Source organism: Lindgomyces ingoldianus (genome assembly GCF_010093535.1).
Source record: "Lindgomyces ingoldianus strain ATCC 200398 unplaced genomic scaffold BDR25scaffold_7, whole genome shotgun sequence".
Taxonomy (NCBI): Eukaryota; Fungi; Ascomycota; class Dothideomycetes; order Pleosporales; family Lindgomycetaceae; genus Lindgomyces; species Lindgomyces ingoldianus.
In genome coordinates this window covers 1740294-1812382 of record NW_022985168.1, presented here as the reverse complement: position 1 = coordinate 1812382, position 72089 = coordinate 1740294, and the positions used below count along the sequence as shown (strand labels likewise).

General features: G+C 30.9%; 7 protein-coding genes across 7 annotated transcripts; 4 read left to right on the top strand and 3 right to left on the bottom strand.

The window, feature by feature from the left end:
- Positions 1–34401: 34401 nt before the first annotated feature.
- BDR25DRAFT_215994 (uncharacterized protein) lies at positions 34402–34581 on the bottom strand (the record flags this gene model as incomplete). The annotated part of the gene is made up of 1 exon (XM_033684861.1): positions 34402–34581. A coding segment is annotated over one exon (180 nt), but the record flags the coding sequence as incomplete, so codon positions are not given.
- A 480-nt stretch (positions 34582–35061) lies between these two features.
- BDR25DRAFT_215860 (uncharacterized protein) lies at positions 35062–35322 on the bottom strand (the record flags this gene model as incomplete). Its single annotated transcript, XM_033684854.1, has 1 exon — positions 35062–35322. A coding segment is annotated over one exon (261 nt), but the record flags the coding sequence as incomplete, so codon positions are not given.
- Positions 35323–54649: 19327 nt separating this feature from the next.
- Positions 54650–55813, bottom strand: BDR25DRAFT_340894 (Clavaminate synthase-like protein; the record flags this gene model as incomplete). The annotated part of the gene is made up of 2 exons (XM_033693549.1): positions 54650–55469; positions 55524–55813. The coding sequence occupies 2 exons, from the start codon at positions 55811–55813 to the stop codon at positions 54704–54706; spliced, it is 1056 nt and encodes a 351-aa protein (XP_033551265.1). The 3' UTR covers positions 54650–54703.
- Positions 55814–56476: 663 nt separating this feature from the next.
- On the top strand, positions 56477–57382 carry BDR25DRAFT_157587 (uncharacterized protein; the record flags this gene model as incomplete). Its single annotated transcript, XM_033683983.1, has 4 exons — positions 56477–56554; positions 56613–56982; positions 57043–57225; positions 57276–57382. Coding segments are annotated over 4 exons (738 nt in total), but the record flags the coding sequence as incomplete, so codon positions are not given.
- Positions 57383–58658: 1276 nt separating this feature from the next.
- BDR25DRAFT_311740 (uncharacterized protein) lies at positions 58659–59411 on the top strand (the record flags this gene model as incomplete). Its single annotated transcript, XM_033691250.1, has 2 exons — positions 58659–58965; positions 59128–59411. The coding sequence occupies 2 exons, from the start codon at positions 58659–58661 to the stop codon at positions 59409–59411; spliced, it is 591 nt and encodes a 196-aa protein (XP_033551263.1).
- A 379-nt stretch (positions 59412–59790) lies between these two features.
- BDR25DRAFT_216499 (terpenoid synthase) lies at positions 59791–61092 on the top strand (the record flags this gene model as incomplete). Its single annotated transcript, XM_033684876.1, has 2 exons — positions 59791–60274; positions 60329–61092. The coding sequence occupies 2 exons, from the start codon at positions 59791–59793 to the stop codon at positions 61090–61092; spliced, it is 1248 nt and encodes a 415-aa protein (XP_033551262.1).
- Positions 61093–61336: 244 nt separating this feature from the next.
- On the top strand, positions 61337–63106 carry BDR25DRAFT_385972 (cytochrome P450; the record flags this gene model as incomplete). The annotated part of the gene is made up of 3 exons (XM_033697971.1): positions 61337–61421; positions 61514–61766; positions 61819–63106. The coding sequence occupies 3 exons, from the start codon at positions 61337–61339 to the stop codon at positions 63104–63106; spliced, it is 1626 nt and encodes a 541-aa protein (XP_033551261.1).
- Positions 63107–72089: the final 8983 nt, after the last annotated feature.

Here is a 72089-nt window from a genome sequence, read left to right as displayed (position 1 = left end):
TTTTTTTAATATTAGTAAAAAAAAATTTATGTTTTTCTTTACTAAATTAAAACTCTACTACTTCTACTACTAATTTAGACACCTTTGTATAAAGAAACTCTAAAAAATGCTAACTAGCGCTAGCTATAACATTAATGCTATAGTGCTAGAAGAGATTAAGAAGTTCTGCTACCTCTGCTAATTATATAACTAGGCCTTATAAAGATTTAAGTTTATAATTAAAAATAACACCTACTTTAACTATAAAGTTATTATTAATGTTATATAAATTAATAATAAGAATATTTTACATGTTATTAATATAGACATATTATTTTAGGCTGCCACATTCCTAAAATCTATGTCTGCATAAGATACCTAGGATGCACTATGCAAATGCTAGATTAACACCTATTAAAGACTCTTAGACTACATTGTGCATAACTCTAGTATAAACTTTACTTTAAAGAATTTTTAAGCTTATGTAAAGATTATAGAAGCTATATGTAGGCAGATGCCTATAGAAGCACATTAGGTAGTTAGAAAGGTTAAGCGCGCGCACACACTTTTTTAACAAGCGTTTAACATCCTAAAGACTAAGCTAGGTGACTGTATAGATAATAAGGCTATTCTATAGATAGCAGTTAAGGCTCTAAATAACACAGCTAGCCTACACAGTCTAGTACCCACACTGCTAGTCTTTAGGGCATACCTAAAAATTAACCTAGACTTTTTACTATTACTAGACATTATTACATAAGTAAGCGCTATACAAAAGGCAATAAAAATACTTTAAAAGGACTATGTAAAAGTAAATATTAATTATATAATTAACACTTATAATAGCTTTATAACACATAAAGTTCTTAACCTCTCTCTTAGCTTAGAGATTATAGCATAGAGGGAGAAGAAAGGCTAGACTAGCCTGTACAAGATTAAGAGTATTAAAGGAAGAGATATTATTATTAAGAGAAAGAATAGCCTACTAAAGCTCTAATATACACAGGCTAAACTATACTATAGAGAAAAAGAGGAAGACAACTTACCTACAACAAATAACCTAGATAAACTAATCCTTATATAAAAAGATTCTCTAAAGAAGAGGAAAAAAGAACAGCTTTATAAGAATGTTATAAAGGTAGAACTAGAGCCTACTATAAACTAAGCCCCTTAGGATAGTAATGCTGCACTAGTGTAAAGGGAAGATATAGATACTAGAAGAAGTAAAAAGCAAAGGAAACCTGTATAAAGTCTAGACTAGGTATTCTTAACCTAGAAGGAGAAGGATAATTAGGCCTTGTCTATTAAGCTTTATATAGATAGTGTAATTACTATACTTAAAGAACTATTTAAGAAATTAGACTATATAGAGATAAACACTTTAATTACTAACAGCACTTTTAAAGTTATAGCGTATAACTTAATAAAGCATAAAAGTTAGATTTTTAACCTTTACCTTATATAAAAAGTAAAAAGCAAAATAACCTAACTATATAAGAAATCCTGCCTAGTGTTTGCTAGCTACTTAGATAAAAAGAAAAAAGAAATTCTTATCTAGTTACTAACTATTTAGAGAATAAGCTAGAGACTACTTTTAGCTATAAAAGCAAGCCTAAAAGCTACATATAAAATATATTTTAAACTGTGTAATATTACAGAAGCATACATCTAATTAATAGATAAGCTTATACACACACTATACACAAAGCTACTAAAGAAGATGCGCTAGAGCTTTCTACTAAATACAATACTCTAGGTTGTACAACCCTTATATAGAGCTACTAAATTAGGACTATATTAGTTTAAGACATACTATAACTACTATAAAAAAAAGCTATGCATGCACATCTCTTTATATAACCCTTACTTCTTAATTACTAATAAAGAAGAGCACACTTTTAGTATTACTAGCTTATAAATAAATAATACTTTAAGCATTATAACAAAGGATTTTACATAAAAAGAAAAGAAGAAACTATAAAAGGCAAAGTTCTATATAAAAAGTAAGACTATTTTAGTAAAAAAGCAACCTATTAAGTTTAATAGCAGAAGAATTAAACTTACGCACAACATAGTAGTTCTTACTTAAAAAAAATAAGTAAGCTACTTTTATATAATTAACCTAGAGGACAAGAATGCTGCATAATAATATGTTAAGTAATGTGTAAAAGAGGTATACATTACATTTATATGTTAACTAGAGGTAGCATTTAACCTATCTATTACTACATAAACTATAAACCTTTTATATAATAATATTAACGCACTTAACGCAGAAATCTAATAGTAGATAGATAATAGTAAGTGTAGTCTTACCTTCCTACTATTACAGCTTAATTATGTAAAGCTGTTTATCTTTATAAATAGATTATTTACTAATAATAAGGACCTTAGCTTATAGCTAGAATTCTTAATTATATTAAGTAATAAGGACTATACAGAGTAAAGCAACTACTTTAAAATACTAGGCAACATTATATACTAGAATTCTACTAAGTGTAAAAGAGTAACTAGAAGTGTCCTTACTAGTAAACTGTATAGAATAGTTAGAGGGTTTAATAATGTAATTACCTTTAGTATAACTCTACAGCAAATTATATAAACACTTAAACTGCTACTAATCTTAGTAGTAATCTGCATAGATTTAAGGTTTCTATATAATTGCCTTGTTAAGCTAGGCACTACTAGTAAAAAGTAACTTATAATTAACATTATGTTACTTTATAAATTATAGAAAAAGAAGGAAATTACTAAGATTAGGTAGATTAATAGTAAAAACAACCTAGTAGATGCATGTATAAAGAAAACACTAAACTAGGCTCTTTAATTATTAGTCCTAACTAACTGCCTCTCTGTCTAGATAGAAGCATCTGTGGACTAGCTAGATTCTGTGCGCAAAGATGCCTTAGACTAACTAGACTAACAACGCCTTTGTACAAGGCCTATTTCTCTTTGTTTTATTTTATTTTGTTTTATTTTGTTTTATTTTGTTTTGTTTTATTTTGTTTTTTTTTTATATTATACGCACTTATCTTTCTTATTATAAGGATCTGTCACTGCTAGCACTGTACAAAAAGAGAAAAGAGCTAGGGGATTGTACAGCAGAGCTTAGAAAGCAAAGGATAAAGAAGAGAAGAGCTATTTACATAGTATAACTAGCCTATCCTAACACACAGCATTACTAAGGCAAGTCCTAATAAATAGGGGTAAAGTAAAGGCAGAATGTAATTAAATAGACCTACATAAACAGAAGGGAGGTAACGCGTACAGAAGGTAACTCTTTAGACAAAAAGAAAAGTTGCTAGTGTCTGTACGCAGCAGCAGCGTTGCGTCCTGGATACAAGTAATTGCGCACAAGCAGGATCACGTATCTATGTCACATAATGCTTGTGCGCGAACCTCTGTGCGTGAACATCTAGATATCCCCCTTTTCTTCTATACAAAGGAAAAATAAGAAGTAATTAACACTAGTTACCTAACACCCCTGTGCGATGTTTACACTGTGCAAACCTCTCTGTCTTGTACGCATTTGCTGACACTAAGTGCTAGCTAGCAGAGAGTCCAGTTAACATTATCTGTTATAAAAGCAGCTTTATGCTTTTTTATATATATTAAATAATTTAACATTATGTGTTTTTAAAAGCGCTTTATTATTTCTTTTTAATTTATGTCTAGTGTAAACTGTCTACTTTCTTAAAAAGTTGTAAACTAATAAAGAGCAACTTTATTTATAGTAGTTAAAAAGTTCTTTATAACAGCATTAAACTATGTTGTTTTTAGAACATTTTATGTCTCTACTTCTATAGCAGCGTAATTATACTCTGCTAGCTATAAGTTCTATATGCTTGTGTTTCTTAGCAGCTTTAGAGATGTATTATATTAGTTACACACACATTTTTATTTAAATTAGTTATTAACACTTACTGTAGCTTTAAAGTTTATAATCTACTATCTAAGTAGTTAATCTAGGGAACAGCATGTACACTGCAGATGCAGGCTAACTGTTAACTAGATAAAAATAATAATTTATTAAAAGCTTAATTACTTTCTTTTATAATTATGTCTATTACTTTTATACTTATTAGTGTTAATTTTATAGTATTTAATAGCTTCTTTAAAGGCTTTAACACTACTTATTAATAGCTTATTTATGTGCGTAGGCGTTTTAACATTAGAGGCTAGTAAAAACTTAGCTATTAGCAGCATCTTTAGAGCTCTTAGTTTAGAGATTATTTAGATAGTTAACTTAGGATCCACTTGCGGCCAGATGCTGTGCGCTACACATCTTAATTGCAGCTGCATTATCTAGGCTCTGTAGTTAATGTGGTCTCAAAGGACAACTGTCGCGTCTTAAGAAGGCTACGTAGCTATTTTGTATTATTAGAGGCACTAAGACTCTTAATTATTAGATTAAAGCACTATTTCTAGGCTTTCTAAGATAAATAATAGGTTTAGATATAATATATAGGATAATAATTAATTGTATTAATTTATTAATCCTTTTTCTGCTCTACTTGTGTTGCTTAGCTTTTGTTTTTCCAATCTAAGTCCCTTGCGCACTAGCCCTATGCGCGACTAGCTTGCAACATGCTGCAAAATGCTGCAAAATGCTGCAACATGCAGCAATTTGCAGCAACATACTGTTCAAGCTTATTGCTCGTACTATGTAGCAGCTTTTGTCAAACGTTCCTCCTGTCTTAACAGTAGGTGCGTATATCTAACAGCTATACATTACTAAAGCTAGTGTATACCTATATAATTAGACGCTAAACTATGCTAATAACTAGACAACACTATATAAGATGTTCTTTACATAAGCAGCTCTAAATAATAGAGTTGTTATATTAATTTAAAAGCTAAGGTTTACACATTTAAAAGCTTATAGCTGTAAAGCATTTATAATAATAAATAACACACATTAGAATAAATCTAAGCTATAAAAGCTAGACTTAAAGGTGTAGATTAAATATCTAGTTAAGTACTAATTATTAAACATCTACTATGTATAAATACTACTACTAGTAGAAGTAATTTATACACATAATAGTATTTTTAATAAACACTTAATTTTTAGTAGTAAGCCTAAAGACTTAATAGATAACTTTATATATAACATAGTAAAAAAAATTACTATATATATTAAAATAATTAAGCTTCTAACACCTAGTTATTAGCTAAAGATAGATTTATTTTATAAAGATAACACTATAGATAATACATTAAATTTTATTAAAGTAGACTTACTAGGCTACTATTAAGAAAAAAAGATTAAAGATAACTATTTATCTCTTTTAAATACTTTACTACCTGTAGCATTACTTATGCAGTTAATAGCTAAAGCTGCACTAAAGCTAAGCTAAATAAAGTTGTTAAAGACTGTACTATAGGCTGTAGCCTTTATAGCTAGCATAAGATTTAAAAGTGTAAAAAAGTATAGTAGTAAGACACTAGATAAAGTAGCACTAATAAAAATGCTATTTAAAAGAAAGACACTTTATAAAAGCTAGCTACTACTTCTACTATTAACTTAAAAGTAACTAAAGAAGCACCTTTTACATAAGATGTTTAAAGTAGCAGAAAGAACGCACCTAGATAGTTATTAAATAATAAAATTCTAGACAGAGATCTAGATAAAGCTAATTAAGGCAGCTAGACAGCAGATTCTAGATTGTATGTAGGTGTACACTTATAAGCTTAACAAGCACTATAGATTACAAAGATGTAAGGTGTAACTAGTAGTCTACAGTAATTAACAAAGGAACATTACTATATAAGATACTTACACTACTATTCTAGCAGAACACTTATTTTAAATGCTAATAGTAATATCTGCACGCTTTAACTTAGAGCTTAAATAATATAACATAACTAATGTGTTTATATATGTAGTAATTAACTATAATATCTACATGCAGATGCTAAAAGGCTATTAGAAACTAGGTATAATACTAAAGTTTTAAAAAGCACTATACAGCTTATAAATTTCTTCTTTACTTTAGTAACACTATTTTATAATAACCTTTAAAGGCCTTAGGTTCTTAGCTGTTCTACATAAACTTTACTATATAACTAAAGCTAAAATATTTATCTTTTTTTACATAGACAACATTATTATTGCGTACAAAAAAGGCTTTAAAGTAGATGTATAGCATGTAGTAGACTAGTTATAAGAGAAGTATATTCTAATAAAATGCAAAAACCTATAATAGTTCCTAAGAGTTAAGATTATTAAAAATTAATAGTAATAAATAATTTAGCTATTATAAGCCTTATATATTAATAAAATAGCTAGGCTAGCTAATAGAAAAGACCTATAGCACACTACACTTATAAGTAGAATTAAACTTATGCTGTAATCTAGTTTTACAACTTTATTAGAAGTAAATTAATATTAGTAGAAAATTAGATCTCTACTCTTTATAGTAGTTACTATAAGACTAGACATTACTTTTACTACATTACGCCTTACACAGTTTCTTATAAACCCTACATCTAACTATTAGGATGCAGCTAATTAAGTTATCTTGTACCTACATGCAGCACAGACGTACGCACTCTAATTAGGAGAAGAAGACTACTTTATAGTAGTAAGTAATGTGTTATTTATAAACAATACACTAAATAAAAAAAGCTTTTAGAGCTATGTTATTTAGCTATTTAGCAGATAAATTACATAGTAAGTAAATAAATAAAATATAGTTATAACATTAATAATAAAAGCAGAATTACTTACACTGTTTTAAGTTGCTAAGAAAGCTATGTTTATAAAAATGCTTTTTAATAAACTATAAGTTAAACTGCTTAATTAAACTATTATAATTTAGTGTAATAATAAGTAGATAATTTAACTAGTAAATAAAGAAATATCTTAACTTTAAACTAAGCTCTACTATGTTAACATCTATAACTACTAGCTCTAACAGAAAGTCTCTTAACAAATAATTAAGGTTGTCTATATCCCCTCTAGTAAGATGCTTATAGATAGACTTACTAAAGCGCTTCTAGCTAGTAAATAGCTAAGCTTTCTTTAGCAAATTTAGCTAGTTAATATTAGAGAGAGGATAGTTAGTTAGGAAGCAAATATAGAAGAAATTAAAGCAAGAATAGAAGCCCTAGAAGCATACTAAGGTTGCGTAATTAGGAACTAGCTTAAAGCATGTCTAAGGTAAGAGAGTGTGTTAGATATACACACCTACTATTAAGACAGGAGGAACGCTAGACAAAAGCTGCTACATAGTACAAGCAATAAGCTTAAACAGTATGTTGCTGCAAATTGCTGCATGTTGCAGCTAGTTGCGCATAGGGCTAGTAAGCAAGGGACTTAGACTAGAAAAACAAAGCTAAGCAACACAAGCAGGGCAGACAAAAAGAAAAAGAAACATTAATTAATTAAATACAATAAATCATCATCCTATACATTATATCTAAACCCATCATTCATCTTAGGAAGCCTAGAAACAGTGCTTTAATCTAACAACTAATTATATAACTAAGCCTTATAAAAATTTAAGTTTATAATTAAAAATAACACTTACTTTAACTATAAAGTTATTATTAATATTATATAGATTACTAATAAAAATATTTTACATATTATTAATATAGATATATTATTTTAGGCTGCTACATTTCTAAAATCTATGTCTATATAAGGTACCTAGAATGCACTATGTAAATGCTAGATTAACACTTATTAAAGACTTCTAAACTATATTATGTATAACTCTAGTATAAACTTTACTTTAAAGAATTTTTAAGCTTATATAAAAATTATAAAAGCTACATGTAAGCAGATGCCTATAGAAGTATATTAAGTAGTTAAAAAAGTTAAGCGTGCGCACACACCTTTGTAATAAGTGTTTAACATTCTAAAGACTAAGCTAGGTAACTATATAAAGGATAATGTCCGTACGCAGCAGCAGCGTCGCGGCCTGGATACAAGCGATCGCGCACAAGCAGGATCACGTATCTATGTCACATAATGCTCGTGCGCGAACCTCTGTGCGCGAACATCTAGATATCCCCCTTTTCCTCTATACAGAGGAAAGATAAGAGTAATAGAACTAGAAACATGTTACTCTTACTTTACTTACTTTGTACACTGTGCACACTGTACACTACTCTTACTCTTACTACTTAAGTGCTTATACTATAAGCAGCTAGCTATTAGAGCCTATTTAACACTAATTAGTAGTTAATTTAATTAACTATAAATTAGTAAAAGTAATAATAAAGTACTTATGCTTTATAAAGTACTTTATTTTATTACTTATCTTTTAGAAAAAGTAATAGTAAAGTACTTATACTTTATAAGGTACTTTATTTAGTTACTTATTTTTTAAGATAGCAGATTAATCCTTTATATTATATAGTAAGCTCTGCTACTGTATAAAGCAAAGAGAAGATAGTGTAAGATGTACACTAAAGCTACTAAAGCTATATAACTTAGCAGCTAAATAATAGCACATTAATCCTTTACATTATACAGCAAGCTCTGCTACTATATAAAGTAAGAAGAAGATAGTGTAAGGCGCATACTAAAGCTATTAAAGCTGCATAACCTAGCAGCTAGATAATAGCAGTACCTGCGTAATTTACTAGAAAAGTAATTAACTATACTATTATAATAAAATTTTATTAGTAACTAATAACTCTATATAATAATAAAAAAAATAAAAAATAATTTTTATTATATAAATAACTTATAAAGAACATAGAGATATTAGAGGCAACACTATAAAATAAGACTAGCCTAGAGTACTAGAATAATAAAATTAATATGTTAAAGGCTTTAATAAGCCTATAAACTTAATTATATATAAGTTATATAATTACTAATCTATGTATAACAACTTAAAAGGGTGCTACTCTTTTAAGTGTGTATATAAAGGATTTTAAAAAATAGACACTATAAGACTTCTTAGCACTTAGCTATGTATTTAAAAAGAAGCTTATATAAGTGCTAAAAAATAAAAGAATTACACTATAGCTAGGCACTAAAGGTACTTAAGCCTAGAAGCTATATAATATAGCATAAAAAAAAGTAATTACACTAAAAAGGCTTTATATATAACTTTTATTACTATATAAGGCTCTACATAGAAGTAGACTAAATATAATACTGCTATTAACACTAAATGTACTAGCATTACTTACTCTTACACCTTAGCTAGCACTACACTAATTACTATACAAACAATGCATGCTACCTTACTTAACGCCTGCTTTACACTCTTAATTGTACACACTACTGCCTACAGTAGTGTATGCACTACTAATACTACCTGCATAATCTATACTACATTACAACCTGTATAAACTTCTACCCTAGAGAGAAACTGCTAAAGAAAAACTTTTAGTAAATAAAATTATATAATTTTAAAAAGCATAAAAGAAAAATAATAACTATATAAGTTAACTATATAATATTTTTATAAATAAAATAAGAATCTTTATTAATCTATGTTAATAGCTAGATATTTAGAAAACTTAGTACATAGATATCTTTCTAGATATTTTAAAAAGTTAGGTAAATATATACTATATGCATAACATAGGCCTTAGACATAACTAGAAGCATTTATATAACACCTTAAGCAGTTACTTTAACACTAATATAAACTATAGCTAGTACTAGATAGACTAGATAATAATAACTTTTACATAATACTAATAAAAGAACTTTAATAAAAGTTTATATAAAGTTTTTAAAATAATAATTAATAAGCTTATGCTTACATAAAAGGCACTAAAAATAAAATTTTAAAAAGATGTTTTACTGCACACTGCTATTATACAAGCCTATTAAGGACAACTAGAACTAGAACATGCTATATTTACTATTAAGCTCTTATATAAAGCCTTATTTAGTAACTTATAGGCATTACTTTAAGTTACTATAGACTAAAAGGCAAACTAATACCTCTAGAAACTGCCTAATGTATACTACATAGACTGCTAATATAACTCTGCATAATAAAAAAAAAGCTTCCCTCTATGCAAAAGAGGACAATGTAGAAGATCTTTATCTAGGTTTAGGCTATAATTTAGAGACAACTACACACAGATAAAGAAGTGCTTTGTCTACTATAAAAAAAATGTTAGTTATTAAACTACTTTTATAATAACTATATATAAGTAAAGAACTAGTACATTACTTTATATAAAGATTTTTATAATAAGACTTTATTATATAAAGCTATTACCTTTTATATCTAAGACTTTAAAAGTTACTCTAAGAAAAAAAATAATTTACATAATATAAAGAAAATAGAATAAAAGAGTAAAAATGCTAAAAAAGCTATTAACTACTTTACTTTTACTACTTATTTATACTATGCAACAGAAGAGGACATTTACAGCATTAAACCTAAGAAATATGCTAAGTAGTTTATCCTTAATAACTAATACTATATAGTATACTAAAGTAAACTATAAAACATAAGTGCAGCAAAGATTTTTACTATTAGTAAGTTTTAACTTAAGGTGTATATATAAAAGAACTTATGTATAAAAATTAATTAAATACTTAGCTAAATAAATATTAGCTTTAAAGGCTAAACACTAAAAAGATTAATTAGTACTATATAAATCTAGAACCTAATTAGTCTAGTTATATACTATATCTTAGAGACTCTAACACTATTTTTGCTATTACTAGCAGATGCTAACTAACTTAGGGTATACTTTAATAACATTTTAAATATTATTATACATAAAAATAAAACTACTATACTTATTATATAAAAATAGAGACACTTTTTTTTTAATATTAGTAAGAAAGAATTTATGTCTTTTTTTACTAAATTAAAACTTTACTACTTCTACTACTAATTTAGACACCCCTACATAAAAAGACTTTAAAAGATGCTAACTAGCGCTAGCTATAACATTAATGCTGTAGTGCTAGAAGAAATTAAAAAGTTTTACTACCTTTACTAATTATATAACTAGGCTTTATAAAAATTTAAGTTTATAATTAAAAATAACACTTACTTTAACTATAAAGTTATTATTAATGTTATATAAATTAATAATAAAAATGTTCTACATGTTATTAATATAGACATATTATTTTAAGCTGCCACATTTCTAAAATCTATGTCTACACAAGATACTTAGGATGCACTATATAAATGCTAGATTAACACCTATTAAAAACCTTTAAACTACATTATGTATAACTCTAGTATAAACTTTACTTTAAAGAATTTTTAAGCTTATGTAAAGATTATAAAAGCTATATGTAAGCAGATGCCTGTAAAAGCATATTAGGCAGTTAGAAAGGTTAAGCGTGTGTATACACCTCTCTAATAAGTGTTTAACATCCTAAAGACTAAGCTAGGTAACTATATAAATAATAAAGCTATCTTATAGATAGTAGTTAAAGCTCTAAACAACATAGCTAGCCTACACAGTCTAGTACCTACGCTGCTAGTCTTTAAAGCATACCTAAAAATTAACCTAAACTTTTTACTATTACTAGATATTATTACATAAGCAAGCGCTATATAAAAAGTAATAAAAATACTTTAAAAGAACTATATTAAAGTAAATATTAATTATATAATTAACACTTATAATAGCCTTATAATATATAAAGTTTTTAATTTCTCTTTTAGCTTAGAGATTATAGCATAAAGAGAGAAAAAAGGCTAGACTAGCTTATACAAAATTAAGAGCATTAAAAAGAGAAATGTTATTATTAAAAAAAAAAATAGCCTACTAAAGCTCTAATATACACAGGTTAAACTATACTATAAAGAAAAAAAAATAACTTACTTATAATAAATAACTTAGATAAACTAATCTTTATATAAAAAGATTTTTTAAAGAAAAGAAAAAAAGAACAGCTTTATAAAAATATTATAAAGGTAGAACTAAAGCCTACTACAGACTAAGCCCCTTAAGATAGCAATGCTGCACTAGTGCAAAGAGAAGATATAAATACTAGAAGAAGTAAAAAGTAAAGAAAACCTATATAAAGTCTAGACTAGGTATTTCTAACCTAGAAAAAAAAGGATAATTAGGCTTTATTTATTTAGCTTTATATAGACAGTATAATTACTACACCTAGAAAACTATTTAAGAAATTAGACTACATAAAAATAAACACTTTAATTACTAACAGCACTTTTAAAGTTATAGTGTATAACTTAATAAAGCATAAAGGTTAGATTTTTAACTTTTGCTTTATATAAAAAATAAAAGGCAAAACAACCTAACTATATAAAAAATTCTGCCTAGTGTTTACTAGCTACTTAAATAAAAAAAATAAAAAATTCTTACTTAGTTACTAACTATTTAAAGGATAAGCTAAAGACTACTCTTAGCTATAAAAGTAAGCCTAAGAGCTATATATAGAATATATTTTAAACTATGTAATATTACATAAGCATACATTTAATTAATAAATAAGCTTATGCGCACACTATACATAAAGCTACTAAAGAAGATGCGCTAGAGCTTTTTACTAAATATAATACTCTAGGTTGTACAACTTTTATATAAAGCTGCTAAATTAGGACTGTATTAGTTTAAAACATACTATAACTACTATAAAAAAAAGCTGTGCATGCATATTTTTTTATATAACCTTTACTTTTTAATTACTAATAAAGAAGAGCACACTTTTAGTATTACTAGCTTATAAATAGATAATACTTTAAGCATTATAATAAAAAATTTTACATAAAAAGAAAAAAAAAAACTATAGAAAGTAAAGTTTTATATAAAAGGTAAAACTATTTTAGTAAAAAAGTAACTTATTAAGTTTAATAGTAAAAAGATTAAACTTATATATAACATAGTAGTTTTTACTTAAAAAAGATAAGTAAGCTACTTTTATATAATTAACTTAAAAGATAAAAATGCTGTATAATAATATATTAAGTAATATATAAAAAAGGTATACATTATATCTATATATTAACTAAAGGTAGCATTTAACCTCTCTATTACTGCATAAACTATAAACTTTTTATATAATAACATTAATACACTTAACACATAAATTTAATAGTAAATAGATAATAGTAAGTGTAGTCTTACTTTTTTACTATTATAGCTTAATTATGTAAAGCTGTTTATCTTTATAAATAAATTATTTACTAATAATATAAACTTTAGCTTATAGCTAGAATTTTTAATTATATTAAGTAATAAAAACTATATAAAGTAAAGTAACTACTTTAAAATACTAGGTAACATTATATACTAGAATTCTACTAAGTGTAAAAGAGTAACTAAAAGTGTTCTTACTAGTAAACTATATAAAATAGTTAGAAAGTTTAATAATGCAATTACTTTTAGTATAACTTTATAGTAAATTATATAAACACTTAAACTACTACTAATTTTAGTAGTAATTTACATAGATTTAAGGTTTTTATATAATTACCTTATTAAGCTAGGCACTACTAGTAAAAAGTAACTTATAATTAACATTATGTTACTTTATAAATTATATAAAAAAAAGGAAATTACTAAGATTAAGTAAATTAATAGTAAAAATAACTTAGTAAATGTATATATAAAGAAAACACTAAACTAGGCTTTTTAATTATTAGTTCTAACTAACTGCCTTTTTGTCTAAATAGAAGCATCTGTGGACTAGCTAGATCCTGTGCGCAAAAATGCTTTAGACTAACTAGACTAATAACACTTTTATATAAAGCTTATTTTTTTTTTTTTTTATAAAAATCTGTTACTGCTAGCACTATAAAAAAAAGAGAAAAGAGCTAGAGGATTATATAGTAAGGCTTAAAAAGTAAAGAATAAAGAAGAGAAAAGCTATTTACATAGTGTAACTAGCCTATTCTAACGCACAGCATTACTAAGGCAAGTCCTAATAAATAAAAGTAAAGTAAAGGCAAAATGTAATTAAATAAACTTATATAGACAAAAGAGAGGTAACACGTATAAAAAGTAACTTTTTAGATAAAAAGAAAAGTTGCTAGTATCTGTACACAGCAGCAGTGTTGCAGCCTAGATATAAGCAATTGTGCATAAGCAGGATCACGTATCTATGTTACATAATGCTTGTGCGTAAACCTCTATGCGTAAACATCTAAATATCCCTTTTTTCCTCTATATAAAGAAAAGACAAGAGTAATAAAACTAGAAATATGTTGCCTTTACCTTACTTACCTTATACGCTGTGCACACTGTACATCACTCTTACACTTGCTACTTAAGTGCTTATACTATAAGCAGCTAGCTGTTAGAGCCTATTCAACAGATAAGGCTATTCTACAGATAGCAGTTAAGGCTCTAAATAATACTACTAGTCTGCATAGTCTAGTACCTATGCTGCTAGTCTTTAAAGTATACCTAAAAATTAACCTAAACATTTTACTATTCCTAGATATTATTACATAAGTAAGTGCTATATAAAAGGTAATAAAAATACTTTAAAAGAATTATGTAAAAGTAAATATTAATTATATAATTAACACTTATAATAGCTTTATAATATATAAAGTTCTTAATTTTTTTCTTAGCTTAAATATTATAGCATAAAAGAAAAAAAAAGGCTAGACTAGCCTATATAAAATTAAGAGCATTAAAGAGAGAGATGTTATTATTAAAAAAAAATAGCCTACTAAAGCTTTAATATGCGCAGGTTAAACTATACTATAAAGAAAAAAAGAAAGATAACTTACTTATAACAAAAAAACTTAGATAAACTAACTTTTATATAAAAAAATTCTTTATAAAAAAGAAAAAAAAACTTTATAAAAATGTTATAAAGGCAGAACTAGAGCCTACTATAGACTAAGCCCCTTAGGATAGCAATGCTGCACTAGGGCAAAGAGAAGATATAAATACTAAAAGAAGTAAAAAGTAAAGAAAACTTATATAATGTCTAGACTAGGTATTTCTAACCTAGAAAAAAAAAATTAGGCCTTATTTATTAAGCTTTATATAAATAGTGTAATTACTACACTTAAAAAACTATTTAAAAAATTAGACTATATAAAAATAAACGCTTTAATTACTAATAGCACTTTTAAGGTTATAGTGTATAACTTAATAAAGTATAAAGGTTAGATTTTTAACCTTTACTCTATATAAAAAGTAAAAGGTAAAATAACTTAACTATATAAAAAATTCTGCCTAGTGTTTACTAGCTACTTAGATAAAAAAAAAGAAATCTTTACTTAATTACTAACTATTTAGAGAATAAGCTAAAGACTACTTTTAGCTATAAAAGTAAGCTTAAAAGCTACATGTAAAATACATTTTAAACTATGTAATATTATATAAGTATATATTTAATTAATAGATAAGCTTATACGCATACTATACATAAAGCTACTAAAGAAAATGCGCTAGAGCTTTCTACTAAATATAATACTCTAAGTTGTACAACTTTTATATAAAGCTACTAAATTAAGACTGTGTTAGTTTAAAATATACTATAACTACTGTAAAAAAATAGCTGTGCATATATATCTCTTTATATAACTCTTACTTTTTAATTACTAATAAAAGAGAACACACTTTTAGTATTATAAGCTTATAAATAAATAATACTTTAAGCATTATAATAAAAAAATTTATATAAAAAGAAGAAAAAACTATAAAAAGTAAAGTTTTACATAAAAGGTAAAACTATTTTAGTTAAGAAGTAGCTTATTAAGTTTAATAGTAGAAAAATTAAACTTACACACAACATATTAGTTTTTACTTAAAAAAGATAAGTAAGCCACTTTTATATAATTAACTTAAAGAATAAAAATGCTGTATAATAATATATTAAGTAGCATGTAAAAAAGGCATACATTGCATTTATATGTTAACTAAAGGCAGTATTTAACTTATTTATTACTACATAAACTATAGACCTTTTATATAATAATATTAAAGCACTTAACGCATAAATCTAATAGCAGATAGATAATAGTAAGCATAGTCTTACTTTTCTACTATTATAGCTTAATTATGTAAAGCTATTTATTTTTATAAATAAATTATTTACTAATAATAAAAACCTTAGCTTATAGCTAAAATTGTTAATGATATTAAGTAATAAAGACTATATAAAGTAAAGTAACTACTTTAAAATACTAGGTAACATTATACACTAGAATTCTACTAAGTGTAAAAGAGTAACAAAGAGTGTTTTTACTAGTAAACTAGATAAAATAGTTAAAAAGTTTAATAATGTAATTACTTTTAGTATAACTTTATAGTAAATTATATAAATGCTTAAACTACTACTAATTTTAGTAGTAATTTATATAAATTTAAGGTTTTTATATAATTACTTTATTAAGCTAGGCACTACTAGTAAAAAGTAACTTATAATTAACATTATATTATTTTATAAATTATATAAGAAAAAGAAAATTACTAAAATTAAGTAAATTAATAGTAAAAACAACTTAGTAAATGCATGTATAAAAAAAACACTAAATTAGGCTTTTTAATTATTAGTTTTAACTAACTACTTCTTTGTCTAGATAGAAGCATCTGTAGACTAGCTAGATTCTATGCACAAAAATGCTTTAAACTAACTAAACTAATAACACTTTTATATAAAGCTTATTTTTTTTATTATACACACTTATTTTTTTTATTATAAGATTAGAAAAGAAGAATATGTAAAAAAAAGCAGTTTATTTATTTAGTATACAGAAAAAAAAAGCTACTAGCCCTCTCTAGAACACACTACCCCTTACATGTAGTAGTTATAATGCAGACTACAGCTCTACTATACACATAAGGTGTAGGTATTAGCTTAAAAGTTAGCTAGCATATAACACTTAATAATAAAAAAAGCACTAGTAGTGCTACTATAATAATAAGCATATAAGGTTACTAAGACTTAACTATAACTTTAGACTAAAACTGCATAAAAGTACCCCTTATAACATATAACTTTTGCTGCTAACAGCTGCAGATTTGTGCTAGTAGGTAAGATAATATTAATATTATAAAATAGTAAAGCTACTATATGTTACTTCTTAGCTTATGTATAATTAGCATTTTATATAAAAAAAAAGTAAAAAAGCTAAAAAATTTATATGTTTATGCTAAGATGCTAAATAAACTACTAATTAGTAGTAAAACTAGTTAGAAGAGTAACATAAATGCGCCTTAGGCTGCTAGACTGCATAAGGACGTTAAAGACGCCCGCGCTAACAGCGCTAGAGGTAGAGGAGGAGGGCTAGAGAGACATCTGTGTATGTGTGTGTGTGTGTGTGTGTGTGTGCAGGCGGGAGGATCTGTTACTGTTAGCACTATATAAAAAAAGAAAAAAGCTAGAGAATTATATAGTAGGGCTTAAAAAGTAAAGAATAAAAAAGAGAAAGTAAAAAAAAAAAGAAAGACCTTATTATATACACCTTCTTACACACCTGGCTATGTAAAGATTCTACACTATTCTATTATAAAACCCTGCATAAAACAGCCTGTACACTACTAAATTACTTATAAGGTAAGCGCATAAAGGCTAGATAATAATAGCTTAAAACACTTTAACGTACTTTATAGGCAAGTTGCTTACACACTTAAGTTACTTACTTTTACTAAGACCCTACTACACTACTTTTTCTACACTAATGCATTTCTAATAACACTACTTAAATGTGTTAAAGGAATGTTAGATGCAGCTTACACTTTAAGCTTTTAAATAAAATGTAACACTTTTTAACTAACGCACTATAGCTATTTATAGGGTCTTTTAAAAAATAATAAGTAACTAACGCGCTAGATAACCTTTCTAAGCTAATTATACAGCTAACTTATAAAAGCTAGATAATAATAAAAAGCAGGTAATTATTTAGCACATACTTAAGCTAAATGTGTAAGGATTTCCCCACTAGCTAGTAGCTTTAGCTAATATAGCTAATTCTTTACACACTAAGCATAATATAAGCTATATTAGCATAAACTAGCCTAATATGTTTATTAAGTGTTACTTAGAGCTTAAAGTAAAGTTTAAGTGTAAGTATAACTATAAAAAAGCTTTTTATAAAGATTTTATAGTAATTTAAAGCTAGTTTAACTTTATAAAGAATATTAAAGCTAAGTATAGCATCTAAAATAACAACACATACAACTTTAATAAAATAAGGTTTATAATAGGCTAGATATCTACTAAAGCAGTTGTTATAGGTTTAGAGAGATAAGGACAGCTAAAAGTAGTCTAGCTAGGTAACTAGAAGTAGACAACAGCTATCTAAAGCATTAATGCTAAAAAGTAAGCTATTTTACTTTTTATTATTTTCTAAAGTAGCAACTACCTTTTAAACTAGTATAAAAAGAAAAATCTACTTTAAGATTAAGTTATTATAATCTCTAAGTGCAGCTAGACTACTAATTAGCTTAGTCTAGACTAGTTAAAGCACTTTAACGCGCATATAAAAAAGTGTACTGTTAGCAGCTACTGTCTGCTAGTTATTAATAGCTATAAAAGCTATAACTTACTTTATTTTTAGTAATACTGTAAAAATAATAAAATTATTACTATTTATATACTTTTTTACTTATTACACCTTTTATAGCTACTTAATATAGGTTATTTTACTTTTTTAAAAAAGGTGTATAGGCGCTAAGCTAAAAACTTTATATGTAACTAAATTACTTATATTATAAAGATAAAGTTTTTACTATGCTTTAAAGTAGCTTATAATGCTGTAATTACTTCTAGTAATATCTAAAGAGGGTTCTAAAGCGCTAGATTAGTTCCTTTTAACCTATAATAAGTTATAATAGGCCTTAATGTAAAGTTACGCACTCTATTACTACTACTACCTATATATAATAAGCCTTAGCAGTTGTAAACCCTAAGTAATACTCTAAAACTTAAGTTATAATTAATGCTTATAAAGATAAAAATTTAAAAGCATATAAATAGTTTACTAACTTCTATAGTTAAGGTGTTTAAAAAGGTTTTAAAAAGGGCAGCAATAATTGCGTATAAGCTAGTGTTAGTGTAATAGGAAATTACTAAGCTTTAAGTAGCTAATAAGGCTGCCACATAATATAAATTACATAAAAGAAAGTAGATTAAGGCAGAAAAAACTTTAATAATTTAAAAAAGCCTGCGCTTAACAGCTTTAAAGAAGTTTAAAGCGCGCAGTAATAAAAAAAAGGTAAAGAAGCAGGTGCAAGCTAAAGTAGGTAAGCTATTCTAAAGGCGCTGCAGACAGTGCAATTAGACTAGGCATAACACGCAAATGTGTAAGCAAGAAGCAGAAGTAGTATCTAAATAATATTCTAGGCTGTACTGTACTATATAGTGCCAAAGCAGGTTGTTATAGGCTATAATAGAGTTTGTTAGGGTGGGGTCTTGGCAAAAGTAAGCGACTTAGGTGTGTGAGCGACTTGCCTATGAAGTACGTTATACTATTTATAAAGCTATTTATACAGTATAACTAGCCTATTTTAATGTATAGCATTACTAAGGCAAGTCCTAATAAATAGGGTGGAGTATAGGCAAAACATAACTAGATAGACATACATAGAAAGGAGGGAGATAACTTGTACAAAAGGCAACTTTTTAGACAAAAATAAAAAGTTGCTAGTGTCTATACATAGTAGTAGTGTTATAGTTTAAATACTAGCTATTATGCATAAGCAGGATTATGTATCTATGTTATATAATGCTTGTGCGTACACCTCTATGCGTAAACATCTAGATATTCCTCTTTTCCTCTGCATAGAGGAAAGACAAGAGCAATAGAACTAGAAACATGTTGCCCTTACTCTACCTAATCTATACGCTGTGCACACTGTACACCACTCTTACTCTTGCTACTTAAGTGCTTATACTATAAGCAGCTAGCTAAAAGAGCCTATTTAACATTATATAAGATAAAACTATAATCTTGTTAACTTAAAAAGAATAAGCTAAGAACCTCTATATAGTAGACCTAAATGCAGAGGACGCCACGCAGAGATACATTAAACAGCGCGCACAAGGTGCCTATATTGCGTTAGTGTGTTAACTTAAGGCAGCATTTAACTTGTCTACTACTGCTTAAGTTGTGTTACTGTTGTACAACAATATTAAGGCATTAAATGTACAAATCTAATAGCAAATTAACAACTAGAATTAAGAATTATTATTATTTATAAATAATAAAGACCTAAGTTTATAGCTTAGCTTTCTTATTATTCTTAGGACAGAGCAGCGCACTAGGAACCTGTATAACTTTAAAATTATAGGTAATATTATTGCTAGATTGAAGCACTGTTTCTGGGCTTCCTAAGATGAATGATGGGTTTTAGATATGATGTATGGGATGATGATTGATTGTATTTTATTAATAGATGCTTTTTCTTCTTTTTCTGCTCTGCTCGTGTTGCTCGGCTTTGTTTTTCCGGTCCGAGTCCCTCGCGCACTAGCCCTATACGCGACCAGCTTGCAACATGCTGCAATTTGTTGCAAAATATTGCAAAATGCTACAACATGCAGCAATTTGCAGCAACATACTGTTCAAGCTTATTGCTCGTACTATGTAGCAGCTTTCGTCCAGCGTTCCTCCTGTCTTGACAGTAGGTGCGCATATCTAACAGTTCTACACAACGCATGCTAGAGTAAACTGCGTGCAAATTAACTTAAAGGTGCACTTACATTAGGTAGACATTTTTTTTAAAAAAAATATAAGAAACACATAAGGTAACAGAGAAATAGCGTTACTAGGGTTTATCTAAAGAAATTCTAACTAACTAGTGCGTCTAAAAGAGGAGATTCTCCTTAACTTTTCGTTCTGCAAACCTGAATATAATAGCAGAGCAAGCTCTGCTTATAATATATAGCTGTCACAAATAAATTATTAACACACAGGTAACTAAAGCGCGCTAATTAAATAATTAAACAGTACTTAAGAAAATATATGTGTCACGATTATGCACAAGTAAGGTTATAGAGCTTCACGGAAGTCTAGTTTAATTACTATGTAAGGTATTATAGTAGGTACAAGACGTTGTGTGAGGAATAGGAAGGTTTAGAAGAAAATTAGTAATTAAATACTTAGCTTAAAAGTCTAAGCGCTTTAGGTATAAATTAAGCCTATTTTAAGTTTAGTTAGTGTTAAAGTAGTTTATGCTTAAGCTTATATCTATGTTATGTTGTGTTTATGTTAGACGTGCACTAATAATACTCTAGTACACATCTAATACAGTTATGTCTAGGATCTAGAGAGGATACTATAACAGTACTCCCCCCCCCTCTTATTAAGAAGGGAATTCTTTACATTAGTAGTTCTAGCATTAGGTTGTCTTTGTTAGGGTACAGGTTTAGTTTAGATAAGTATTAGGTATAAGATTAAGTTACTGCAGAGTTCTTTTGCAGAGCTTTTGTAGGTTTTTATAACAGTTTGTTATATCTAGTTTATTTTATAAAGTATTTATAAATATGTTTCTTTTTATTAAACTAAATCTATTTAATGTCTTCTATAACATATTTTAGTTTATTATTTATAATAATAGGTTTAGGTGGCAGGTTTAGCTATTTAGGTAGATAGTTAGATTTAGAAGCTACTTAGCGCAGCAACAATACATAGAACACAGGGTGTATCTTTATGCTGTTAGGTAGAATTAATTAGTAAGTATGTAATAAGACTATATAAGCTACTATAAAGGGGCTAAAGTTCTTTTAATTAAGTTTCTTTAATTATTAGTTTATTTAGATATTTCTAGTGTCTAGCTAGACCTTCTTGCTAGCTGTATACGCAAAGGTAGAAGTTTAGAATTAGTTTATGTACTCTTGTTAAAAAGCATAAGCTTATGTAAGCTCTTTATAAATGTATTTAAATATATTTTAGATTTTATTAATAAGTTTATTTACATTTATTACTTATATAAATTAATAAGTTAGTTAAAAAGTATTTAAAAGTAGTTTAAATTTTATTTAAAAGTAGTATTTATAGTTTGCTAAAAATAAGAATATTTATGTTAATTTAGATATTATGTTATTAGCTTTAAACTATACTGTAGCTAACTATTTTACCTAGTTGTTTTACTAGTAGTTTATGTACACTTATAAGACTTATTTTATTATAGTGTTTACATTTTTAGTCTAGCTGTTAGTCTCTAGGTAAAAAGCTATAGATAGATAAAAAATAATTTAGAGCTGTTTATAAAGTTTGTTCTAAAAGGCTAAGATAAACTATATACCTCTATCTAATATAATTATGTTAGGCAGGCTATAGTAAACTTATATGTATTAGTAGAATAACTAGGCTATATTAGAGGCAGTTATAAAGGAACATAGTATTAGGTGTTAATACTTAGTTAAGTAATTAATAACTACTATAATATTTATGTACCTTTTAAATAGAAGTAGGTTTATAATAAAATTAATTAATATATCTTTCTAAGCTTATTTAAGAATTAAGAGTAGTTTAAGGAGGCTATTATACTTTTTTTAAGAAGCCTTTACTTTATAGTAAGTATAGCAACATAATACATATTAGCGTACAGTATAGAATATACAGGGCTAGTAGTACTCTCTCTGTAGTAGGTTAAGAGTCTTTTCTCTGCCTAGGTGTCCTCTAACAGGCAAGTTATGTATAATTTAGAGTAGTTTAATTCTTAGTTTATTAAAATTAAAAATTATAAGTTAGTTATAGTAATATAGCTTACTATTTTAGTTTTTATAGTTAGCTAGTGTTACTTTTTTTAACTAACTAGCGCTGTTTTAAAGTAAGTCTAAAGTTTCTTAAATAAATTTATTATTTAAATACTTATTAATAATAATTTAATTAATTATCTAATTTATTTTATTTAAGTTAAAGTCTAAAAATAGCTTAAGTTAAAGTAGAGTTTAGTGTTAAGCTTTTTATGCTTTTTTTTAAGTAAAGATGTTTTAAAATTACTTTATAAAAGCATCTAGCTTCCTTCTGTTTTAACTAAAATAATAAGTAATCTTAAAATTAAAATAAAATAAGTATTTAAATAAATAAGCTTATTAGTAGCTAAGTTGTTTTATAGTTATAAAGTACTACAAGTTCTTATAGTTAAATAGGACTTATATTAGATGCGCTGCACTTTCTAGTTTAGGTTGCTATTATTTAAAGCAGTGTACTATAGCAAGTAATTTCTTATTATAGATCTTATAATTGCCTTCTATAAGGCTTATTCTTTTTAAAAAGTATGTAATAGGCCTAATAGTCCTGTCTAGCTTAGTCTAGAAGAGAACTTCTGCTACTATGTAGTCTAAGGTATTAGCTTCTACAAGTATTAGTAGTTTAAGGTTAAAGTAGTAGAGTATTAGAGCTTTAGTAAAGGCTTTTTTTAGCTAGTTAAAAGACTATTAGTAATTTAAGTTAAAGTTAAATTAAATCTTTTTCTTAGTAAGTGTAATTATAGGGCATACTAGCTATAAAAAGTTGTTAATAAATTATTAGTAAAAGTTAATGTACTTTACAGGCAAGTTGCTCACACACCTAAGTTGCTTACTTTTGCTAAGACCCTACTAAACTACCCTTCTTATACTAATGCATTCTCTATAACACTACTTAGACGCGCTAAAAGAATGTTAGATACAGCTTACACTCTAAACTTTTAAATAAAATATAAAACTCTTAAAAAAATATGCTATAGCTATGTGCAAAGTCTTATAAAAAAAATAAATAACTATAGCGCTAGATAACCTTTATAAGCTAATTTTATAGCTAAATTATAAAGGCTAGGCAATAAAAAGAAGCAGGTGTTACAATCCTTGCTTCAGGAAGCACTCAGGTCTTCTGATATTCCTAGGGGGGAAGTAGGACGGATAGTAGGGGCCAATCCAGTAGGGTGTACAGTCCTACGTACAGGCTATTAGGCTAATAGAGAGAGGAAGGGTGACTAGATTGTAGTTTGCCCTATGTGCAGCAGTAGAGAGGCTAGAGTTAAACAGTCCTGTTAGACAGGGTTAGAGGTATATATAGTGTAAGATATATAAATAGTATTACAGCTCTTTAGAAAGCTAAATGCTACTTAGTTTATGTAATAAATAAACTAAACATTAAACACACTTTTTAAAAGTTATTTAATGTAGGAACTATATACATATGCTAGGGACGCTAAGGGGAGTTAGCAGGAGTTTATAGAAGTTTGCTAAGGAGACTTCTACAGGCTCTCTTAAGCTCCCTTAAGCTCCTTAAACTTGCAGCCTGTTCTCCTATTAAACAACACATTCTTCTGTAATCTTAGGCAGCTGTGCTGCCTCTGCGTCCTCTAATTAGTCTGTAAGCGAGCCCTGCCCTAACCTAGCTAGACTGTGGAGCACTGCTGGTGGGGTTACGCTAGTCTAACTGTAGACTGTAACACGCTGCCCCCTCTCTCTAGCAGTGTCCTTGCTGCTCTGCTCACACAACTGCGTTAGTAAGAGTTTATTTATAAAGTAAACATCTACTTGCTAAAAGGCATCTTTAATGTCTATCTTTTTTATACTAAATAGCTTGTTAGTCCTGTTAGTCCTGTTGTCTTTATATTACTTATTATTTTAATTCTTTTTACTAGACAAAGATAAGGCCCTATAGCACTTACTAATCTTTAGAGTTGTCTTATGTGTTAACTTTATCCTTAGACAACTATGTTAAATGTGTAAAAAAGTATAGTAAATGCAACGCCTTTATTTCTAATGCTGTATAGGATTGTCTAGAGAAAGAGTAAAAGACACTTCTTTATAAGGCCTTTATTATAAAGGCTTATAAGTGTACTTTATTAGAGGAACAACTAGCTTATAAGCGCTTATTATTAGAGAAGCAGTAGGCGTAGAATTAGAAAAGGCTTTATTTGCAAGAGAAGATGCTAGGGGCAATAGATAGAGAGCGTTTTAGATAGAATTATATCTAAAAGTTACTAGACTTGCTAAAAGCTTGTTGTGTAAAGTACTTAGAAGAGGACTTTTTCTCCTTAGACAAGATAGAAGCTTTTAAAGCTAAAGTAAAAAGTTACTCTTCTTCTTAACTATTATTAGCTAGTACTTGTCTCTAAAAGCTGCTACTATCTAGTAATAACATAGTTATTTTTTTTAATATAGGTGCTTTATTACTTAGCTAGTTTCTTTTAGATAAGCTTAAAGGTACCTTTATACTAACAATTGCGCGTTCCTTAAGTTCTTAGCTAGTTTTTATGTGTTTTTACTAGTAAGCTACTTTTTTTATTTTACTAAAAATTCCTTTTAGTTTTTTTAATTACTTATAATATGTTTAACTTTATATTCTATTTCTTTGTTTTTTTATTTTTATGTAAATAAGAGGATTTCTTTTAGTGCTTTTTCTAGTTGAGAGATATAGAACCACAGGTGTATCTTTATATGTAGGGGAAGCTTAAGTTTACAGTTGTCTTGTTAGGTTTAAAGAACTTTATATAGTTTTATTTTTTTCTCTACTAGTTTCCTAAAGGGTCTAGGTATCTTAAGGTTCTTTATGTTAAAGTACACATAGTCTTCTAGGTAGATTTCTAGTCCTAGTTGTTGTAATTTGTTTGCGTACTTCTTTATTGTTTCCCTACTAGACCTAGCTTTTACAGCTAACCTTTTATATATCTAATGTAGGTCTGTTAGCTAGTTTATTAACTCTTATAAGTCTATAGGTTAATTTCTATGCAATGTAAAGTAAAAGTTATATCTAAAATTAGCTTTATAAAGTGTTTCTTTTATTATAGCTAATTTTATATTATTAATAGCTAACTATGCTATTAAAAGCTATGCTGCCTAATTATTTTAAGTGTAGAAGATATACTTTTTTAAGTACTTTTTTACTTCTATGTTTACCTTTTTAGTCTGCTTATCTATTTGCAAGTAGTAGGCTGTTAATAACTTATAAGTTATGCTAAGGTGCTGCATTACTGCTTTTTAGAAGCTACTAGTAAATAGCTTATTTTAGTTAAAGATAATAATTTTAGGGCATTTATATACTAATATTATATTTTATTTTAATTTATAAATAAATTTTTTAGCAGTTATTATTTTCTTTAAGGGCTAAGTGTGTAGATACTTAGTAGTTTTATCTAGGGCTACTGTAATTATGTTGCACATCCTGTCTATCCCTAGTTCTTTAGACAGGGGTAATTTTGTAATAAAGTCTATTATAATTATTATCTATAGTAATTTTAGTGCTTTAATTAGTTAAAAGTATTTATAAGCCTTATACTTTTATAAGTTATTTTTATTATAAGTATTACATTCTTTAAGCACTTCTGTGCATAATTACTTTACTTTTAGTATTTATTATAGTATAGCAGCTCTTAGTTTTTTTTAAAGAGTGCTAATTTCTAGGTGTCTAAACATTAGGGATTTATAATATTTTTAGATTAGGTTTTTTTATTCTTACTTACTAGCTATAAGCATGTAGAATTCTTTTATAAGTTAAGGCTTATTATAAATTTATCCTTTATTAGTTTTTTTAAAAAGTGTAAATTTCTTAGTTCTTTCTTTTTTTTTATTAAAGTAATCTAGTTTTTAGCTAAGGGCGTTAGCCTGCTAATTCTGTGCTCTAGAAATATGCTTAATAATGCAGTTAAACTAGGTAAGCTCTATTACCTATTTTACATGCATTAGTAATAGTTTCTTTACTGTTAAGAACATAACTAAATTTACATAGTTAGTTATAACATTAAATAGTTTTACTATTTTATGTAGCTTTATAGCCTATACTTTTACAGCATTTAAGATTACCTTTAATTTCTTATTAGGTATGCTGTAGCCTGCTTTAGGTCTAGAGAACTTAGCAGAATAGTACATAACTAGGTGCTATTTTCTGTCTTCCTGTTTTTAGTAAAGCGCAGCCCTGCTAGCTTTAAGGGACGCGTCTATATAGATCTTTGTATCTAACTATAGGTTGTACATTCTTAGCACTAGTTTTGCTATTATAGCCTGTTTTAGCGCTATAAATGCTTTATTTATTTATAAAGTTTAGACAAACTTTGCTATTACCTGTTCCTTTATTATAGTGTTTATTAATAGTATAGTAATTTTTAAATAGTCTTTAATTATTTATCTTATATAGCTTAATAGTCCTAGAAATTCTTTTACTTTTTTAACTATTATAAGCTTTAGCTATTTAAGTACCTTTTATACTTTAGCTAAGTTAATTTTTATTTCTTCTTTATTAATTATAAATTCTAAGTATTCTATTTCTATAACATAGAATTTGCATTTAGAGAGCTGTAGGTAAAGTCTATACTTTCTAAGCTGTTCTAAAATTTTTTGTACCTTTTATATATAGTCTTCTAGGGTATTTTTTAAATAGATAAGGACATTATCTAAATATACTAAGGTAAAGACATTAAAGTAGGGGTTAAGAGCTATGTTAATAATTTACTAGAATGTTACTAAGGCGTTTATTAGGCTAAACAGCATTACTAATAACTTGTAAAGTCTTTATAGGGTTCTAAACACTATAAGCTATTTATTTTCTTTTTATATCTTTATCTTATTAAATCTATTTTATATATTAAACTTTATAAAGTACTAAGTTTCTTTTAATTAGTTTATAATGTTCTATATAATTAGTAAAGAGAACTAATTTTAGATTATATTATTATTTAGGGTTTTATAGTTCTAATAAACTTAGATCTTTTCTCCTTTTTTTTTTATAAAGACTACTGCTAAGGCTATAAGGCTGTAGCTTTCTTAAATGTAGCTTTATACTAACATCCTATTAACATATTTTTATAAAGCTTCTTTCTGTACCCTAGTTAAAGAGTAAAGCTTATGTGTTTTTAGGTTATAGTTTTTTATTAAGTTAATAGCATAATTTTATAGCTAATGTAGTAGTAGTTCTTTTAGGTCTTCTAGTGTCTTAAACATATCTCTATAATCTTTATATTTAGGTAGGATGTAGCTTTTTTCTTAGATTTAGATAACACTAATTTATTCTATATCCTTATTTTTTTTAATTATTTTATAAGAGACTTTTTTAAGCTTTTTTTTTATTATTTTTACTACTTAAGCTTTTAGCTTTTAGTAAGGGAATCTTTAAAGTTTTCTTTTCTTAGAGTAGTAACTGCTACCTTACTTTATTTATTTATAAACTAGGCATTTATTATTATAGCATGCTAACTAGGTTATGTGTGTGTAGTTGTTAGAAGTTTTTATAGTTATAGTTCTTTAATTAATTGCAAAGTTATATGTTTTAAGCTAGTTATAGCCTAGAATTACATTATACTTACCTTTTAGCTTAAGTATGTTTATAGACCTTTAATTACTTATATTAGAAGTTTTAAAGTCCTTTTTATAAGTTTCTAGGTTAATCTATTCTCTGCTGTACTTAATTAATAATATGTTAGTAAGAGTTACCTTAAACAGGTTTTTTTTTATATAAAATAGTATTCTTTATTTATTTACTTAATTCTTATCTATTACAGTAAAAGTGCATCTGCTGTTTATAAGGGCTAGCCTAAGTTGTCCTTTGTACGTGAAGGTAGTTGTTAGGCTGTGTTCTGCCCCTTATTTTACTGCAATTACTGCTAATATGTTATGTTTAACTTTCTTATTAAAAAAAAAGTAAAAATTAATATCTTATAAGTTATTATTAAACTTATTTTTTTTTTTTATAAATTTAATGTTTTTAATTATAGTAGTTAGTTGCTTTACATTTATAATCTTTAACTAAGTAATGTAACATTAAATAGTCTTCTTTTTTTACTACCTTTTATTAAAAGTAGTAGAACTTGTAGTTTTTTTATTTATTACACTTTATTTATGCTTTTTGCTTATAAAAAGGAGCTGTTTAACAAGTGTAATAATTTATAGTTTTATAGGCTAAGGCTATTTTTTGCTATAGGCAACTATTATAGTTCTTTTTCTATGTAGGCTACTATTCTGCTTAATGTTTATTATTCTAGTGTTTAACATAGTATTATTATGTACACTAGTACTAGGGGTAGAGACATTTATTAGGTCTATGTAATGTGTTAAAGGGACTTTCTTAGGTCTACTAAGAGTATTCCTTTGTTTGTACTAGCTGTACTAGGTAATTTTTCTATTAGTAACTGTTAGTGCTATAGGTGCTGCTTCTGCAGAGAACACACTATCTATAGTTTTATTATATTATAAGAGCTTTTCTAGAGATTGCTAGGCTTAGAAGCAGTGTCTTAGGTTTCTTAGGCACTAGTTATAGTATTTTAAACCTAGCAGGTTTACCTAGCTATTCTAGCTTTTAGTTTTTTATTTTTGTAAAAAATTACTATTACTTTTCTTTATTTATAATGTTATATTTAACTTTAGCTATTCTTTATATAATGTTAAATGTTAAGTAGTTGTTGCTAATGTTTATTTAGTAAAGCAAGACTATATAGTTACTTAAGTAGTTATGTTGTAACCTACACTTCTAGCACTTATATTTCTAAAACTATTAGAAAAGCTCTCTTGCTAAAGTACTAGAGGTCTAGTTTTAGAGAGGGAACTGTTTTTCTTTTTTTTAAACATTTATAATGTATTTTTAAATTTAAGTTTCTTTTTTATATTCTTTAAAAATTATAAGGTCCTGCAACACTATATTAAGGCTACTAAAATTTTAAATAACTACCTTCTAATATGCTTTAAAGCAGTTGTTTAAAAAGTAGTTTTCTTTACATTACTAGTAAAGTTTATTATTTAGTCTTCTTTATATTTTTTTATTTATAAGGCTATATTTAGCAGTAATAGCTTTTATTATTGCAGTAGTATTTTTATTCTCCCCTTTTTAAAAGTTTAGGTAATTTTAGTAGAAATGTTTTACTTTTTTATAGTTTAAGTAGGCCTTATTTTTTAGCTACTTTTATTATTTCTTTATTAAAGGTAGCTTATTACGTCCTAAAACTTAGCTCTTTTTAGAGAGAAGGCTTTATGTATGCTTTACATAACTAAGGTCTATTAGTTTTTTATTATATTATAAAAGCTTTTTTTTCTTTAGAATAAACTCTAGTCTTTAGAGGGTTTTTTTTTATTTCTTTTCTCTTTTACACTTTTTGTAACAGTTGTTATAAGTTGTTGCTTATGTAATAAAGTTTTTAAAAGTAGTTAGTTTTTTACTATATATAAATTTGTCTTTTACTATCTTACTTAATTTATTATAGAACATGCAGCAGAGAGCCTTCTAGTCTGTCTATCTACAGATAGCTAGCTGTTCTCTAAAACATGCTGCATAGTTTTAGACTAGGCTAGTTTCTTATTTTATAGTATTTAATTTATTAGCTGCAATCTTTTTTTTATTAAGAGTTTTATAAATAGCTGTTAGAGCTTCTTTAAAGTTTTTAATATTACTAAATATTTTTTCTGTTTTAGAGGTAAAGGCTTTACTATTTACTTTAAAGTTTATCTAATTATCTACATAGGGTTAGAACTAAATTATAAGAGAGCCTTTTAGGTGTAATTCTATCTAGAATATTATTTCTATGTTAGTTTAAAATGCTTCTTTATTATATTATATATAAAGATAACATCTAGTAAAAAATAGTTAAAGGTTCTTTAGTAATTTTTTAAAAAGCTTTAAAAAAGCTAGTCTTAAAGCTTTTTTAGCTATAATACTTATTTTTTTAGATAAAATGTTTTAAATCTTTACTAACTCTACTTATAGTTTATGTATTTAATAGGCTTAATTAGTTATTTCTTAAAGGCTTAAAAGCTTAAAAAAGTTTTATAATTTTATTACTTCTTAGTAAAGGTTAGTAATTTCTTTTTTAAGTTTTAGTAGTTTACTAACTTTATTACTAATTTGCTAGAGTTTTTTAATGTTATTTTAAATTAAATTAATTTGTTTTACTAGAACAGCTTTACTTTAGGTAGGAACTTCTGTAGATCTTAATAGCGTAGTGTAGGCTATATTAGAGTCTAGATTATGTTAAGAGGTTGCTATACTTTTTAAAGAGGTAGTGTTTAATGTTATAATTTTTACTTTAAAAAGCACTTAGGTCTTCTAATATTCCTAGAGGGGAAGTAGGACAGATAGTAGGGGCTAATCTAGTAGGGTGTACAGTCCTACGTACAGGCTATTAGGCTAATAGAGAGAGGAAGGGTAACTAGATTGTAGTTTGCCCTATGTGCAGCAGTAAAGAGGCTAGGGTTAAACAGTCCTGTTAGACAGAGTTAGAGGTATATATAGTGTAAGATATATAAATAGTATTATAGCTTTTTAGAAAGCTAAATGCTACTTAGTTTATGTAATAAATAAACTAAATGTTAAACACACCTTTTAAAGGTTATTTAATGTAGGAACTATATACATATGCTAGGGACGCTAAGGGGAGTTAGCAGGAGTTTATAGGAGTCTGCTAAGGAGACTTCTGCAGGCTCCTTTAAGCTCCCTTAAGCTCTCTAAACTTGCGGCCTGTTCTCCTATTAGACAACACATTCTTCCGTGATCTCGGGCAGCTGTGCTGCCTCCGCGTCCTCTGATTGGTCTGTAAGCGAGCCCTGCCCCAACCCAGCTAGACTGTGGAGCACTGCTGGTGGGGTTACGCTGGTCCAACCGTAGACCGTAACAGCAGGTAATTATTAAGACTATACTTAAGCTATATGCGCAAGGAATTTCCTCTTAAATAGCATTTATAGCTAATATAGCTAATTCTTTGTGTGCTAAGCGTAATCTAGGCTATGTTTACATAAACTAGCCTAGTACATTTATAAAGTGTTATTTAAAGCTTAAAGTAAAGTTTTAAGCATAAGTATAGTTAAAAAATATTTAGCTAATTATAAACTTTATTTTGCTAAAGTTATATATGCTATTATCCTAAATGCTATACTTAGCTTTAATATTCTCTACAAGGCTAAACCTGCTCTAAATTACCCTAGAACTCTTATAAAAAGCTCTTTTATAGTTATACTTACACTTAAATGTTACTTTAAGCTCTAAATAATGCTTTATAAACATACTAGGCTAGTTTATGTAAACATAGCCTAGATTACGCTTAGCGCGCAAAGAATTAGCTATATTAGCTACAAATGCTATTTAAGGGGAAATTCCTTGCGCATATAGCTTAAGTATAGTCTTAATAATTACATGCTTTTTTTTATTACCTAGCCTTTATAATTTAGCTGTAGAATTAGCTTGTAAAAGTTGTCTAGCGCTATAGTTATTTATTATCTTTTATAGGACTTTACACATAGCTATAGCATATTTTTTTAAGAGTTTTATGTTTTATTTAAAAGCTTAGAGCATAAGCTGTATCTAACATTCTTTTAGCACATCTAAATAGTGTTGTAGGGAATGCATTAGTGTAGAAAGAGTAGTTTAGTAGGGTCTTAGCAAAAGTAAGTAACTTAGGTGTGTAAGTAACTTGCCTATGAAGTACGTTAGTAAATTTTATAAAGGCTTAAATATTTTTTATGTCCTTTAGGTATTGCTAATCTAGTATAGTCTAAACTTTAATAGAGTCTATTTAGATGCTATCTATAAAGATTACATATCTTAAATACATAACTTTTAATTAGTAGAACTTACATTTATCTATGTTAAGTCATAGACCTGCTTTTTCTATAGCCTTTAGCACTAAGCGTACATGCTGTTTGTGCTCTAAAAGGCTATTGCTATAGATTAGAATATTATTAATATACACAGTGCAGAACACGTCTAGGTAGGGTTAGAGTAAGTTATTTATAAAATATTAAAAAGTACTAGGCGTGTTAGCTAAGCTAAAAAGCATTACTAGGTACTTAAATAGTCTATATTAGGTCTAAAATTCTGTTAGCTACTTATTACCCTTTACTATTCTTAGCTTATTAAAAGTAGTAATAATATCTAACTTTATAAAATACTTTGCTTTATGTTGAATGGACTCTCTGCTAGCTAGCACTTGGTGTCAGCAAATGCGTACGAGACAGAGAGGTTTGCACGGTGTAAACATCGCACAGGGGTGTTGGGTAACTAGTGTTGATTGCTTCTTGTTGTTTTCTATTGTACAAAGGAAAGGGGTTAATATAGTCCCAAACTCTGCGCACAGATCTCTGTGCACAGGGATCTAGGCGCATCTAAGCTATGTGACTATTAACTAGGCGCTTAAATATTACTATTTAGATATTAGTAACTTTTTCTTTTTTCTTTATACAGGACTTGCCTTGTTTACACATACAGTAGACAGGTTACTGTAGGGCCCTTTTTGCCTATTTTGTACAGGCTTAAGTCTGTTAACTAACGCTTTAACTCTAATAGTTAGTTAGTTGTACAAAATTAGTTCCTTAAGAGCAGAGTTTAGCGCCTTCTTTGTATAGGCATCTGTAGGGTTGTCCCTTCTATTAATCTACCTAATCTCTATAATCTCTCTTTTCTTATATAATTTTTAAATTAATATAATATTAATTATAAGTCTTTTCTTATTTGTTGTCTTAAGCTTTATAAGACATTTATATAGAGATCTTAAATCTGTGCATAGTACAATAAGTACAGGAGGTATTCTAAGCATACGTGTAATCTAGTTAATAGTTGTACTTAGTGCAATTGCGCAGTTAAATCCTCCCACTATTCTATACAGCTTACTAGCTAGGACAGAGCAGGTAACGTGTTTACACTTAGAGGAGTTCTAGTGTACAATATTGCCTGTAATTTTAAAGTTGTATAAGTTTCTAGTTTGCTGCTTAGTCCTAAGAATAATAAGAAAGCTAAGCTGTAAACTTAGGTCCTTATTATTTATAAATAATAATAATTCTCTATTCTAGTTATTAATTTGCCATTAGATTTGTACGTTTAATGCCTTAATATTGTTGTACAACAGCAACACAACTTAAGCGGCAGTAGACAGGTTAAATGCTGCCTTAGGTTAACATATTAATGCGATATAGGCACCTCGCGCGCGCTGTTTAACGTACTTCTGCGCAGCATCCTTTACTTTAGACTTTATTATGTGTAGATTTTTAGCTTAACCTTTCTATATAAGAATAATATTGTTTTGTATAAAGTAAATCTTTTTTTTATTAAATTTAATAGCCTAATTATGTAATAGTATAGTCTTAGGCTTTACTTAGAAGTTAGCTTTAAGCAATTTTTTTTCCTCTCTTTATGCAAAATTAGCTGTAATAATACTAAGAGTATTATCTATCTACAGTCCTGTAATACTAAACACTATTAAGCCTTTATATGTAATTAACAAGCATAGATTATATAATAAGGTTTTTATAAAAAGTTTATTTTTATAATAGTTATAGTATGTCTTAAACTAATACAAGCCTAACTCTACTGCGCTATATAGTAGTTGTACAACTCTAAATATTATGTGTAGAGAGAAGCTTTTACAGAGTTCTTTTAGTAGTTATGTAAAAAGAGTGTAAATAAGCTTATCTATTAATTATACATATGCCTAAGTAATATTGTGTAGTTTATAGTGCATGTTGTATAAAGCTATTAGTAATAAGCTAATAGCTAGGATTAACCTCTAACTTATTTTCTAAATTATAGAAGACTATGTAAGGATCTCCTTTTTTTTCTTATTTAAATGTCCTATAAACACAAGTTATAACTTTTTATATAGTTTTATTAATTTCCCTTTAACTTTATATATAAGTTAAAAGTTAAAGATCTGTCCTTTATAAATTAATAAATTATATAAGAGTACTTTAAATATGCTACTTATAATTAGACTCTCTATTTCTGTACAGTCTAATTCTTTAAATAGTCTTTTAGGTGTTATAATTACACTGTCTGCACAGAGCTTAATTGCTAGCGTGTAGTCTTCCTTTTCCTTTTAAGTTAGAAATGTTGTGGCCTGTAAATTCTTACATAGTCTCTCTTAGCCTTTTTTAGCTAGCTGTAGTTCTAGTTTTAGTTTATACAATAAATCTAATACTGCTTAAGGGGCTATTTTGTGTAGTCTATTAACTAGAGTTAGTTACTTGCGTAGGCGACCTCTCTTTTATGCCTGTAGAGGATCCCTTTGTACTAGGGCTAGTTTGTCTAGATCTGGCAATTCTTATGCAGGTTTATCCTTGTCCTTTGTATAATAATATAGTATAACTTATGTGCAGCAGAGTCTTACTAGACTATTCTTTATCTTAATAATAACATCTAAGGCCTTAATTCCTTTTACTACGTGCAGTTCTGTCTATCCCTTCTTCTCTTACTACATCTTTACTTTAGAACTAAGTAAGAGATTTAGTACTTTATATAAAGTTAAGCTGTTTTAGGTATTAATTATATAATTAATATTAACTTTTACTTTTTTACTTTAAAGCATTTTTATTACCTTTTGTACAGCGTTAGCTTGCGTGATAATATTAGAGGATAGTGCAGAATTTATGTTAATTTTTAAGTACATTCTAAACATAAGCAATGTAGGTATAAGACTGTTTAGTCTTACTATATTATTTAAAGCTTTAATAGCTATCTGTAACACTAACTTATTATTTGTATAATTATTTAATTCTGCATAGAGAATATTATACACATGTTGCAGTAGTGCGTGCGCGCGCTTAATCTTCCCTAGAGCCTAATAGGCCTCTACTAGCATCTGTTAGCATGTTGCTCCTACAATCTTTGCGCAATTCTAGAAGTCTTTAGATGTAAAGTTTATACTAGGGTTATGTATAATGTAATTAGGTAGGCCTTAGTATATGTTAATCTAACACTTGCAGAGCGTGTCCTAGGTATCTTATGCAAACATTAATTTTAAGAAGGTTGCTGCTTAGAATAATGTATCTATGTTAATTATATGTAGTATGTTTTAGTTACTAATTTATATAACATTAATTACTATCTTATAGTTAAAGTGTAAGTTATCTTTAATTATAAACTTAAATCTTTATAGTGCTAGGTTGTGTAGCTAACATATATAGCAGAACTTCTTAATCTCTTTAAGTATAAAGAGATTAACATTATGTCTAGTGTTTTTAAGCATTGTGTAAAGTTGTTTTATACAAGAATAGCTAAATCTTTTATACAGTTGTTAAAGTTTATGTTTAGTAAAAAAAGACATTAATTTCTTCTTTTATATGTTAAAAAATAAATAACCTTATTTTTATATAACTAGAATAGTATTTCTATTACTTTGTATAATTACATTCTGCACGTTATTAAAGTACGCACCTATTTAGTCTACGTCTGCTAGAGACAGTAGGAATAGTGTTAGGGTGTCTAGGATGTAATATGTTACGTTACTAACTAGGTTAGTAATTTATACAGTACTAATTAATTCTATTAATTCTTATTTTTTAAAGCTAATACTTTTTTTCCTTAGTGTCTAGTCTACTTTTATATAAGAGAATTCTTGCAGGTATGCTTTAAGTTGTAACTTCCTTACAGTAGAGATCCTTACTACGCTAGTATTCTATAGTTTACCTTAGTATACTGTACAGTATTAATCTTTAAGGATAAACTATTCTGCGTATCCTTTAGGTTCTAGGCTGTAGATGTTCTCTACAGTCGCGCAGTAGAGAAATGCAGTATTAGTAAGGTAGTTAATAATCTCTTTACTTTTTTTTTTATCTAAGTTGTTATTATTGTGCAACTTCTTTTCCTTCTACTTTAGTTTACCTTTAAACTTTTAAATATACACATTTACCTTCTTACGTGTTAGTGTCTTGTTATAAAATCTTTTATATAAAGAGATATATTAGCGTTTTACATAGAATTAATTTATATAAGAATAATTTATTAACTAATATCCTTCTTTATAATAAATAAAGTATTGCTTTAATTATGTAGAGAACTATAGTCTAAATAATCCTCTATATCCTCTTAGGCTTCTTCTATGTTGTTAATAGCTATGTGTACATAGTAAGCTATATTGCTTATTAGTATAGTACATGTTCTAGGATTTATTTATAAATGCATTATTTTATTAATTAATTATAACCTAAAGTGCTAAATAGAGGTTACTGTATAGTGCTTTATATGTAGGCTTAATTAAGAACATTACTTATTTAAGTTTAAGTTGCCTATAGCATGCTTATATAATAGCAGTGTAAAGCAGTATCTTACCTTAGAATTATAGACTAAAAGCTTTTTATATAAGAGTAAGTTTATTAATTATAGCTTTAAAAGCTTTATGTAGGGTTTTTATAAAGTTCTTTTACTTACTTTATATAAAGCTTATTATTATTTAAGCTATTTAATACTAGTTATAGTTTACATTAGTATTAAAGTAATTACTAAGCTGCTTATATAGTAACTTCTATAATTATTCTAGACTAATATTATAAAAGTAGAACATGTGTGCGCGCTTTTTAAAGATATTAGAAAAAATACTTATGTATAATACCTTAAAGATAGCAAAGTGTTAGCAGAGCTTAATAAATACTATAGCCTTGTTAGCTAGAATATTATATAGTTGCTCTATATAGTTATTCTTCTTCTTTTATGCCTTCTAAAATTATATAACCTTCTTAGGCGTAAGGTTCTCTGCTGTAATATCTTGTGTAGGTAGAAGTTAGTATAGATTATATAGTAATTAAATTATATGCAGTAGGTACAAGCTTTAGGGAATCTTATGCAGAGCTGTGGCTACAGGAATATGTAGCTGCCTAGTTATGCTTTTATATAGTAAGCTATTACAAGGTAGTTATACTAATTACAGAGAAAGTATTAGGTCTACAGGTAATTTATACAGAGACATCCTCTGTTGCGTTAAGACTAGCAATAGTAGTAATAGTTTTATATAATGTTCTAGTAAGACAGTAAACATGTGTTCTTTTTTTACAAGTCTATATAATGTAGTAGCCTCTATTATGTTCTTCTTAAAGCTAATACTTTTATTTTATAAAGTAGTAATTAGTTTTTATAGGAATAGTTAGCTAAGATTTTTAAAGTGTATAAGCTCCTACTCTGTAAAGTTGTTTTAAAAGTTCTTAAGTGTATATACGTCTATTGCGCTTAACACGCAGAGTTTTATAATTAAGTTAGCTGTGTATAAATTAAGCTTCTTTTTAAGTGTGTTATTTAATAGTTTAATCTTATTTACTTAATCTTTAATGTTTGTCTGCTTTGCTAGGGTCTTTACTAAGATGCCTATAAAAGGTACATATTAGTTATATGTTAATACATTATGTTAGCTAGTTATAGATAGAGCTAGCGTTGCTTATTACTTTATAGTAGTTAATTATGCGTTGTTGCGCGCTGTCTTACTTCTTGTTGTACACTGCCTCTAAACAGCCTTGTGTAAAAAGATAAAACAGACCTTCTAGCGTTAAACAAGTACTACTATTTATATAATACCTCTAAATAGTATTATATAGACAGGTTTCTTGCTTTTGCTTAGGTAACTAAATAGAGATTTATAGCTACTTGCATGTAAATTAGACTCTGTCTTTACTTTTACTAATTTATAGTTAAAGTAGTAAGGAAAAGAATTCTTTTTATACATAAACTTTTAAATAGAAAGGTACAAGAAGAGCTTTCTCTTTTATAGTATTTAAACTACTAATTAGTGTTAAATAGACTCTCTGCTAGCTAGCACTTAGTGTTAGCAAATGCGTACAAGACAGAGAGGTTTGCACAGTGTAAACATTGCACAGGGGTGTTAGGTAACTAGTGTTAATTGCTTCTTGTTGTTTTCTATTGTACAAAGGAAAGGGGTTGATATAGTCCTAAACTCTGCGCACAGATCTCCGTGCACAGGGATCCGGGCGCATCCGAGCCACGTGACTATCAACCAGGCGCCCGAATATCACTATTCGGACACTTTACTTAGTTAGCTTAGAGTTTTCTATAAAAAAGAAATTAAGTATTAGTTTTTAATAGTAATAGTGTTTAGTCTTTAGTAGTTAATGTAGAATTAAAGCCTACCTTTAAGTTTTTTTATAAATAGTATAAGTAACACTACTAGTAAAAAGCTAGCTTAAATAAACTTTTTTTTTAAGTTCTTATTAAAGTATTTTTAGAGCACTTTTAATTTATTTAGTAACATCTTATATAGTAGCCTATAACTAGGATGTTTACTAGGCTTAAAAGTTATTTAGTAATTATATAAATGTTATATTAAAAGCTTATTAAACTTGTTTTAAAAAAAGACATGTAATAAGTTATAGTAGTCTTAAGAGATTATTATTTTTAGGTTAGTGTGTTTTTAAAGAGCTAGAGCTTAGTCTATATTAAAAATTATAACTGCGTAGATTTTATAATCTAGTTATTAAGCTAGGGTTATAAATAAGGTAGGTCTTATATAGCAGATGTCTATTTGCTGTTTAAGTCCTAGTTTATATTTAAATTAAATAAGTAAAGATTTTTTAAAGGCTTTTTCTTTTTCTTTTTTAAGTTTAAGTAGTTATTAAATTATTTTATATAGCCTATTTTAGTAAGAGGCCTACCTTGTTAGCCTAGCTTAGGTAGTTTTTTTTTAGGTTATTAAAAAGTAGGTCTAGAAACCTTCTATATTAAGTGCTACTTAGGTGTTGTTTAGGTGTAAGTATAAGCATATGTTTTAGTATTAAAAAGAGTTAAAGTTTAAAACTTACTCTTAGTAATTAAAAGCAACCTTATGCTAATACAGCTATAGTTATTCTAGGATTATTACATAGAGCTTAATCTGCTTCTTATAGTGTTAGTAGGTAATTATAATAGTTATAGTATAAAAGATAAAACTTTTTTTAAGTTATTTTCTATTAAATCTAGTTAGGTAAATTATTTAAGTAAGTAGTGTTAATTAAAGATTTAGTTTATATACTAGTTTTTTATTAATGTAACTTATACTATTTACTTTTAAGTTAATAAAAGCTTATATTAAAGCTAATATAGTTTTTTATTATAAACATATAAAAATATTAACTTAGTACTTTTAGTTATTAGTAGAGGACTTAGCCTATAGGTTAGTAGAGATCTAGTGTTAAATTAGTTCTAAGAGGTAACTTAGCCCTAAGACAAGCCTTTTTACAGGCTTCTACTGCTATAGCTGCAGCTATGTTAAAAGTAGTAAGAAGAATTAGGGCTTAAATATAAGTTAAAGCTCTTATAGAAATAAAATTAAGATAGTAAGAATCTTTAATAAGTGCTAGCAGCGCTACTTATATAGACTTAAGAAAAAGGAATAAAGCAGTTTTAAAAGATATAACTATGCTTACTGCACTTAAAGCATTAACTTTTTTTTTTATAATTTTTACACTTTCTAGAACTAACTAGAGCATAATTTAAATTAATTTTTATTATATTAAAGTCTTTACTTATAACTGCGCTAGTTTAGGGGCGTATTAAAGCTTATATAAAGAGGAACCTTATGTTATTATTATAGGTAGTAATTAAGTTTGCATACACATTAAGGTTGTTTAAAAGGGGTTCTTCTACTATAGCGCGTTGCAGTTTAGTTAAGAGAGAGTTATATAAGGCTATAATTAGACCTATTGTCTGTACGCAGCAGCAGCGTCGCGGCCTGGATACAAGCGATCACGCACGAGCAGGATCACATATCTATGTCACATAATGCTTGTGCGCGAACCTCTGTGCGCAAACATCTAGATATCCCCCTTTTCCTCTGTACAGAGGAAAGATATGAGTAATAAAACTAGAAACATGTTGCCCTTACCTTACCTACTTTATACACTATACATACTGTACACTACTCTTACTTTTACTACTTAAGTGCTTATACTATAAGTAGCTAGCTATTAGAGCCTATTTAATACTAATTAGTAGTTAATTTAATTAACTATAAATTAGTAAAAGTAATAATAAAGTACCTACACTTTATAAAGTACTTTATTTTATTACTTATTTTTTAGAAAGAGTAACAGTAGAGCACCTATACTTTATAAGGTACTTTGTTTAGTTACTTATTTCTTAGAATAGTAGATTAATCCTTTACATTATATAGTAAGCTTTGCTACTATATAAAGCAAAAAGAAGATAGTGTAAGATGCACACTAAAGCTACTAAAGCTATATAACCTAGCAGCTAGATAATAGCATATTAATTCTTTACATTGCACAGCAAGCTCTGCTACTGTACAAAGTAAAGAGGAGATAGTATAAGGTGTACACTAAAGCTATTAAAGCTGCACAACCTAGCAGCTAGATAATAGCAGTACCTGTGCAATCTACTAAAAAAGTAATTAACTATACTATTATAATAAAATTTTATTAGCAACTAATAACTTTATGTAATAATAAAAAGAATAAGAAATAATTCTTATTATATAAATAACTTATAAAGGACATAAAGATATTAGAGGCAACACTACAAAATAAGACTAGCCTAGAGTACTAGAATAATAAGATTAACATGTTAAAAGCTTTAATAAGCTTATAAACTTAATTATATATAAGTTACATAATTACTAATTTATATATAATAACTTAAAAAAGCGCTACTTTTTTAAGTGTGTATATAAAGAATTTTAAAGAATAAACACTATAAGACTTCTTAGCACTTAGCTGCACATTTAAAAGGGAGCTTATATAAGTGCTAGAGGATAAGGAAATTACACTATAGCTAGGCACTAAAAGTACCTAAGCCTAAAAGCTGTATAATATAGCATAAAAGAAAGTAATTATACTAAAAAAGCTTTATATATAACCTTTATTACTATATAAAGCTCTACATAGAAGTAGACTAAACATAATGCTACTATTAACACTAAATGTACTAGCATTACCTGCTTCTATACCTTAGCTAGCACTACACTAATTACTATATAAACAATACATGCTACCCTACCTAACGCCTGCTCTACACCTTTAATTGTACACACTACTGCCTACAGTAGTGTATACACTACTAATACCACCTGCACAATCTATACTATATTATAACCTGTATAAACTTCTACTCTAGAGAGAAATTGCTAAAAAAAAACTCTTAGTAGATAAAATTATATAATTTTAAAAAGCATAAAAAAAAAATAATAACTATATAAGTTAACTATATAACATCTTTATAAATAAAATAAAGATCTTTATTAATTTATGTTAACAGCTAGATATTTAGAAAACTTAGTATATAGACATCTTTCTAGATATTCTAGAAGGTTAGGTAAATATGTACTATATGCACAACATAGGCCCTAGATATAACTAGAAGCATTTATATAACACTTTAAGCAGTTACTTTAACACTAATGTAAACTATAGCTAGTACTAGATAGACTAGATAATAATAACTTTTATATAATGCTAATAAAAAAACTTTAATAAAAGTTTATATAAAGTTTTTAAAATAATAATTAATAAGCTTACACTTATATAAAGAGCACTAAAAATAAAATTTTAAAAGAATGTTCTACTGCACACTGCTGTTATATAAGCTTATTAAGGATAACTAAAACTAGAACATGCTATGTTTACTATTAAGCCTTTATATAAAGCTTTATTTAGTAACTTATAGGCATTACTCTAAGTTACTATAAATTAAAGGGTAAACTAATACCTCTAAAAACTACCTAATGCATACTACACAGACTGCTAATATAACTCTGCATAATAAGAGTCTGCATAACAAGAAAAAAGCTTCTCTCTGTGTAAAAGAGGACAATAGAGAAGATCTCTATCTAGGTTTAGGCTATAATCTAGAGATAACTGCACGTAGATAAAGAAGTGCTTTGTCTGCTATAAGAAAAGATGTTAGTTATTAAACTACTCTTATAATAACTATATGTAAGCAAAGAACTAGTACATTACCTTATATAAAGATTTTTATAATAAGACTTTATTATATAAAGATTTTTATAATAAGACTTTATTATATAAAGATTTTTATAATAAGACTTTATTATATAAAGCTATTACCTTATACATCTAAGACTTTAAAGGTTACTTTAAAGAAAAAAATAATTTGCATAATGCAAAGAAAATAAAATAAAAAAGTAAGAATACTAAGAAAGCTGTTAACTACTTTACCTCTGCTACTTATCTACACTGTGTAATAAAAGAGGACATTTATAGCATTAAACCTAAGAAATATGCTAAGCAGTTTATCTTTAATAACTAATACTATACAGTATACTAAGGTAAACTATAAAACATAGGCGCAGTAAAGATCTCTACTATTAGTAAGTCTTAACTTAAGGCGTACATATAAGAGAACTTATGTATAAAAATTAATTAGACACTTAGCTAAACAGATATTAGCTTTAAAGGCTAGACACTAAAGGGATTAATTAGTACTATATAAATCTAGAACTTAATTAGTCTAGTTATATACTATATCTTAGAGACTTTAACACTATTTCTGCTATTACTAGCAGATACTAACTAACTTAGAGTATACTTTAACAACATTTTAAATGTTATTATATATAAAGACAAAACTACTATACTTATTATATAAAAATAAAGACTCTTTTTTTTTAATGTTAGTAAAGAAGAATCTATGTCTTTTTTTACTAAATTAGAACTCTACTGCCTCTACTACTAATTTAGACACCCCTGCATAAAAAGACTTTAGAAGATGCTAACTAGCGCTAGCCACAACATTAATGCTACAGTGCTAGAAAAGATTAAGAAGTTCTACTACCTCTACTAATTATATAACTAGGCTTTATAAAAATTTAAGTTTATAATTAAAAATAACACCTACTTTAACTATAAAGTTGTTATTAATGTTATATAAATTAATAATAAAGATGTTTTACATATTATTAATGTAGACACATTATTTTAGGCTGCTACATTCTTAAAATCTATGTCTACACAAGATACCTAGAATGTACTATGTAAATGCTAGATTAACACCTATTAAGAACCCCTAGACTACATTATGCATAACTCTAGTATAAACTTTACTTTAGAGGATTTTTAAGCTTATGCAAAGATTATAGAAGCTATATGTAGGCAGATGCCTGTAAAAGCATATTAGGTAGTTAGAAAGGTTAAGCACACACACGCACCTCTCTAATAAGTGTTTAACATTCTAAAGACTAAGCTAGGTAACTGTACAGATAATAAGGCTATCTTATAGATAGTAGTTAAGGCTCTAAATAACATAGCTAGCCTACACAGTCTAGTACCTATGCTACTAGTCTTTAGAGCATACCTAAGAATTAACCTAAACTTTTTACTATTACTAGACATTATTACATAAGCAAGTGCTATATAAAAGGTAATAAAGATACTTTAAAAGAACTATATAAAAGTAAACATTAATTATGTAATTAACACTTATAATAGCCTTATAACATATAAAGTTCTTAACTTCCCTCTTAGCTTAGAGATTATAGCATAGAGAGAGAAAAAAGGCTAGACTAGCCTATATAAAATTAAGAGCATTAAAGGAAAAGATATTATTATTAAGAAAAAAAATAGCCTACTAAAGCTCTAATATACACAGGTTAAACTGTACTATAAAAAAAAGAAGAAAGACAACCTACTTATAATAGATAACCTAAATAAACTAATCCCTGTGTAAAGGGATCCCCTAAAAAAGAAGAAAAGAAAATAGCCTTATAAAAATGTTGTAAAGGCAGAACTAGAGCCTACTACAGACTAAGCCCTTTAAGATAGTAATGCTGCACTAGTGCAAAGAGAAGATATAGATACTAGAAGAAGTAAAAGGCAAAGAAAACCTGTATAAAGTCTAGACTAGGTATTTCTAACCTAGAAAAAGAAGGATAATTAGGCCTTATTTATTAAGCTTTATACAGACAGTGTAATTACTACACCTAAAAAACTATTTAAGAAATTAAACTGCACAGAGATAGACACCTTAATTACTAACAGCACTTTTAAAGTTATAGTGTACAACTTAATAAGGCATAAAAGTTAGATTTTTAACCTCTGCTTTATATAAGAAGTAAAAGGCAAAATAACCTAACTATATAAGAAATCCTACCTAGTGTTTACTAGCTACTTAGATAAAAAAAAGAGAGAAATCCTTACTTAGTTACTAACTATTTAGAGGATAAGCTAGAGACTACTTTTAGCTATAGAAGTAAGCCTAAGAGCTACATATAAAATGCATTTTAAACTGTGTAATATTACATAAGCATACATCTAATTAATAGATAAGCTTATGTGCACGCTGTACATAAAGCTACTAAAAAAGATGCGCTAGAGCTTTCTACTAAATATAATACTCTAGGTTATACAACCCTTGTATAGAGCTACTAAATTAGGACTGTATTAGTTTAAGACATACTATAACTACTATAAAAAAAAGCTGCGTATGCACATCTCTTTATACAACCCCTACTTCTTAATTACTAATAAAAGAGAGCACACCTTTAGTATTACTAGCTTATAGATAGATAACACTTTAAGTATTATATTAAAGGATTTTGCGTAAAGAGAAGAGAAAAAACTATAGAAGGCAAAGTTCTGTGTAAAGGGTAAGACTATTCTAGCAAAGAAGCAACTTATTAAGTTTAATAGTAGAAAGATTAAACTTACACATAATATAGTAGTTCTTACTTAAAAGAGATAAGTAAGCTACCTTTATATAATTAACTTAGAGGATAAGGATGCTGCATAATAATATGTTAAGTAATATGCAAGAGAGGCATACATTGCATCTATATGTTAACTAGAGGCAGCATTTAACCTCTTTATTACTGTATAAACTATAGACCCTTTGTATAACAACATTAACACACTTAACGCATAAATCTAATAGCAAATAGACAACAGTAAGCATAGTCTTACCTTCCTACTATTGCAGCTTAATTATGTGAAGCTGTTTATCTTTATAGATAAATTATTTGCTAATAATAAGGACCTTAGCTTACAGCTAGGATTCTTAATTGTATTAGGTAATAAGGACTGTACAGAGTAAGGCAACCGCTTTAAAATACTAGGCAACATTATACACTAGAATTCTACTAAGTTGTTACAATCCTTGCTTTAGAAAGCACTCAGGTCTAGTAATACTCCTAGGGGGGAAGTAGGACAGGTAGTAGGGGCTAACTAGTAGGGTGTACAGTCCTATGTACAAGCTATTAGGCTTATAGAGGGAGATAGAGAGACTAGATTGTGGTTTGCCCTTAATGCGGCAGTAGAGAGGCCAGGTTAAACAGTCCTTTTAGACAGGGTTAGAGGTATATATAGTGCAAGATATATAAATAGTATTACAGCTCTTTAGAAAGCTAAATGCTACTTAGTCTATGTAGAAAATAAACTAAACGTTAAACACACCTCCTAAAGGTTGTTTAATAGGGGAACTATATACATGTGCTAAGGTGCTAAGGGGAGCTAGCAGGAGTTTATAGGAGCCTGCTAAGAGGGCTCCTATAAGCTCCCTTAGGCTCCTTAAGCTCTCAGCCTGTCTCCCTATTAGACAAGGCATTCTTTCATGATAGCGGGCAGCCCTGCCGCCTCCGCGTCCTCCACTAGCCTGTAAACAAGCCCTGCCCCAATCCAGCTAGATTGTGGAGTACTGCAGGTGGAGTTATGTTAGTCTAACTGTAGACTGTAACACGCTGCCCCCTCTCTCTAGCAGCGTCCTTGCCGCTCTGCTTACACAACTGCGTTAGTAAGAGTTTATTTATAAAGTAAGCGCCCTCCTACTAGAAGGCGTTCCTAATGTCTATCCTTTTTATACTAAATAGCTTGCTAGTCTTGTTTGTCCTGTTATCCCTGCGTAGCCCTTTATTTTAATCCTCTTTATTAGACAAAGATAAGGCCCTACAGCACTTACTAGTCTTTAGGGTTGTCTTATATATTAACTTTATCCTTAGATAAGTGCGTTAAGTGTGTAAAAAAACATAGTAAGTGTAATGCCTTTATTTCTAATACTGCGTAAGATTGTTTAGAGAAAGAGAGGGAGACACTTCTCTAAAAAGCAGTAGCTGCAAAGGCTTATAAATAGGAGCTTAACAATTAAATGTTACGTTAGGTTTAGAAGACTTTAGAGGTAAAGGCTAAAGAGTGTTCTAAACAGGACTATATCTAAAAGTTACTAGATTTGCTAGAGGCTTGTTGTGTAAAGTACTTAAAAGAGGACCTATCCTCCCTAGATAAGATAGAAGCCCTTAAGGCTAAAGCTAGAAGCAGTTCCCCTCCTTAGCCCTTATCTGCTAGGACTTATCTCTAAAGGCCGCTGCCATCTAATAATAACGTAGCTGCTCCTTTTAATATAGGTGCCTTATTACCTAGCTAGTTTCTTTTAAACAAGCTTAAAGGTACCCTTATACTAACAGCTGCGCGTTCTGCAAATTTTTAGCTAGTTTCTAGGTGTTTTTACTAGTAGGCTACCCTTTTTATTTTACTAAAAACTTTTTTTAGTTTCTTTAGTTGCCTACTATGTGTTTAACTTTATATTCTATTTCTTTATCTTTTTATTTTTAAGTAGATAAGGGGATTTCTTTAAGTACTTTCTCTAGCTTAGAGATATAAAACTACAGGTAGATTTTTATATATAAGGGAAGCTTAAGCTTGCAGTTGTCTTATTAGGTTTATAGAACTTTATAGAGTTCTATTTTTTTTTCTGCTAGCTTCCTAGAGGGTCTTAGTATCTTTAAGTTTTTAGTGTTAAGATACACATAATCTCCTAGGTAAATTTCTAGTCCTAGTTGTTATAATTTATTTACATACTTCTTTATTATTTCTTTGCTAGACTTTACTTTAACAGCTAACCTTTTATGTATTTAGTGTAGATCTGTTAGCTAATCTATTAACTTTTATAAGTTTATAGGTTAATTTCTATGCAATATAAAGTATAGGTTGTATCTAAAATTAGCCTTATATAGTGTTTCTTTTATTATAGCTAATTCTACATTATTAATAGCTAACTATGCTATTAAGAGCTATGCCGCCTAGTTATTTTAAGTGTAGGAAATATACTTTTTTAAGTACTTTTCTACTTCTACATTTGCTCTTTTAGTTTGTCTATCTGTCTGCAGGTAGTAGGCTGTTAATAACTTATGTGTTATACTAAAGTGCTACATTACTGCTTTTTAGAAACTGCTAGTAAATAACTTGTCTTAGTTAAAGATAATAATCTTAGGGCATCTATGTACTAATATTATGTTTTGTTTTAATTTATAAATAAATTCTTTAGCAGTTATTGTTTTCTTTAAGGGCTAGGTATATAAGTATTTAGTGGTTTTATTTAAGGCCACTATAATTATGTCACACATCCTGTCTGTCCCTAGTTCTTTAGACAGGGGTAATCCTATAATAAAATCTATTGTAATTATTATCTATAGTAATCTTAGTGCTTTAATTAGTTAAAGGTGTCTGTAGGCTTTATGCCTTTATAGGTTGTTTTTATTACATGTATTACATTCTCTAAGCACTTCTATGCACAACTGCTTTACTTTTAGTATTTATTATAGTATAGCAGCCCTTAGCTTTTTCTAAAGGGTGCCTATTCCTAGGTGTCTAAACATTAGGGATTTGTAATATTCTTTAATTAGGTTTTTTTATCCTTATTTACTAGCTATAAGCATGTAAAATTCTTTTATAGGTTAAGGCCTATTATAGATCTATCCTTTATTAGTTTTTTTAAAGAGTGTAAACTTTTTAGTTCCTTCTTCTTTTCTATTAAAGTAGTCTAGTCTTTAGCTAAGAGCGTTAGCCTGTTAATTCTGTGTTCCTAGAACATGCTTAATAATGCAGTTAAACTAAGTAAGCTTTATTACCTATTTTACATGCATTAGTAAGAGTTTCTTTACTGTTAAAAACATAACTAAATTTACATAGTTAGTTATAATATAAAATAGCTTTACTATTTTGTGTAGTTCTGTAGCTTATACTCTTACAGCATTTAGTATTGCTTTTAACTCTTTATTAGGTATGCTGTAGCCTGCTTTAGGTCCTAAGAACTTGGCAGAATAGTACACAACTAGGTGCTATTTTCTGTCTTCTTGTTTTTAGTAAAACGCAGCCCTGCTGGCTCTAAGGGATGCGTCTGTGTGGATTTTTGTATCTAACTATAGGTTGTACATCCTTAGTACTAGTTTAGCTGTTATAGCTTGTTTTAAGGCTATAAATGCTTTATTTATTTCTAAGGTCTAGACAAATTTTACTATAGCCTATTCCTTAGTTATAGCGTTTGTTAATAGTATAGTAATCTTTAAATAATCTCTAATTATTTGTCTTATATAGCCTAATAGTTCTAGGAATCTTTTTACTTCCTTAACTATTATAAGTTCTAGCTATTTAAGTACCTTTTATATTTTAGCTAGGTTAATTTTTATTTCTTTTTTATTAATTATAAATTCTAAATATTCTATTTCTTTAACATAGAATTTGCATTTAGAGAGCTATAGATAGAGTCTATACTTTCTAAGCTATTCTAAGACTTTTTATACTTTCTATATGTAGTCTTCTAGGGTATCTTTTAAGTAGATAAGGACATTATCTAAATATACTAAGGTAAAGACATTAAGGTATAGGTTAAGGGCTGTATTAATAATTTACTAGAATGTTGCTAGGGCATTTATTAGGCTAAATAGCATTACTAGTAATTTATAGAGTCCCTATAGGGTCCTAAACACTGTAAGCTACTTATCTCCTTCCTGTATTCTTATCTTATTAAATCTATTTTGTACATTAAACTTTGTAAAGTACTAGGTTCCTTTTAGTTAGTTTATAATATCTTGTATAATTAGCAGAGGGAATTAGTCTTATATTATGTTGTTATTTAAAGTTCTATAGTTTTAATAGACTTAAATTTTTTTTTCTTTCTTTTTTGCAAAAACTATAGCTAAGGCCACTAGGCTGTGGCTTTCTTAGATATAGCCTTATGTTAACATCTTATTAACATACTTTTATAAGGCTTCTTTTTATACTCTAGTTAAGGGGCAAAGCTTATGCGTTTTTAAGTTAGAATTTTTTATTAAGTTAATAGCATAATTTTAAGGCTAGTGTAGCAGTAGTTTTTTAGGGTCCTCTAGTGTCTTAAACATGTCCTTATAATCCTTATATTTAGCTAGGATGTAACTTTTATTCTAGGTTTAGATAACACTAATTTATTCTACATTCTTATTTGCCTTAATTTTTTTGTAAGAAACTTCTTTAAGTTCTTTTTTTATTATTTATATTATATAAGCTTTTAGCTCCTAGCAAGGGAATTTCTAGGGCTTCCTTTTCTTAGGGTAGTAACTGCTACTCTGCTTTGCTTGTTTATAGACTAGGCATTTGTTATTATAGCATGCTAACTAGGTTATGTGTGTGTAGTTATTAGAAGTTTCTATAGTTATAGTTCTCTAATTAATTGCAGGATTATATGTTCTAAGCTAATTATAGCCTAGGATTACATTATATTTGCTTTCTAGCTTAAGTATGTTTATAGACCTCTAGTTGCTTATATTAGAGGTCTTAAGGTCTTTTTTATAGGTCTCTAGGTTAACCTATTTTTTGCTATACTTAATTAATAAAGCGTTTATAAGAGTTACCTTAAACAGGTTTTTTTTTATTTAGAATAGTATTCTTTGTTTGTCTACTTATTTTTTATCTATTATAGTAAAGGTGCACTTACTGTCTATAAGGGCTAGTCTAGAGCACCCTTTATACGTAAAGGTGGTTGTTAGGCTGTGTCCTGCCCCTTATTTTACTGCAATTACTGCAGATATATTATGTTTAACTTCTTTATTAGAAAAGGGATATAAGTTAATGTTTTATAAGTTATTGTTAAATTTGTTCTTTTTTTTTTTATAAATTTAATATTTTTAATTACAGCAGTTAGCTGCCTTACATTTATAATCTTTAACTAGATAATGTAATATTAGGTAGTCCTTTTTTCTTACTACCTTTTACTAAAAGTAGTAGAACTTGTAGTTTTCTTGTTTATTACACTTTACCTATACTTTCTGTTTGTAAGGAGGAGCTGTCTAACAAGTGTAACAGTTTGTAGTTTTGCAGGCTAAGGCTGTTCCCTGCTATAGGTAACTGTTGTGGTTCTTTTCCTATGTAGGCTACTATCCTGCTTAATGTTTTTTGTCCTAGTGTCTAACACAATATTATTGTGTACACTAGTACTAGGGGTATAGACACTTGTCTAGTCTATATAATGTGCTAAGGGGACTCTTTTAGGTCTACTGTAGGTATTCTTTTGTCTGTACTAGCTGTACTAGGTGATTTTTCTATTAGCAGCTATTAGTGTTATAGGTGTTGCTTCTGTAAAAAACATATTATCTATAGTTCTGTTGTATTACAAGGGCTTTTTTAGAAATTGCTAAGCTTAGGAGCAGTGTCTTAGGTTTCTTAGGCGCTAGTTATAGTATTTTAAACCTAGCAAGTTTGCCTAGCTATTCTAGCTTTTAATTTTTAATTTTAGTAAAAAATAGCTATTACTTTTCTTTATTTATAATGTTATACTTAACTTTAGCTATCTTTTATATAATGTTAAATGTTAAGTAGTTGTTGCTAATGTTTATTTAATGTAGTAAAACTACATAATTACTTAGGTAGTTATGTTATAACCTACACTTCTAGCACCTGCATCTCTAAAACTGTTAGGAAAGCTCTTTTACTAAAGTACTAGGGGTTTAGTCTTAGAGGGGGAACTATTATTCTCTTTTTTAGATGTTTATAATGTATTTTTAGATCTAAGTCTTTTCTCTATATCTTTTAAGGATTACAAGGTCCTGCAACACTATATTAAGGCTACTAAAATTTTAAATAACTACCTTCTAGTATAGTTTAAAGCAGTTATTTAAAGAATAGTTTCCTTTACATTACTAGCAAAGTCTGTTATTTAGTCTTTCCTATATTTTTTTATTTATAAGGCTATATTTAGCAGTAATAGCTTTTATTATTATAGTAGTATCTTTATTCTCCCCTTTCTAGGAGTCTAGGCAATTTTAACAGAAATGTCCTACTTTTTTATAGTTTAGGCAGGCCTTGTCCTCTAGCTACTTTTATTGTTCTTTTATTAGGGGCAGCCTATTATGTTCTAGAACTTAGCTCTTCTTAAAGGGGGGGGGGGGCTCTGTGTATGCTTTGCATAACTAAGATCTATTAGTTCTTTATTATATTATAAAAGTTTTTTTTTTTTAGGGATAAATTCTAGCTTTTAGAAAGTTTCTTTTAATTTCTTTTCTCTTTTGCGTTCTTTATAGTAATTATTATAAGTTGTTGCTTTTTTAATATAGTTTTTAAGAGTAGTTAGTTAGTCTATGTGCATAAACTTATTTTTTACTTTGTTATTTAGTCTATTATAAAACATGCAGCATAGGGCTTTCTAGTTGTTTTATCTACAAATAGCTATCTGTTCCCTAAAGCGCGCTGCATAGTTTTAGACTAGTCTGCTGCCCTGTCTTATGTTGTCTAGTCTATTAGCTGCAATTCTTTTTTTATCTAAGGTTCTATAAATAACTAATAGGGCTAATTTAAAATTTTTAACACTGCTAAATACTTCCTTAGTTTTAGAGTTAAGTAGTGCGCTGTTAGCTCTAAAGTCTATCTAATTATTAGCGTAGGGTTAGAACTAGATTATAGAGAGGCCTTCTAAGTGTAATCCTATCTAGGAGATTATTTCTATGTTAGTCTAAAATGCTCCTTTGTTGTATTGCATATAAAAGTAGCATTTAGTAAAGAATAGTTAAAGGTCCTTTAGCAATCCTTTAAAAAGCTTAGAGGGGGCTAGTCTTAAAGCCTTTTTAGCTGCAACACTTACTTTATTTATTAAAATATTTTAAACTTTTGCTAGTTCTACTTGTAGTTTATGTATCTAGTAGGCTTAGGTAGTATCTTTGTAAGGTTTAGTAAAGAGTAGAGGGCATAGTAAGTTTATAGTTTTTTAGCAGAGGTTAGTTATTTTTTACTTAAGTTTTAATAACTTGCTAACCTTGTTACTAATTTACTAAAGTTCCTTAATATTATTCTAGATTAAGTTAATCTGTTCTGCTAAGATAGCTTTACTTTAGGTAGGAACTTCTATAGATCCTAATAGCGCAGCATAGGCTATATTAGAATCTAGATTGTGTTATAAGGTTACTATACTTTTTAAAAGAGTAGTGTTTAATGTTACAATTCTTGCTTTAGAAAGCACTTAGGTCTAGTAATACTCCTAGGGGGGAAGTAGGACAGGTAGTAGGGGCTAACTAGTAGGGTGTACAGTCCTACGTACAGGCTATTAGGCTTATAGAGGGAGATAGGGAGACTAGATTGTAGTTTGCCCTTAATGCAGCAGTAGGGAGGCTAGGTTAAACAGTCCTTTTAGACAGGGTTAGAGGTATATATAATGTAAGATATACAAATAGTATTATAGCTCTTTAGAAAGCTAAATGCTACTTAGTCTATGTAGAGAATAAACTAAACGTTAAACACACCTCTTAAAGGTTGTTTAATAGGGGAACTATATACATGTGCTAAGGTGCTAAGGGGAGCTAGTAGGAGTTTATAGGAGCCTGCTAAGAGGGCTCCTATAAGCTCCCTTAGGCTCCTTAAGCTCTCAGCCTGTCTCCCTATTAGATAAGGCATTCTTCTATAATAGCAGGTAGCCCTGCCGCCTCTGCGTCCTCTAACTAGCCTGTAAACAAGCCTTGCCCTAATCTAGCTAGATTGTAGAGTACTGTGGGTAAAGTTATGTTAGTCTAACTGTAGACTATAACATAAGTGTAAAAGAGTAACTAGGAGTGTCCTTACTAGCAAACTATATAGAATAGTTAGAGGGTTTAACAATGCAATTGCTTTTAGTACAACTCTATAGTAAATTATATAAACACTTAAACTACTACTAATCCTAGTAGTAATCTGCACAGATTTAAGGTCTTTATATAATTGCCTTATTAAGCTAGGCACTACTAGTAAAAAGTAACTTATAATTAATATTATGTTACTCTGCAAATTATACAAAAAAAGAGAAATTGCTAAGATTAGGTAGATTAATAGTAAAGACAACCTAGTAGATGCATGTATAAAGAAAATACTAAACTAAGCTCTTTAATTATTAGTCCTAACTAACTGCCTCTCTGTCTAGATAGAAGCATCTGTAGACTAGCTAGATCTTGTGCGCAAAGATGCCTTAGACTAACTAGACTAATAACACCTTTATATAAGGCCTATTTCTTTTTGTTTTGTTTTTTTTATATTATACACACTTATCTTTTTTATTATAAGGATCTGTTACTGCTAGCACTGTACAAAAAGAGAAAAGAGCTAGGGGATTATATAGCAGGGCTTAGAAAGCAAAGGATAAAGAAAAGAAAAGCTATTTATATAGCATAACTAGCCTATCTTAACGCACAGCATTACTAAGGCAAGTCTTAATAAATAAGGTAGAGTAAAGGCAGAATGTAATTAGATAAACCTACACAGACAGAAGAGAGGTAATGCGTACAGAAGGCAACTCTTTAGACAAAAAGAAAAGTTGCTAGTGTCTGTACACAGCAGCAGCGTTGCGGCCTAGATACAAGCGATCACGCATAAGCAGAATCACGTATCTATGTTACATAATGCTTGTGCGTAAACCTCTATGCGCAAACATCTAGATATCCCCTTTTTCCTCTGTACAGAGGAAAGATAAGAGCAATAGAACTAGAAACATGTTGCCCTTACCTTACCTACCTTGTACGCTGTGCACACTGTACACCACTCTTACTCTTGCTACTTAAGTGCTTATACTATAAGCAGCTAGCTGTTAGAGCCCATTCAACACCTATTTTATTTAGGCCTATATTAGATGTAAGTTAGTAAAACTTAGTAAAGTGTAAAGTAAAGCTTTTCTTTTTTTATTATAAGTTATTTAGGTAACTTAGGGCTGTTAACTTTTTATTTAAGTCTTTATAAGTTACTTATAAAAACGCTATAAATTAATCTAGGTTAATAATATTTTTATTTTATCTATATACTTGGTTCAATACCCGTAGTTTGGATGCTAACTAGTTAGCCTCTATAGGACCTAGACATGCATGGAGGAATCTGCGTAGATAGTTATCGGTAGCAGAAGCTAGCACGCGGGTGAAGTGATTCAGCGAAACCTGGAACTCTGTTCAAACACAACAGTCTTCAACTTTGCTACACTCAATAACGCAATTCCCCCATCGCGAATTTCGCAGCCACTAATCCATTTCACTTTAGACCTTTGGTAGCCCATTTTGGAAACCGTGCATGCTGGTCCACCTGGACCTGTGCTGCCCTAACCCTTGTCCTCACCCACTCTCCAGCAGTCACACCCACCTCCTCGTCCTCACTGTTTAGCTTCGATATCATCGCACTACCCTTCAGGCTCTTCATCAAGCACTGGTCCTCTGGCCTCGTAAAATAGGCAAGCGAATAGCGCGTTAAGTTTGCTTGCTCTCCGGGGGCATACATCACCCGATGCATTGGGCTTTTAAGTAATCCATTCGTGAACTTCACCATAGCATCACCTAGATTGATGATCGCACAGTTAGGGCTGGGCCTGACCCAGAGCCAATTTTCCTCTTCAGCAGCTTTTCCCTCAGGAAGAACTTGCAGACCGCCGAGAATGTTGAATAGGATGGTCACACTGCCGTAATCAGTGTGCGGGACTAGGCTCGTGCGACGATCTCCTTCCGGCTGGGGTAGATAACAGATTTGACGGCTTTGGTCTGAGGATGGTTGTTCTATTCGGTGACAGGCACGGAAAGTACCCCTGGAAAGGCCGAGTTGAGTCTCTAGGCAGTCAAGGACGGTCATGGACAGAGAGTGACAACTCCGAGCGAGATCCGCATATAGGCTGCGGTGACTACTGACGACCTCTGGTGCTGGAAGGGCAGGCACAATACCCAAAACATCGTCTTTACCCATGCACCAAAACTCGCAGCGATCTGGAGTACCTTTTGCATCGATCCGGCCGATTCCCGCTCCTTTGTATCTGGAGTACTATCGTCAGTCAGGTACGTAGGACTGTGGATGGATGCGAGTGTACCCAAGAACAGTCCCATTAAGCATGGAGTATCTCAGCTTCTCTTCCATGCCTAGCTTGAAGATTCTTTCTCCTAATTGAAACATATCATCAACTTGTTTAATCAAACTAAGGCCTTCCTGGGAAGATTGCAGTTCAAGAAGAAAGACGCCGGTAGATATGCAAGTGTTGAAAAGCCTCTTCGTTTCGTCCTCATCTTCAGCTACGAGTTTCGACAATGACAGCGTTGGAAGCTGTATGGTAGGAAGGTTGGGCGGAAAGTTCGGAAAAGGAGCAGGTGAACTAAAAGCCATTTTGCAAGACCAAATGGGCCACAAGGGTTAGTGAAGCAGAAGGTTTAGCTCAGGTCCGATGAGGAAAAGGATGGGTGAGTATATGAATGGTATCTGAGGAGGAGCAGGGATATCTAGCCTCTGAGTAGCAATCGAACTATTTCTGCACCATTTTAATCAAATTTGTTGCATTTTTCCACGCCACCGCAGTACGTTACTGCGCCCAAGGATAGGTGGGGAGATACGTCTGTGAAGTGATGTCAACCTCGCCGCATGAGTACAGGACTTCAATACCAATCCCTGCCTATAGGATGCAACCTCTCGAGTTAGCGTCGCAGACATGGATCCGTGGTTCTATCGAAGAAGCTGGGGATTTCTGTTGCGACCACCGGAACTTACATAAATAGAATAATCCTCCGCTCTCCGGTGGCGGCCACGGTGTCTTACAAATAGCGGCTCAGAGATATGTGAGAGACGCTTCCACTGTTCCTTGGAGATTTTTACGTACTCGAGTTTTCAGAATCCTCGTATTAGCTTAAATCTTTTCCAATTATACTCCCGCCAAACATGTTCAAAACCAGGGCCAACACGTTGCCACATCAACCCTTGATTGGTGAAGACATCAATCGAGGACCCGCAATCTCCGGGATAGCGATCGCCTCATTAGTCGCGGCACTTTTGTGTGTGGCTATTCGATTGTATATCCGTACTCGTATGACAAAGAACCTCTGGTGGGATGATGGACTTCTGGTGGCGGGCACGGTACAGCTTTCGAGTTCCTAATTCTCCATGAAAAATGACTCTGCTAACAATCCCATAGCTGTTTTCCATTGTCGGAGTCACTTTCAATCTCATCATGGTCTCTCACGGGGCTGGACGTCACCGATACTACCTCACAAGAGAGCAAACAGCCAAAGTTTTACAATACAACACCCTTTTCGCAGCCATGAATATTCCGTGTGTCTGCCTTGTCAAGACCTCAATTCTGCTATTTATTTATAAAGTGCAGAATTCGAAAAGAGTTGCTCGTTTCATTTACGTGCTACTAGCATTGACAATCTCCGTGGGGCTTGGTACCTCAATCTTCATTTGGCTCCAATGTATACCATTTAATGCACTATGGAATCCACGTGTGAAAGGCAAATGCATATCAAGAAAAGTGTATGGAAAGGTCAGCGTCTTCCAAGGAGGTAAAATTACCTATGGCTCTCTAAAATATACGCGTGAACCCTCTGGCTAACATGGAGCAGTGATATACAGCGTCCTAGATCTTCTTATAACGTCTCTTCCTGCCATAATCCTATGGAGAGTTCAAATGAAGAAGCAGGTCAAAGTCGGAATCTGCTTCCTGCTGAGCCTGGGTCTTGGAGCTACTGCCTTTAACATCATGCGAGTAGTCTTCCACGAGCAGCTTGCAGCCGCAGACTTCACTTGTAAGCATAGATTAATGGGAACAACGTCCAAATAACTAAAAGTCAAGCAGTCGACCTCTGGGGTGTTGACATATCCGCTCAGCTCGAACAAAATATCTGCATCATCGCTGCAGCTGTCCCAACATTCCCACATTTATTCCGAACTTGGGCTCATAAGATTCGTGATAAAATTTCCAGCAATAACTCTAAGAAGTCGTCGACTATTGGGCTTCGCTCAATTTCGAAAGGAGCCCAGGCCAGGGCTAGCAAAAAGCACCGATACGACGACATCACAGAGCTGAGCCGTATTACAGTTCACCACGACATTGAGCAGCGCAGTAGTCAAGGGGAGGTTGCCGCCAGTCAAGGCTGCTGGGATCAGGACCCAGGGTCTGATGCAGAGGCCTTTTATACGCCCTCAAGGAAACACAAGCGCCAAGAGGTGGTTTGACATTTGGACATTCAGCTCTAGCTAATAAAGTAGATTTAAACTCATAAAGTGCTAAAACCATAACATAGAAAGAAGCGGGTTTACTCTTTTATAACTAACTTTACTTTCTAGAGGTTATAGTTTCTATGCAAAACATATCGCAGGGTTAGAGCTAAAGGATAGTAGAGAGCATGTAGCAGTTAATTAGGTAATGAGAGACGACTTAGGTATATTAAGGTGAGACGTAAAGTCTCTAGAGCTTGAGAGAATTCAGAGGTAAATATGTAGTAGCTAAAAAAGCACTAGTCCTAAACAAGAAAGAGGAGAGAGGCGAAGAACCCACATTCACCCTGCGGTAGGTCACGTGAACCAGTTTCACGTGCGACAAAACACAGAGCCTGGCTGGATAGTCTTCTAGTAGCATGCAAGCCAATCTATTAGAAGGAATTAGTCAAGTTAATGGTTAGCTTTCCCTGTCCTTACGTTGCTCTTCTTAATTATTCAAGCAACTTACATCTAATGGCATTTATCCCTGGTGGCTAGCACACCAGTCGTATGTATCCATCTACTCGCCTTTGGTTGCTTCGCCTACACAGTAGTCAATCAAAGATAGGTACAGACAACCCTGCCGCCTCGGACCCGGTGGAGTACTCACTAGAGTCCGAAATTTAATTGAATGCGCAGCACAGCAGCGGCACAGTTCAGTAATCTGCCGCCTCTAGGGGAATTAGGGATTCTATTGGAGTTCTCGGTGTGGATGTCAATTTAACCGCGCAAAAACGAGACCATGAAACGGCGACTCGGCGCCCGCACCGCTCCCGTTACGCCACATGCATGCAGGCCATTGAAGGTTACGGTAGGATCGCGAAGGGCCACGGATCATTATTCATGTAGTTTGTTAAAGATATAACACGCAAGTTTTAACACCTTATTACTGATACATCTTCAGTGTCCGTTTCTAGAATAAAAAACCCCAAATCGTATATATTGCCCTTTTCTGTCGCGCTGGTTGAACAAACTCACCATGTCGCAATCTCTCATTCATCAGGATTTCCAATCCCAGGACTGGTGCACACAGCTTATTCATTCGCCGTCTATCGAGACCATACCCTGGCCTTCTCGTCCGAACCCTCTACCTGAAGACCACCCATGTTCGTTGTTTGCCCAGACACTAAATACGGACACTGGTATACGCGCTGGTCACGCAATGTGGAAGTCGGACTCCAGAGGAGAGGATGTCGGTCAGGCGCTGCTACTCGTTTCACTTGGAACCGGCATGAACTATTATCCTGAGACTCTTCATGGAGGTATGTGTGCTGGGTTGATTGACGGTAAGTTCCTTCCCTTTCGGTGTTACTGTAATTTCATTCCCCTCCAATGCCACTTGAAGAGCACTTAACAAGGAACAAATGGTACGGTATGGGTTCTAACAAGTTTTTCCTTCCACTTATTTTAATCAAAAAGCTTTAGTTAACAATCACTCCAATTTACAGAAGGAATGGGCCTTCTCGTGTTTCGCAAAATGGGTTGGGCTACAGGAGTAGGATCCGACACTGTTACGGCCAGCATTGAAATTAAGCTCCGCGGCCGCATTCAAACACCAGGGGTGTGCCTCATTCGAGCATGGGCTGATGAGGAGGAGGCAAAAAAGAAGGGAAAGAAATGGACAGATATGCGCAAACTATGGGCCAAGGCAACGATTGAGGACGGGGCTGGTCACATCTTGATGCAGGCTAGGTATCTTTTCATCCAAACGAAGAAGTCTGAGAAGTTGTGATATGTTTAGCTGTATCGATTGTAGAGATTGTGCGGCACAGCTTCTAAGTAGATTCCAGATAGAGGACGGAGAAACATTGTCGGTGATTTAGAAGGAAGGGTTGGGGCAGGGGGTATGTTGATTTAAAGGATTCAATGGAACTTCATGCCCGTTGATGCCACTCCGTCACCTCCCACAACCAATCAATGATCACTGCTATTATTATAGCACTGCTCAAATATATTACTAGAATAATCTTCGAGTGCGGCAGACGGAGCCAATTGTGAAAGCTTTTCGAACGTTGCCACTTAGAGGCAATGGGAGCATATAAAGAGGTAGACCGAGGTATTTAATGATGAATGAAAACAGTGACTAGAAAGCGAAAGAAGAATCGATAGTGATGAAGCAAATGGCTGCTTTGCGCGGTGTTCTTACAGACGAAGAGCAAGATCTCATCTGCCCCATCCGTTACCTTCATAATCCCCTCCAGTCTTCAGCACCTTACCTATACCAAACCCATTTATCTTTCCCGTCGACTTATTTGAATTTTCGAAACCTCAATGATCCCACCTTCTCTACTTTCAGCACACTAGAGGGTTCGATCCCTTACTGCAGCTCGATTCCAGCAGCGTACGAATCGAAGTATTGGCGGGAATCAATCGAGGCTGCACGGACGTTCGTTCATCTGCTAGCCACGGACAAGGACATGGCCGACATTGAAATTCGAGATGGGCTTACTCTGCGCAAAATTGCGCAACACGAACTTCGGCCAGGCTTTAAGCATCGATGCATGAGAGCCACTGCTTACATGTATCCATTCTGTGTGGAGCCGCGGAAGCTGGAGATACTTGCCGTGTTGATGGTTATGCAGTTTCTCTTTGATGGTAAGTCCCTGTCAAATATGCTGGCTGGACCCTTGTCTAATATAGATCTTTGAGAAGACAAGTGCGAAGGGGCAGACGAGAAGCAGGTACCGGTTCTTGTTGCCGATTTTCTGCGACGCCTCGAAGATCCTGCCGTAACAGTGAACAAGAGCAGGACTGCTCTTCAGGCCTATCTTGACTCCATAATCAGTGACATCCATGGGGGTGGTGGTGAAACTGGAAACGGGGGCGCAGAGGTCTACCTCGAAATGCGGAAGACGTTCACATATCTTCGCCCTCGTGCCCCTATCACATCGATTGGAGACTATCTCGAATTTCGACGGGAGAATGTTTCGGCGGGATTCGTATTTGCTGGCATTAAATTTTCGCTTGCTTCCAACGTTGACATTCACCAGCCTCTCCTTGAGCGTTTCATGACCTGGGCAGCAGACCATCTTGCAATCACGAATGACCTTTACAGTTACGCAAAAGAGATGCGTGCATTCCGTAACGGGACTTGTCCGGATCTGATCAATATTGTTGCTATTCTTGAGAAACTTCTTAGTCTCCCGAATCAAAGTTCCGCGCTCGAGATTACATATGCACTACTCTTGCAGCGAGAGCAGTGGATGTTTGAGGAGCTCAAGAAATTTGAGGCCAGTGGGTGTCTGGATGAAGGAACATGGATGTTTTTAAGAGGGGTATGGGCTTGTTTGTCTGGGAACACTCTCTACAGCATGACCTGCGAAAGATATGGCGGAGAGGCCGCTCGGATTGCTGAGAATAGGGACTTCGTGCCCCCTGTCAACGGCCCTCCTGACATGGGGAAGAGGCCATAAAGGTCCTCTGTTGAATTGGAGCTTTGCTATGATGCACTATTGGATGGAGGATACGGCATTGGGATACTAGGATATTGACGAGATTCCATCTTACATTGTAGTGCTTGATATTAATAGTATGAAGTGGCGTGATTATAGCGCGCTGTTTGTAGTTAGGTCGTATTTTTGAACGAAGTTATAAAGCACTTATCTTGCCTGTTGCCAGCAGGCCTAAGTCCATTTCTTCCACTTGCATCCCTCCATTATGGCAAAGATTCAATATCTCATCCCAGTGATGGCCTTCGCCGCCGTCTTGTTCCTTGTCGGATTTCTCCATTTCAGAATACAGTGTAGCTTCGTTCAATCAACCTTCTTCATTCTGGTGGAATGCGTTGGTCTCTTCTCCCAAGTTCCGAAAGATATACTGATGTGGAGCAGACAGTCGCCGTGGCTATATATCGCTTGACGTTCCACCCTCTCGCCAGATACCCTGGTCCCTGGTATGCTGCCATATCGGAAATATCTAATATCTATTCGTGCTTAAACGGTGAACGTCACCTTCAATTCAAATCATGGCACGATAGGTATGGATCCGTAGTTCGATATGCGCCAAATCGCCTTTCATTCTGCGACAAAGATGCCATACAAGATATTTATGGGGTACGATCTAATACGCAAAAGTCACGAGTTTATGGGCAAGCGATCCTCGGTCTCTTAATCAAAAATGTCTATTAATTATTATATCAGGGGATTCAACCATATTTTCAAGGCATCAGCAAGTCTTACATGTATTGATCGAAGCCAGCATTCGTTCAAGCGAAAGATCTTGAATGTTGCACTGCAGCCCATAAAGCTTAAGAATTTTGAGAAGCATGTCCTGAGGAACCTCAAAATATTCATCGACAACGTTCTCACAGATGCATCAGGGGCGGAGTGGAGTAGGCCACGCAATCTCTCGGAGATCATCCAGTTTCTTTTCACGGATATCATGGGAGATATGATGTTCTCCCAAAACTGGAACGTCCAAACCTCGGACTCGAAACGCTGGATCTTGGATATTCTTATCCTCGGAACATCCGGTCTACACGCCGCAGGACACATGATTTTAGCTCTGAAACTGAATTTGGACATGTTTCTGGTCCCTAAGACTATGGCAGCCACGCGACGGTTCCTCGCGATTGCGAGGAGCCAGTGTGAGGAACACATCCGAAAAGACAGAACCTACGGAGAGCATGCGGACCTGTTCTCCTTATTCATTCAGGCCAGCAATATTAATGACCCCAAGTCAGACAGACAAAGCTATGCTTTCACTATGGACGACCTCGTAGCAGAAACCGGGATTTTAATAATCGCGGGTGCGGACACAACTGCTACTACAGTCACTGCGACATTATACTACCTTCTCCAGAATCCAGAAATCCTTCAGCAGGTTCAGTCCGAAGTTGATGAGGCCTTCTCCCGTATTAAAAAGCTCGGCCTGGAGTTCGAAACTAGTGAAGGCTTATCGAGCTGCCAACTTCTAAGGGCATGTACTGAAGAAACTATGAGACTATCTCCCCCTGTTGCTGGACTTCTTCCTCGGGAGGTCCTCCAAGGTGGCCTGCTCATCGCCAACCGATGGTCAGTTCCTGCTGGTGTCGATGTAGGAGTCCCTGTGTATGCCATCCACCATAATGAAAAATACTGGGAGAGTCCTCACCATTTCGATCCGATGCGGTGGATTGAGAGATATCGAAAAGACTGTCGCCATACATTTATGCCATTCGGAGTTGGCAGGACCGGTTGTGTGGGGAAGCAGCTAGCTTACAATGAGATTAGCCTCGTACTCGCTCGGATTCTGTGGACATATGATCTAGAAATGATGCCAAGTAGTCAGTCGAGTGGCTCAGGTTTCGGAGGCAATTTCAACGGATCTTGGGGCCGAGGAAACAAGGATGAATTCCAGACTCGGGATTTTTTCACAAGCTCGCACCACGGGCCGATAGTTCGTTTCCGCAAACGCTTGAGTTCTGCAGCTATCTCCCCTGATGGCTGAATAGTTTCCTTCATTTAATAGGACTGTTAGTAGTCTATACAGCCATAACTTTTAAACACTTTCTTAGTAGCAGGGTAGTTATTTTCTAGAGTAGGCACATAAGTTGTTAAAAAGCTTTAACATACCCTACAAGCAAGTTACTCACACACCTAAGTCGCTTACTTTAGCCAAGACCACACTATATCACACTCTATTATATCCTATAACAACCTGCTCTAGCACTATGTAGTATAGTACAGCCTAGAATATTATTTAAAGACTACTTCTACTTCTTATTAGCAGAGCTTGCTCTGCTTATTATATTCGGGTTTGCAGAACGAAAAGTTGCGCAGAATCTCCTCTTTTGGACGCGCTAGTTAGTCAGAATTTCTTCAGATAAACCCCAGTAACGCTATTTCTCTGTCACCTTAGGTATTTCTTACATTCTTTTTTAAAAAAAAATGTATACCTAATATAGGTGCACCTTTCTGTTAATTTGCATGCAGTTTACTCTAGCATGCGTTGTGTAAAACATGTTTAAATTATAGATAGTTGCGTCTGTTCCACCTCTCTAGCCACATCAGTGTGTCGGGGATTGGCATCAGCCACATTAGTGTGTCAGGGATTGGCATCAGCCGCATCGGTGTGTCGGGGATTGGCAGTTGCTCACACACCTGAGTTGCTCACTTTTGCCAAGACCACACCACAACAAACTTTATAACAACCCGCTCTAGCACTATAGAGTAGAGTACAGCTTAGAATATTATTTAGATACTACTTCTACTTCTTGCTTACACGTTTGCGCGTTATGCCTAGTCTAATTGCACTGTCTACAGCGCCTTTAGGATTGCTTACCTACTTTAGCTTTGTCAGATATGCGCACCTACTGTCAAGACAGGAGGAACGCTGGACAAAAGCTGCTACATAGTACGAGCAATAAGCTCGAACAGTATGTTGCAACAAATTGCAGCATGTTGCAGCAAATTGCAGCATGTTGCAGCATTTTGCAATATTCTGCAACAAATTGCAGCATGTTGCAGCATTTTGCAACAAATTGCAGCATGTTGCAGCGTTTTGCAACAAATTGCAGCATGTTGCAGCATTCTGCAACAAATTGCAGCATGTTGCAAGCTGGTCGCGCATAGGGCTAGTGCGCGAGGGACTCGGATCAGAAAAACAAAAGCCAAGCAACATGAGTAGAGCAGAAAAAGGATTAATAGATCAACACAATCAATCATCATCCTATACATTATATCCAAACCCATCATTCATCTCAGGAAGCCTAGAAACAGTGCTTTAATCTAACAAGCTTACACTTGCTTCTTTACCTTCTTCCTATTACTACGTACTCTAACCTTCTTTAGAGCTGTTAAGCGCAGGCTTTTCTAAATGTAGCTGCCTTATTAGCTGCTTAAAGCTTTGTAATTTCCTATTACGCTAACACTAGCTTATGTACAATTATTGCTATCCTTTTTAAGGCTTTTTTTCTAGAGACATTACCCCTATATAACCCTCTCTATACGTAGAGCTACTTGTAACACAACTAATATCTACTAGAGATTGCTGCCTGCTGCTGTGATCTACTGCAGTTTGCTGCAATTTGCTATAGTTTGCTGTAGTTTGCTGTAGTTTGCCGCAATTTGATATAGTTTACCGCAATTTGCTGTAGTTTGCTGCAATTTGCTGTAGTTTGCTGCAATTTGCTGTAGTTTGCTGCAATTTGCTGTAGTTTACTGCAATGTGCTGTAATTTACTTTATGCATTTCTTAACACTAGTAGGTAATCTCTTACTAACATCTCTAGGCATTAGCCTATTATATTTAAACAGTAGTTAAAGAAGCTAAACTAGCAGTTGTGTAAGCAAAATAGCTTGTTAAGGTATTACATGTACTACATTAATCTTTGCGGCAATAGAGATGCAGAGGCAGAGGCAGAGGCAGCGCTAGAGCTCCCTAGCACTCTAAGAAATTCCTGTAGAGGCAACAAACTACACAAGCTGCAGCTCTACAACTAGGGCTTTAATGCTAAAACAATTAAATTAAAGATATTAGGTAGCAGTATTAGGCATAGCGTGGCAGTATTAGGCGGTGAAAGGAACAGACGCAATGTGTAACAAGGTAGGCACAGTTAACTACATGGCCTTCTCTTGCTTATAGAGGTTTAGGCTAGACTAGAGACAACTGCTAGTGCTAGTGCTAGCCCTAGCATTATCTATATATATATTATACTATGCTAGAATACTTAGCTTAAGTATTCCCGTGCGTACCTTTTAGTATAGTAGGGAAAGTTGCATAGTATTAGCTTAGCAGGCGGGGCGTCTACCTTATTACACAACACTAGAGACTGTAAGGTGCAAAGGGGAGGATGTAAGAGGTATTAAGCAGGAAACACAGGTTACAGAGAGGGAATACAGGATAGGGGGGTAACAAGAGAGAGTAAACCTTAAGGTTAGAGGCAGAGGTACAGAGGCCGAGGAGCCTATATACCCTGTGCTAAGCCCTTAGGGTACTTAGGGGTTAGATAGCTGTAACATAACTGTGACAAAGGAAGACTATTATAAGGGCACAAACGTGTTAAGAGCTAGAGCTAACTATTATTTACTTTTTTTAGCTATATTAGTGTGTTAGTGATTATGTGAAGCTATGTAAGGCACTAGAGACATAAGGAACTGCATTAAATGTATTGCTAGAGGAGTCCTTTACAGGAGTCTATATATATGCAAAATAATTAGGTGGGTCTTAGCAACAGACTGTGCTAAGATGCATACAACTATAGTGCTAACGCATCTAACTATTGTGTAACAACACATCTAACTATTGTGCAACTATAGTAACAACACATCTAAGTGTTACTACTGCAAATAGATTAGTTACATGCTATAGTTAAATGTTGTTATTATACATTTATTACCTGTCTAATACTACTTTGCTAAGCATTATGCTGTAACTATTCTTTAACCTAGATAACCTACTTTAATACGCTAACTATTACTGTTGCGTAAGAAGAGCACAGGGACCTAGCGTCGCGCACATAGGCCTGGTGTTGCGCCTGTGTTTCAGACAAGCAGCCTGAGACACTTAGCGCCTAAGCTCTCTATAAGCCTCTTATAGTTAATAGACTTGCTTCTTATTGCTCTCTAATTAGTAGTTGCAATAATTACTCTAAGCAAGCTTTGCTTTTACAGATTATTTATAAACTGTTGTAGTATTTTATACATATTTGTGTGTTATGTCTAGTCTAATTACACTGTCTATAGCGTCTTTAGAAAGCTTACTTACTATAGCTTATACTTGCTTTTTTGCATTCTTTTTATTACTTAGCGCTTTAAACTCTTTTAAAGTTATAAAGTATAGGCCTTTCTAAAACTATTAAGGCTTTTTCTACTTTAATTAGCCTTTTTCTTTATAATTTATATTATATAGCAGCTTTATTAGCTGTTTAAAGTTTAGTAATTTTCTATTACATTAACAGTAGCTTATATGTAATTATTACTACTTTTTTAAGACTTTTTTCAACACTTTAACTATAAAAGCTAGTACGCTATTTATATACTTTTAATTTTTAATTTTGATAAGTATTAATTATAAGTTAAGTTCTAAAGTATTACTTAGAGTTTGCAACTACTAAGACTTATTATAAATAAAAAATAGCAACGTACACTATACGCAAGTTGCTTACACACCTAAGTTACTTACTGTTACGATATCTACTTACTAGGTAGGCTGCGGGGGAGCAACTCGTATGTGTTTAGTACGCGGGCCTGGCTGTGAAAGTGGAGTGGCGTGGAGGAGGATAAGCAGCGGCACAGGTGTAAAATCTAAGCTGCGGCTTATTAGAGGTCTAGAGTTGTCGGCCTATCGTAGTTTGCCTAGGCTGCTGTATAGGGAGCAGGGGAAATGATTTTGCTAGAGATGATAAAGGAGTTGGTATGTATAGATACAAGAGAATCTAGTGTTGTTAGAAACTACTAGACTACGTAGTTTATTATTTAGAATAAACTAAACATTAATTACAACCTTTTAAATAATAGCTAGAACTAAGACTATATACATTAGTTTTATATGTTATGCATGCAGTTTTAAATTTGCATGTAATTTTTAATTACATACACTACATGTACTTCTCTTAGCGCATGTATTTTTACTAAGCCTAATATCTCTATTCTAGAGACTTCTAGTTTGTTACATAATTTTCCTGTTGCGCTGCTAAGGAAAAGTTCTACTACTAATTATTATTTAATCTAGTAGCTATCTAGCACTTACTTTTAGTCTACTTAGAGACTGTAACACACAGCCTTTCCTTCCTAGCAGCGTTCTTACCGCCTTCTCTATACTATTACAAGTGTTAGAAAACTGTTATAACCTGTAAGTGCCTGTTGTTCTTCTGTTGCAGTAATTATTCTAACTATGCCTTACTATTATCCTTAGTCTTATTATAACTACACTATTTGCTACATTAATTCTCTTTATTATATAATGATGTAACTTTATAGTCTCTATTATTTTTCTAGTATTAACTATGTTTATTCTTATTATTTAACAAGTGTGTAGATTGTCTTTAGAAAAGAAGTTATTATAATGCTTTTGTTTCTAACTAGGCCTAAAATAGGCTTAAGCGCGACCGCGTAAAGGTGTTATAAGAGATAGAGTAGGCTTAGAAAGCTTAGGTTGTAATTCTTAAGCAAAGAGCTTTTATTAAAGCTAAGTAGGCAAAGATAGAGCGGAAGGTGGCTAAATTATCTACTAAGAAGCTTTATCTAAAGAAACAGTTCTGTTTGCTTTAGAATTGTTAGGCTAAATACATAGAAGAAGACTTGTTGTTATTAGATAAGCTAGAGGCGCTAGAGGCTAAGGCTGCTAGCCTCTCTCCTCCTTAGCTAGCATTGCTAGGGACTTGTCTGCCTACATCGCAGTTATATGATGCTTTGTAGGGTAATAGAGCTTTGCTTTTTAGTTTTAGTGCTCTTTTACCTAGTTAGTTTTTACTGTCTAAGCCTTTTAGAAATAAGCTAATGCTTCTAGAGCATTCTTAATGTTCTTAATAAGTTTTTATGTATTTTTACTAGTAAGCTATCTCTTTTGTTTAACTAAAATCTATGTTCTATTGCTGTTAGATTATAGAATGTGTTCTACTTTATATTCTATTTTTACTAGCTCTTAGCTTGTTATAGCTATTAGAATCTTTTCTAAGGCTTTATCTAACTTTAATATGTAGAACTATAGATGTATTCTTATTATTAGTAGAAGTCTAAGGTAAAAGTTAACTATTTACTTGGCTATAGCTTTATATAGGCTAATTTATTTATTTACTAGCTTCTTTAAAAGTCTTTATCTATTTAGATTTCTAGTGTTAAGATAGACTTGATTTTCTAGCTAGATATCTAGTTCTTTTATTTTATATTAGCTAGCTTACTTTATTATTTATTCTTAGCTTATTTATGCTTATTAGGCTAATTTTTAGTGTAGGTCTTAGATTTTTATAATTCTCTCTTTTGCTTTCTTAGGGTCCTATGGCTGTGTCCCTTGTATAGAGAAGTAAAGGTTGTAGCTAAAATTTACTATATAAGAGGTTTCTTTTATAGTTGCTAATTTAGTAGTAATTAAAGCTTGTTACGTAAGTAGAAGCTATTATACCTAGTTATTTTACTTAACGAACATATTGTCACGGTATCCTCCCCGGATCCCAGACATAACTGTATTAGACGCGTACTAGAGTATTATTAGTGCACGTCTAACACAAACACAACACAACATAGACATAAACATAAGCATAAACTGCCTTAACACTAACTAAACCTAAAACAGGCTTAATTTATACTTAAAGCGCTTAGACTTCTAAGCTAAGTATTTAATTACTAATTTCTTTTTAAACTTTCTTATTTTTTACACAATATCTTATACCTACTATAATACTTTACATAGTAATTAAACTAGACTTCTGTAAAGCTCTATAACCTTACTTATGTATAATTATAATATTACATTATGTTAAAACTTTAGCTAAGAATAGCCTCTAAATCTAATCTAATAAGCTTAACGTACTTCACAGGCAAGTTGCTCACACACCTAAGTTGCTTACTTTTGCTAAGACCCTACTAAACTACTCTTCCTACACTAATGCATTCCCTATAACACTACTTAGACGTGCTAAAAGAATGTTAGATATAGCTTACGCTCTAGGCTTTTAAACAAGACATAAAACTCTTAAAGAAATGTGCTATAGCTATGTGTAAAGTCTTGTAAAAGACAATAAATAACTATAGCGCTAGATAACCTTTATAAGCTAATTCTACAGCTAAATTATAAAGGCTAGGCAATAAAAAGAAGCAGGTAATTATTAAGACTATACTTAAGCTATATGCGCAAGGAATTTCCCTTTAGATAGCATTTATAGCTAATATAACTAATTTTTTGCGCGCTAAGTGTAATCTAGGCTATGTTTACATAAACTAGCCTAGTACATTTATAAAGTGTTATTTAAAGCTTAAAGTAAAGTTTTAAGCATAAGTATAGTTAAAAAATATTTAGCTAATTATAAACCTTATTTTGCTAAAGTTATACATGTTATTATTTTAGATGCTATACTTAGCTTTAATATTCTCTACAAGGCTAAACCTACTCTAAATTACTCTAGGACTCTTATAAAGAGCTTTTTTATAGTTATACTTATGCTTAAACATTACTTTAAGCTCTAAATAACGCTTTATAAATATACTAGGCTAGTTTATGCAAACATAGCCTAGATTATGCTTAGCGCGCAAAGAATTAGCTATATTAGCTATAAATGCTATCTAAGGGGAAATTTCTTACGCATATAGCTTAAGTATAGTCTTAATAATTACCTGCTTCTTTTTTTTGCCTAGCCTTTATAATTTAGCTATAAAATTAGCTTATAAAAGTTGTCTAGCGCTATAGTTATTTATTATCTTTTATAGGACTTTATATATAGCTATAGCACATTTTTTTAAGAGTTTTATGTCTTATTTAAAAGCCTAGAGTATAAGCTATATCTAATGTTTTTTTAGCGCGTCTAAGTAGTGTTGTGGGGAATGCATTAGTGTAGAAAGGGTGGTTTAGTAGGGTCTTAGCAAAAGTAAGCAACTTAGGTGTGTGAGCAACTCGCCTGTGAAGTACGTTAGTACTTACATAACTCTAAGCTATAAAAGTAAGCTAAAAAGCCTTCTAAAAAGCGCTTACTTTATAAGAAAGCTGCTACATTATAAGCTTAAAAGCTTTTTAAAAAGACTTTAAAAAACAGCTTTATATTATTAAGCAGCTTATTTCTGCCTTAACTTCTATTATAGTAGTAGAAACTAAGAACTTACTATCCTTAAAGCTTACCTAGAAGTCTAAAGATAGCTTAACTCTCTCTTATCTAACACTGCCTACAACCTGTAACCTTTTTAACTTAGTAATAAAATCTAACTAACTCTCTAATCCCCTACTATTTAACAAAAAATAAAAAGATCTACTTTTCTTTCTACACAAGCTCTAATATAAACTTAAAGGAAATATAGACTAATTTCTCTTTAAACACTCTTAGTTACTATATGCTTACTTTTAACTTAACTATAATATAACAGCCTTAATTAACTTACTAATAGTTAGTGTTGTGGTTTTTAGTCTAGTCTAAGGAGCTTGAGGGAAAGCAAGAGTTGGTGTCACAGTTATGTTACATCTATCCAACCCCTGAGTACCCTAAGGGCTTGGAACGGGGTATATAAGCTCCTCGGCCTCCGTACCTCTGCCTCCGACCCTAAGGTTTACTCTCGTTACCCCCCTATCCTGCATTCCCTCTCTGTGACCTGTGTTTCCTGCTCGATACCTCTCACAGTTGGCCCTAAGGCATGAAAAGCTTAAAATAGGTGAAAGTATTAGGTGACGTAATAGAAGATACTATAACATAGTGTTGCTATTGCGTGAGAGATACTATTACGTGCGACACGCTCCTCTACCTTATCTTCTAAGTTAGCCACTCTATAGATGATTTTACGCTTATACTATTGTTAGATTAAATAAAACTTCTAAACTTTTAAGCTAATTAAAAAATTTAAAAAATTTAAAAGTGTTTAAGCTAATTAGAAGTTAATTATAAATAGAATAACTATATTAAAAACATATATTTATATAATAGAAAGAATAGTGTTGTTATATTTTTTTTATAAGCTTTTAGTTAAGTCTCTATTAAATACTTTGTAGAGTAATTCTTAGTTAGAAGAACGTCTGTAAAGAGAATAACTAGAATAGTAATAGTAAATGTTCTATTTTACATACACATCTAAGGGCAGGCATAGTATAGTAACTAAATAATAAAGTTTATATTATAGAGAATAATTAATAGTTATAAATAATAATTATAATAGACTTTATTACAAAATTACCCTTATCTAAAGAACTAGAGACAGACAGGATGTGCAACATAATTATAGTAGCCCTAGATAAAACTACTAAATATCTACACACCTAGCCTTTAAAGAAAATAATAATAGCTAAGAAATTTATTTATAAACTAAAATAAAACATAATATTAGTTTATAAATGCCTTAAGATTATTATTTTTAACTAAGATAAACTATTTACTAGCAGCTTTTAAAAAGTAGTAATAAGGCACTTTAGTATAACACATAAATTATTAACAGCCTACTACCTGCAGACAGACAGCTAGACTAAAAGGACAAACATAGAAGTAGAAAAATTCCTAAGAAAGTACATTTTCTACACTTAGAATAATTAGGCAGAATAGCTTTCTATAGCACAGCTAGCTATTAACAACATAGAATTAGCTATAATAAAGAAAACACTATATAAAGCTAATTTTAGTTATAACTTTTATTTTACACTATAAGAAAACTAACCTATAGACCTTTAGAAATTAATAGACTAGCTTATAAATCTATATTAAGTACATAAAAGGTTAGCTATAAAAGCTAGGTCTAGTAGAGAAATAATAAAGAAATATGTAAATAAATTATAATAACTAAGCCTAGAAATCTACCTAAGAGACT